The sequence below is a fragment of the Phocoena phocoena genome, chromosome 4 (genome assembly GCF_963924675.1).
Source record: "Phocoena phocoena chromosome 4, mPhoPho1.1, whole genome shotgun sequence".
In the NCBI taxonomy this organism is placed as follows: domain Eukaryota; kingdom Metazoa; phylum Chordata; class Mammalia; order Artiodactyla; family Phocoenidae; genus Phocoena; species Phocoena phocoena.
In genome coordinates this window covers 97,215,660-97,287,748 of record NC_089222.1, presented here as the reverse complement: position 1 = coordinate 97,287,748, position 72,089 = coordinate 97,215,660, and the positions used below count along the sequence as shown (strand labels likewise).

Genomic DNA, 72,089 nt, shown 5'->3' with positions numbered 1-72,089 from the left:
GCTTCCGAAGAGAAGGGAGATGGGCCCCAGAAAGGGGGACCGAACTCGGGGTGGGACTAGGAGTGGCGGTGCGGACGCAATCACACAAAACGCACACGGGCGCTCGCACAGTGCGAGTCACCGAGCAGTGGCCGCAGGAACTGGCCGCAGGCCGAGTTTCCGACGGTGCCGGCCTCTCAGTTACACCTAGGAGTTAGTTTGCTGCTCCCTTTTCACTGAGGAGGTGGACTACCCTGGCCTTTTTCTTTATTTTCAAACCTAGTTCTGATCCTGTAATTGGATGGGTCAAGGCGATGGAGGGAAAGAGGAATATCTTTGCCTGCCTCCAGGTTTAGTCTGCCGGGTCTAGGGTTACGGTTTGGTTGCCTTTCTTTGAACTGTCTGCCTTTTCTGTGCTAGGCTGTTGCCAGCTAACTGCACGCCAGATATTTAGATGGCTAAATAGGCTAGTGTGACTCTTCCTGTATTTTGTTACGATGTAAACTCAGGTTACAGCTATCTTTATTCTGTCACCTCCACTCCTCTAAATTTGGGTCTTGTGCATTAAGGAAAAGAAACATCCTGTAATCTCTCCAGCCCTCCCGCCCCTTTGTCCTCACAAGGCTAGTGACTTAACACGTGCGAGCTGAGCATAATGTCTTTAGAACGTTTTAAGTACCACACTCTTAACTCTTCTTCAAGTCTTATCCCTGAAAGTATTTAATATGAGAAAATACAGAAGATTAATAGTATATGAAGGCAACTGTTAGGACCTCCTAACAAGTTTAATGTGATTTGACTTGGGAACAAAAATTGAGAAAAGTGTAATGTTCAGTTACTTTGGACGCAGAAATTCCTTTTTAAAAAACACGTACGGTGCTATTAGTTGAGCCCAAACTCCTTTCCCTCTTCACACTCCCCTCCCGTCTTGTTTTTTGTTGTTGTTGTTGTTTTACTAGTAAAATAGTTTATAAAGCAACAATTTAAGCCATTTAGTGCTACCTCGTTAGCGATTTTTTTCGTCAAAAATTGTCTTGGAAATTATCAAGTAGAACTACATTTAAAAATTAGTAGTTTGAGGGAAAACAAAGATCTGTAGCCTGAAGAATCTTATCTGACTTTAAGACTACCTTTTAACTTTTAGAATGGGTTTCTAACTGTCTTGACTGAGTATCTGAGATGTGTTTAATGTGAGCCAAAGTGTACCTTAAGGGAGTTCCCTGGTGGCTTAGTGGTTGGGATTCCAGGCTTTCACTGCCCTGGCCGGGGTTCAATCCCTGACTGGGGAACTGAGATCCCGCAAGGCGCGCCGGGTGGCCAACAAACAAAACAAAACAAATATACCTTAAGTGTCAGCATAGTTCCACTATATAATTTGTCCACCACCCTTTCAGTTAGGGATAATTTGCTCTGTAGTATGAATATTGATGTTTCTACTTTAGCATATATTTGTGAAGGGGTGATATAAAGTTATCTTTGCTAATTGTTATCAAAAATTATTGTCTCCTTGTTGGTGACTTAGAATAAGTAATATCCCTTAATAACGTCCACATAATTTGCCTTGGGTGGGCCTTCCTTTGAAAGAAAATACTGTTACATGTAAACCATTTTTGAATGTCAGATATTTTTAATGAAATTGTACAAAGAAATCATAGTTAAAATATTCATACCATGGATATTGTTAAATTGATAATTTTACAGCAAATTTTTAAAACAGTATCAAGTTTTACAATTTTTTTTTTTTTTCAATTTTTAAAACAGTATCAAGTTTGTCTTGGGAGACTTACCTAGAGATTATTCAGGTTTTTAACTCCTATTGAACAGTCCAGTAAGTTGGAAATATAAGTATTTTTTAATGAGTTAACATAGTTAACATGAATTTATGTTAATAAGAGAAGCTACTTACTTGAACTACCTGCTCTCACCTTAAAGAGAAGGGATGATATTAAGGGTAAGGTTTTAGGTAGATTTTTTTCCCCTCCCTTTGGTTAAATTTTTGTAGCTCCTTGAAATAAGTAGAAGCTTTAGGGAAGAGCTATTCATATTGTAATCATGCCCACCTCAGGCTATTTTAGGCTATCTAAAACTACTTTAATGAAATTGACATTTATTGTGCCAGGAGGTTCTTGAATATGTCCTGTTACAGAGATAAGTATGTACCCTTTTTTCAGTTGAAGAAGTTACCAGAATGCCAATGCGTCATGAAGGGTATCCTTATGGACTTAAAACTTATTGGGTAATTTTTTTCAAAGTAAGGTACCTTTGTACTCCAAGGCCTACCTCCTCCCCAAAAATGCTAGTACCATGTGTAATTTGATTTCACATTAACTAATCTACACATTTTGTTTGCTTAGAATGAATACAAACTAAAGTAGTACATGTTGTATTTAAAGGAAAACACTTAATGGACTTTAAAACACTTAAATGGTCTTGATAGTTTGCCTCTTCAGATGACAGAACCACGGATGTGAATAAAATTGAGTTGCTGGCAGTTGATTAATTAATGGTAGAGTAGTTTTCCCAACTCACCTGTTCATGCTACATTTTTCTAGAGCATTCACTATAGAAATCTTCCCTAAGAATCATAGGATTGAACAGATAGTATTGTGTTTCATGTGTTAGCACATACTAGTTCAGTTAGTTGTCACACTTGATGTTGTTATTAATGTTATAGTAAGAATTATGTTTTTCACTTTTTGTCGTATTTATGCTTTGATTTTTCTAGATTCTTTGTTCCAGAATTATTTTCTGGGTAAAAGGAGACCTAGAATTAAGAAAAGATAGGTTTTAAAAGAACCAGAAATTTTGACTAATTATAACCCTTGAGTCACAGTTCAAAGAGCAGAGTTACACTAAAATCAAGACTAAATGTTCTTTATTCTATTTGTTTTGATGTTTTTCAGACTTTGTGTTTACACAGACTTGTGCATTTAGTATACAGATTGCTTCTATATGTAAATCCAGTGGCTTTTTTGTGTGTTTCTATATGCTCTGATACGTAGAGCCAATGAGTTTCCAGTTTTAGCTGTGTGTCAGTCACAAAGAAGAAGTAGTTATTACTGTTTGGGTTTTACTGTAAAATTCATACTTGATTAAAACTATACATAGAATACAGAATAAAATTTAGCATAAATGCATTTAGTGGTAGACTGAAAAAATGTTTGCATAATACTGTCTTTTTTGTAAGAAATTCTAAATTGAGTTCTATATTTCGAATAGCAATCGTACATTCTTCAGGTGCTTTTGTAATTTTATATCTAAATAAGTGAATGGCACCTCAGACAACTATTCCAGTGCTGTCTTTGCTTCTTAGGGAAATCCCAAAACCTAATCCTGTTTAATTTCTCCCCTACATTGTTATTAAAACTGTCACCTCTTGTCTAAAGGTAATAAAGAGTTCGTTTTATTTTCCTGTAAACAAAATAAAATGTTCTGTTCAAAGTGCTTATTAATTTAGCTAGCCCATCATTCCAAAACTATATAGATCGGGATCTATAACATCCCATCTTTTAATTCATTACTTGTCAGTCTGTTTGATTTCCCCTTTTCTACCCATTCTAGCTTTTTGTCATGTTTTCTTAGCTGCTGTCAGGGCCATCCCTTAGAGAATCTTCTCTTTCTCCATAAACTATTCATCCAGTGTAGCAGAATACATTCAAAAGGTAAATTGGTAAACTTGGGAAAGAAAATAAAATATTTAATAATCAGCCAGCCTTCTGTCTTACCTCCCAATATGTTTTTAAATAGGCTGCATGTGTAACAGGCCTAAGATATTCAAGTGAGAACTAATTTCATTTATTAATATAAAGAAGCAAAATTACTGAAAGACATCTTGCATTCCATATCTACATATGTATGTCTTCTGTTTGAAATTATCATTAGCTCATCTTTCTTTCATGAGAAAAAATAATATATAAACCTAAATATAGTTGTTGATATTAAGAGTAGCCTAAACAGATGTTAATCAAGCTTTGAGAGTAGAATGCAGTTACTCTAGAGGGGATGACCTTGAAGTCTTCCTTGAAGTTCCTTTCTAACTAAAGATTGTGTGAAATGTTCATGAAGAACACATCACTCAAGAAGATTACTCCAGGCTGTACTAACACTGTAGTTTGGGTAATAATGGGCTGTTCATAACAGGGTACTTTGTATAACTAGTAGTACGTTATTGAAGAATATTAGACCTTTTATTAGTCAAATGTATTATCCTATGATGTGACTAACTGCCAGCAAACCAGTTTGTATAGAATTTATAGATCTTAATTTATAAAAAGAAAAATTCCACAAATAATTAGATTATTGTACAACTTACAGTGTTTAGTTGAAGGGTCTTACTTTTTGTGAACTCTATATTTATAATTTTAAATTGCTCTGTATTTTATGCTAGTTAATTCATGGGAGCCTCTTCTACTGCCACACAATCTCAGTTCCTGCTGTATACTCTAACAAACAGTGGAAGAGACTGTTGGGTTCAGTAGGTGACAACTGCAGAGGTATCTTCTTTATAACGATGCTTTTTGAGGTTGCTGCTCCCATCAATCTGCTCAGTAAAAATAGCTCATCTTGGTAAGTTGTTTCGACTTCACCAGGACCTGAAGAAGAAGCAGAAAAACCTGTGAAAACTAAGACTGTTTCTTCCAGTAATGGAGGGGAAAATTCCAGTCGCAGCGCTGAGAAGCGATCAGCTGAAGAAGAAGCTGCAGACCTCCCTACAAAGCCTACAAAGATGTCCAAGTTTGGATTTGCCATAGGTAGTCAGATGACAAAGAAAACCTCAGCCATATCCATCAAACTTGGCTCAAGTGTGAGTTGTTATTTTATATATTATATTTGTAATGGGTCTGAAAATTTGTTTCCAAAACCTGCTTTTATTGGATTATGATAAATTCAGTATACAAAGATGTATAAAAAGATACATTGGTGCATGAATTTATTAAATGTAAGTATTTAAGAAATTAGTGGCTCTATATTCAAGAAAGGTCTGGATGAATTATAACTCAACAAAGCTGTTTTTAAAAAGGGGTTGGAATATGAGAAGGAACAACTATTATAGGGACTATATGATTTATAAAGTAATAATACCTTAGAATTTCCTAAGTTGAGCAAAACCTGAAAAATATTTTTAGAGTTTCAGTTTATTTTTCTTATCTTTTAATTCCAGTGATATTAAAAATAATATCTAGAAATCATTTATTTGTATTTTAAAAGATTAATGTTAGTAAGGTATTGCTTAATAAGAGCTTCCTGATTACCTTACTTTGAAGCTACAAATGGACATTGAGTATTATAATCTATGATAGTAGTCCTTTACAGATCAACTTTTGATTCCTTGTTTTAAGATGTAAACCTTAAATTAATACTTATTAACCCTGGAGTATCTGGAAAGTATTTGAAGTATTAGATTGAAGCATATGAAGTTTAGAGATTTATCTGTTTCTGATCTACAGAAGTGTTAATTTCATGTGGTTCAACTAAACAGATCTCTTCTTTAAGAAAAAGAAAGTTACTTGAATAGTGTATTGCTATTGGCTTTAGAAAATGGTTACATTCTTGTGTAAGGAGAATAATCTTAAAATTGCTTTTAAGTTGTTCATGTCTGTTCTGTGAAAATTAATGCTCAGTTGCCTGGATGCATACAGCTTGATTTCTTCATTAGATGTCATTCAAAGATCTTAAAAATATGATATGGATCAGATTCCTACTAGAGTCAGTGTGTTTGAGCTATACTAGTTTTAAAAAAGCTACCATTCCTCAGAACCCCTACTCCTACCCTATGCTGTTTTGCTTTTTTCCTTTTCTTCCTTTTTCTAAAAAATTTAGTGTGAACAAAAGACATTCAGCTTGTAACTTCATTACTTCATGACTCTTCTCCCTATTTGAGCTGATTCTTTTGGTTTAATATGTTTTTTATAAAGTTGCATAGACCTACCTGCATAGATATTTACTTTTTTTGATAGTCATTAAACATGTGGTTCTCATGTACATTTCTCATACAGGTGTTCCCCTTGATAATAGATTTTACGGTGCTTGAACACACCTCCTAAATCAGATATCCATATCCCTACTTTTGCTAAATCATTGGCGTGATTTAGTAATTGCTGATCATTTTAGTTGGGAGGATTATGCTTGAAAAGGCCTATTCAGTAAAACTTTAATCTTTAGAAAACAAAAGACCTTTTTTCATAAAGTAAACCAAAGTGTAAACATAATCTTGGCGAAGTGAGGTGTAGGATATGAAAATAGTTGAAACTGTTGCTTTTGATTATATGATGTGAAAAGATAGTCAAACAACCAACAAATACTTGTGTCTTATGTTTATGTACAACATCAAATACATGACATCTTTAAGAGTAAAGGGTGCTTCTAGAGTCACTATGCATAATTTCCAAATGAACATTTTTATTTCTTCAAAAACAAACATTATTTATAAAAAGTGTTTCTGTTATACAAGAAGGGATGGTTAATTTTGTTTCAGCAGCTCAGAGAAGGTTTTACTGGTGAGGTGATGCTAGAGTTGGCTTTAAGTGCAGGCAAGAGGCAAAGGGACATCTCAGATAAAAAGAGCTTCATGCAGGGCATTCCGTGGTGGTCCAGTGGTTAAGACTTTCACTGCCGTGGGCCCGGGTTCAATCCCTGGTCGGGAAACTAAGATCCCATAAGCCATGCAGCACAGCCAAAAAAAAAAAAAAAAAAGACTTATGCAAAGGCAGGTTAGATGTGAGGCCACATGATACATTCAGGAAATTGTTCATAGTTAGGAAGTGTTTGGTAGGCAAATGCAGGGATAGAAAGCCCCCCAAATAAGACCACAGGACCAAATCATAAAGGACTTGTACTCCATAATATAGTTTGGTTTTATTCTTTGGGTTCTAGAGGAGCCATGGAATCATTATAAAGAGTCTCGAGCCTTAAACAGATTTGCGTTTTAGAAACATTACTCTGGTGCCAGTATAGAGAATTAGAGGAAAATAAATACAGAAGGTGGGGAGGTGGTATTTCTAACAGCAGTTCAGGCAAGTAATGATAAGGGGCCTTAGTGTTGGTAGTGTGGTAGTAAGCTGGGAAGGCAGGGGGAGATTTAAGTCTATTTAATAGAGATCTAGTTAACAGGACCTTACAATAAAATGTGCAAGTTGAAGAAAAGGTTTTCTGGCTTGAGCACTTAATGAGCACTGCAGTACACCTGGGAGCTCTTAAGTGGCGCTGTCCAGTAGGCAGCTAGCTAGTAGAGAAAGATGAGTCTTCATATCTTTCTCAAGGCACACTGTGCTTAATTTTAATGTTACTATGGGCAGGTATTAATATTCATTTTCTCTTACCTGTACCAGGTACCTTTTAGCTAAGTGATATTAAATTACAGACCCTAACTAGAAAATCTTTGACAGGAGGAAAACAAATGAACATATAATTAATAAAGTAAAATCTACCCATTGATAACCCACATTTTCAAAAAGAAAGTAGATTTCTCCAATGTATGTTCTTAGTTCCTTACTATATGTTTCTATGAAAACATAAAGTTGAATCTTTGAAGATAAATTATTTTTGTCATTAAATAAGCCTGTGTAAACATTATATTATACTCTTCTTAATGTTTCTTCTTCAGAAACCTAAGGAAACCGTTCCAACTCTTGCTCCAAAAACCCTTTCAGTAGCAGCAGCCTTTAATGAAGATGAAGATGTAAGTTGATACCTGGTTTTGTTTGTTTTACTTTAACAAGTTCTTTAAGAAAGATGTTAGTGGCAAATTGTCAAGTTGTACTAATGGTACTAGTGAACTTTTTTTGCAGCTCTGAACAGTTGTTGTTTTTTAAATGACATCTGCAAAATCTGGATATTTCTGTTTATTTAATTTGATTGTGGGATTATTTAATATATTACTGACTTTGGGGGGGGCAAGGAACTTAATCAAATCAACAGATGCTTATTATGAGTAATAATATATATATGTGCTATGAAATACGTAGGATCCAAAAAAAGGAAAATTCAATACTGCTGTCTTCAATAATTTTTATAGTTGGAGTCTTCAGTGAGACATTATGCATGCGTTCAGCTTTAAAAAGCAGCTATAGTGCTTTCTTCTTGTATCCCCATGAGGAATAACAATAGTGCAGGTGATTCTGCCAGAAGATCTAGTCAATATGTACGTGTTCCAGAGTGGCGCAGTGGTTAAGAATCTGCCTGCCAGTGCAGGGGACACGGGTTTGAGCCCTGGTCCGGAAAGATCCCACATGCTGTGGAGCAGCTAAGCCCATGAGCCACAACTATTGAGCCTGCACTCTAGAACCCGCGAGCCACAGCTACTGAAGCCTGTGCACCTAGAGCCCGTGCTCTGCAACAAGAGAAGCCACTGCAATGAGAAGCCCGCGCACCACAACAAAGGGTAGCCCCTGCTCACCGCACCTAGAGAAAGCCCACTTGCAGCAACGAAAATCCAATGCAGCCAAAAATAAATTTTAAAAAAGATTAGGTAGCATTTTGGTTTGTACAGATTGTTATCAGGAAAGGACATTGTGGGAAGAAGGGGACAACATGTGCAGAAGTAGAGAGGCTGGAAGTAGTAAGCACCTACATAATCGTAATGGCTTGCTTTGAATGCCTAACAGTTTGAATCTTTTCACACAACTTTATTTTATCCTCCATACATCCCTATGAATTGTGTGATATGGTTATTCTTATTTTCCAAATGGAGAAATTAAGTGTGCATTAAGTATTGTGCACAAGTGTTGAACTAGAACTGAGCTTTCTGGTTTCTTGTCCTATGTTCTTTGCATCATACGTTACTGTTTTCCCTGTTTTTAAAGAAATTTTAGACAGGTTCAGACAGCACTCTTTCTGCTATAAGATGGTAATGATAGGTAGGGATAAACTTGTCTCTTAGGTAAAAGAACACATGCATCTAAAATCTGCATCTGGGACTTCCCTGGAAGTCCAGTGGTTAAGACTCTGCACTTCCACTGCAGGGGGCACCAGTTTGATCCCTGGTCAGGGAACTAAGATCCCGCATGACGCTCAGCATGGCCAAAAAAAAAAAAAGGAAATAAAATCTTCATCTGGTTCTTCCTTTTTCTGCAGCACATATTAATTAACCTTGGATATATATCTAAGCCTGAAATATATTGTACAAAGAGTGTGTTCATTTAGTTAATTTTGAAATTTAAAAATACTTTTTCAGTTGTATCTCTTTAGTCTCTTTTAATTTGGACAACTCCTGGGTTTTTCTGCGTATTTCATGGCATTAACATTTTTGAAGAGTTCAGGCCAGTTAGTTTGTAGAACGTCCCTCAGTTTGGATTTGTCTGATGTTCCCTTATGATTAGATTCACGTTCCTTTTGGCAGGCGTACCACAGAAGTGATGCCAAGTTCTCAATGCATCATATCAGGAGCACATGTCAGTATATCCCATTACTGGCAGTGTTAACTTTGATCATTTAGTTAAAGTGATGTCTGCCAGATTTCTCTACTGTCAAATTACTGTTTTATCTTTTATAATTAAAATTTATCTTGTGGGGATATGTTTTAAGAATATGTGGAGGGGACTTCCCTGGTGGCACAGTGGTTAAGAATCAGCCTGCCAGTACGGGGGGACACAGGTTTGAGCCCTGGTCCGGAAAGATCCCACATGCCACAGAGCAACTAAGCCCGTGCGCCACAACTACTGAGCCTGTGGTCTAGAGCCTGCGAGCCACAACTACTGAGCCCACATGCCGCAACTACTGAAGCCCGTGTGCCTAGAGCCTGTGCTCCACAACAAGAGAAGCCACCACAATGAGAAGCCCGTGCGCCTCAATGAAGAGTAGCCCCCTCTCGCAACTAGAGAAAGCCCGCGCACAGCAATGAAGACCCGACGCAGCCATAAATAAATAAATAAAATTTTAAAAAAGAATATGTGAAAATACATAATTTCTTAAGTGTTCACTCATGAGTGTTAACATTCATTGATGATTCTTACCAGAATCAATTATTATGATGTTTGCTGAATGGTGATTTTTTTTTTCATTCTTTCATCCCTTCTATGTTTAATGTTTCTTACTGTAAGGAAGAGCTTTTATAAGTGTAGGCTCTATTCAACAGGTTATAATGCTCAAATTGTCTCAGATTTGACCAGTAGAAATCCCTTTAAGCTGGATCTTGGCAGATGACTGTGTAAAAAATAATATTTAGCTCATCAGTAACATTTATACTTAAAAAACATCTAAAAGACACTTGTCACATATTTTTTCACGAGCTGTAACTATGGAAAAGTAGTAGAGAATGAGCTTTCAAGATGTCTTTTCAGTAAAGGAGACATTTTTGAGAAGGAGCAATACAGTAAAATGGTTAAGAGCCTTTGCTTTGGCATCTAGCTGTTTTGTGACTTGGGACAAGTTAACCTTGTTTACCTTACCTACAAAATGTGAATGATGATACTCATACCCACCTTGTAGGATTGTTAGGGTTTTCAAAGACAGTGCATATTAAAGCATTTAACACAATGTGTAGCTTATAGTAAACAAATAGTTTTAGTTCTAGAATATCAAGTTTTTGGAGGGGTTTAGTTTTTGTTTTGGGGGGTTTTTTTGTTCTTGTGTTTTGTTGGTTTGTTTTTTGGCCACGCTGCACGGCATGCAGGATCTTAGTTCCCCAACCAGGGATCGAACTCGCGCCCCCTACAATGGAAGCACGGAATTCTTAACCACTGGACCGGCAGGGGAGTCCCTAGAATATCAAGTTTTTACCAAATTTTTTTTCTTTACGCAGAATCAGCACACTAGAAGCATGAGGGTTTTATTTAATGTAGTTAAGATAAATGATTTTCTCCTTTCACCAAAATTTCAGACTTAGATATAAAATTTAGCATTATTGGTAATCAAGTGATTTTAATATAGTTGACCCTTGACCAACACAGGTTTGAACTGCACAGGCCTATTTATATGCAGATTTTTTTCAGTAACGTGCGGCAGTACTACACTCTCCCAAGGTTGGTTTAGTCCTTAGATGTGGAACCGTGGCTATGGAAGGTCAACTGTAAAGTTACACACGGGGTTTTGACTGTGGCGCTGTGGGGGCAGTGCCTCTAATCCTCCTGCGTTGTTCAAGGGTCAGCTCTATCTACATGCAGTCATCTCTGTTTCTGTCTTACATTTTTCTCCAGAGTGAACCAGAGGAAATGCCTCCAGAAGCAAAGATGAGGATGAAGAATATTGGAAGGTATTATAATTTTTATATAATATTGTAGAAAATTATAGTGAATTAAGAGCAAGAATAAATTGCAAATTGCACATAATCTATTAGTGTTCAAGCTTTTGTTGCATATTTGGGCAAAAGAGTTTTGTTTTCTGAGATTACTCTCCTGGTAAAAGAAAATTAGTATTTTAAGAAAAGAAAAAATAACGATAATTTAATGCTGTTTTTTTTCAGATACATGTAATCTAAATTTTTTCAAATAAACAGTTATGAGAAATGTTTCTGATACAAAATTTAAAAGTTTTTTTCAGGTATAAAAAAATGGCTTTCACTCATCTCACTTAAGATATTCTCACCACTTAATCTTGATTGTATGTGTCCCATTTTCCTTAGTAATTTAGATGCCAAATATAAAAAGACAAAAACATTTAAAATTTTTCCTCCATTGTTTCTGTTATTGTGAAAATAACATAAATTTCAAGTTAACACGATGTTCAGTTTCCTGTCTTTGTATGTGTAAATGGATAACTTCGAGGCTAATAAGAAAGCTGGGCTTCAAAACAACCTATAATATATCACCACTTCTACCAAATGTATATATTCTCCCAAAGAACTAAGTGCTGAGTCTTCAAGCATCAGTCTTCAGACTTCATCTATGATTCAAACGGGAACTGTCCCAGTGGCTGTCTGCCTGCCTCCCTTTCGGACTGGGACCTAAAGTAAATACATCTGGTATTATAACCAAATCTAAACACCCAGGATACATATATCTTCATATATCTAAACATTTAAAACTGAAACAGAAGTTCATAAAATGACACCTTCTGTTTCATTTTTTATAAATGCTGATGGCAAGCCACCACCAAATTGATTTAATGACCCTGTTAATGGGTTACAAACAACAGTTTTTAAAACTATAGTGGTTGCCACTATAGTGGTTGCTGCATATCAGAATCACCTTAGATGTTTGTTAACATAGATGTTTAGCTCCTCCTGAGGCCTACTGAATCTGAAATTTTAGGACAGGGTCTGTGTAAAGGGTATTTTTAAAAAGATCTGTAGAGGCTTCTGATGTTTGGCCTGCATTTATAATAGGTGCTAAACAAATGTGTTTTGAATGAGTTAAAAACATAGCCCGAAAATCATTATATAACATTTTAAATAAGTTTCCTTTCTTTTAACACAGGGATACACCAACATCAGCAGGACCAAATTCCTTCAATAAAGGAAAGCATGGGTTTTCTGATAACCAGAAGCTATGGGAGCGAAATATAAAATCTCATCTTGGAAATGTCCATGACCAAGACAATTAAATGATGTGTTTTGAAATTGGGGTATGGGGTGGGTGTAAAGTTAAAAGGAGCAGTTTCCTTTTTTAAAGAATGGTATAAGACTATCTTTGGAGCCGCCTTTTTTTTTTTCTTTTTCTTTTTTTAAAGATTGAGTGGTACACTAATAAATGAGAATTTGAAATTAGAGGTAATTTATGTTTTATATACAGATTTCAAGACATTTGCTAATTTTGTAGTTTCACGTGATTAGTTTCCAAAGGTTATAGATGATTAAAAAAATCAGAAATGGTACCTTTCTAAGAATTGCATATTTTTTTAGACACAACTACTAGCACATTAAGAGGGAAGCAAAAAGTTGTCTATTTAAACTGTAGGCAGTTACTCTCTAACTTAACTCCCTTGTTAACCTAAAGTCTGGCTCCCAGGAACAGCCTTATAGAGAAGGGAGTATTGTATTGGGAGGAAAATGTTGCTGGACTATTGACTGAGAAAGTAAATTAGATAAAAATTAAAATACAGCTTTTTTTTTTCCTAATGGGCATTTGTTTTGTTTCGAATCATCATAAACTAGTTATTGCATTGCTATCAGTGGATACAGATGCTTAGCTCTTTAAAAAGAACATTTTAAAATTTTATGTAAACTGTTGAGTATTTAAAATAGCCCACTTCACTTTAAAGGGTCTTGTCTACCTTTGATAGTCTTCAAAGAACAACCATTTGCTACCAAAGTAAATCAGTATTTTGAATGTGCTTCTCTTGGTTTTTGTTATTAGCTAGTTCCTGTAATTATTTCCACCAGATGTTCAGGCAAATCATAAGGAAGCTGTTTCTTTTAAAATAACAAACCACCACCAAAAATTTAAATGTACATAATAGTTAAATATTTGGCTGTTCTTATTTTTTAAAGGATATAAACACCAAAAAAAAAAGACAGCATTGTATGAAGATGGAAAATAAGAAAGATGCACTTTCTGTAACTTTATCAAAGCATTTATGTTACTAACTTGTGAAATCCAATTTGATTTGAACTTATTACAGGAATTCTTATTTAGCACAATAATATGGTTTCTTTTAACTGTATACATATTAACCAGTGGCCTCTTTAAAAGCACATTTTAGATACTGAAAATAAAAGGAAAGAAAATGCATCTTTAAACATATTTTATGGAATCTTTGACCACATATACTTTGTTAATCTTTGTGTTGTAGGATTGTGTTTATTTTGTATTTTTGTATTGTATATGAATTCTTTTTTTAATGTGACAGTTAAACACATCTTTAAAAGCATAGTCACACATAAAAGAAACATATAGTATAATGATTTCCTTGAAAACTCTTACAATGTTAGATTTGGAGGCAGCTTCATACTGTTTAATTGGTGATAACTACTCTCTGAGCTCTTTTAATAGGTAATAACTCCAGAGAAGCAGCCTGTATATATTCCTAATACTTTGTTCACTTGCATATGAGTTTAGAGTAAGCCCCAAGTAAAACAATGGAAATGTATATAGAACGATTAGTTCTTACTTACATGGTTTAATTATATCAAGATTCATGAATTTAACTTGCTTTAACATAGGCACACTTCCCATTTTTGTTCATTTTAATGTTTATGTTGAAATAACATCCCAAAACGACTGAGATGAATGTCTTTACTAAAATACCAATAAATTTGTCCAACTCTATCAGTGTTCTTATTTTCTGTTACACTTAATTGTTGCTGGGTTTGTTTTAAACAAAGAAGAGACAGATGTTATTGGTGCTCTTGCCCAGATTGTTGGCCAGAGTAATGGGAGATTTTAAATTGCTCTTTGGAGTCTACCTAACTTAGCACATAGTTCTAGAACATTACAGTGTCTCAGGTTAGAAAAAGACCTAATCCAAATCCTCCCTCTCCTCTACTGCCAAAGTATCATCTATTATGTGCTGTAGAAAATCCTGCTGAGGCATACCTTTGAAAATCCCTAAGTGTTAGAAGGTATTCTCTTACTTGTGTCTGCCATCCATTATCTCTAAATATTTTCTTAATGTTTATAATGCTGCTGCCCTATAGGTCAGGTGTGAGTAAATGAAAAGATTGAACTACATTTTAAAATTAAGGTTCATTTCTAGTTAGACTAATTACAAATGAAGGCTATGAATTTCAAATGTTTTTTTCTTAACGCTAATAATCAGGGTTAGCTTGATATACTGTGGAGGGATTGTTCAAGTTACTTCCCTGCTGAGATGAAGATACTTTTTAATTTTTTTTAACTTTTCATTTTGAAAAAATTTCAGACTCAAAACATTGCAAAAATATAGTGAAGTACTTCCATGTTCTTCAAATGGTAACATACAACCACAGGACAATTGTCAAAATCAGGGAATTAACATTATTAAAATATTATATCACCTTACACTATTATTCTACAGACCTTATTCAAATTTCACCATTTGCTCCACTAATGTCTCCGTAGTTGAAGATTCACTACATTATCACATATTGTTTAGTTGTCATCCCTCTTAAACCCCTTTAATCTGGGAATCTTCAGTGTTTGTCTATTATGACCTTAGACTTTTTGAAAAGTACAGGCCAATTATTTGTAGATCTCCCAATTTGGGATTTCCCTAATGATTCCTCACAAATTCAGTTTATGCATTTTTGGCAAAAATAAGACAGAACGGATGTGTCTTCAGTATATCAGCAAGCACATGATGTCAATTTGTCCTCTTACTAGTGTGATGTTAATTTTGATCACTTGGTTAGGGTGGTATCTGCCAGATATATACAATGTCAAAGTTGTAAATTTTCTGTTTGTAATTAGTATCTTATGGGAAAATTCTTGTATCATATTCTCATACTTTTGCCCACTAATTGGCAGACATTCATGGTTTTTGTTTTTTGGGTGTTTCCCCCATGGTTCTTTACTGAAACAATTGTTAGTGTAGGATTTGCCGAATGATGATTTTTCTATTTTCATCTTCTATTTTTTGTAGTTCAAATTCTGTGAGGAAATTTCCTTCTCCATTCTTTATTCAATTTTGTATTGGTAATGGGCCTGTGTATTCTTATGTTATTCTATAGGTTATAATGCACTACTATCATACATTTTGTTACTCAAAATGTCCCAGATCTGCCCACACAAACCCCTCCCCATTGACCCTTGTGTCTTTTTGACATGTCCCCATTCTTTTTTTTTAATTTCTGGCACCAGAAGATATTCTGGACTCATCTCATATTTTCTCTTCTTTAACCCTGGAATCAGTGATTTCTCTTAAGCATCCATGGTTCCTTTTAGAATCAAAATCTGCACTAAGTGTACTCATTGGTTCTGAAGTGTCATTGCTTCTAGCCTACTTGACAGAGCTAGAATATGTATGTATATACATCTATATCAATTTCTAGCTCTATATGTGTGTGTGTGTGTATGTATGTGTATACTGTATGTATCTCCATGAGTTCATATAGATACTTCCATTACCAGACCAACACCAGATACATTCTAGTCTTCCTCCTTTCTCTACTTACTACTCTTGTCCAACAGTAAGAAATCTGACTATGTATAATCTGTTCACTTATTTGCTTAATTTCTAGAATACACATAAAGTTTCAGAATTAATTCATATATTTCCCTATGAAAAACTAACCAGAGTGCAGTATTTGTATGTAGTTCCTTTCCTTTTTAGTCTTAAGAGTACATAATCAAAATACTATTTTACAAAGTTATGTAGGTTAGTTCTTTGCTCCCCCTTTCAGTATGATTGTGTTACTCATTTGTAATGCAGTTTGGTTTTGTTTGTGTTTCATAATGAATTACTGCTCATTGTTAATTTTTTTTGCATGTGATAGCATAGGTCTAAAAGTTGGAACTATACAAAAAGTGTAACTCCTCCCTATTTCTGCCTCATTCTCTTCCTCCTCTCCTTTCTATCCTGTTTACACCTATTCCCTATAGGTAATCCATCTCTGGTTTCTGGTTTATCCTTCCTGTGTTTCCTTTTAAATCAAAGAATAGATGGGTGTTTATTATTTCTCCTTTTACATGAAATGTAATATACTACAGTTATTCTTTTATCCTTTTTTTTTTTCTTCACTTTATAGTATACCCTGGAAACTATACCAGTTCATGGAGATCTTTCTCAAAAAAAATTTTAACAGCTACATAGTACTCCATTGTGTGAATATACCATAGTCAATGCAATTACTCTTACTTGTATGGGCATTTAGGTCATTTCCAATGTTTTGCCATTACAATGCTGTAATCGAATAACCTGTGCAGGTGTATTTTCTCGTTGGAGTGTATCTTCCTTCAGGTAAATTCCCAGAAGTAGGATGCTGGGTCAAAATATAAGTGCATATCTACTCTTATTAGATATTGCCAAATTCTCCTACAAAAGGATTGTACCAGTTTGTTTTCCCACCAAAAATATATGAATGCCTTTTCCCACAGCCTTGCCAGCAGAATGTGTTTGTCATGCTTTTTAATTTTTGCCATATCTGATAGGTTTAAAAAAACGGCATGAGACTTCCCTGGTGGCGCGGTGGTTAAGAATCCGCCTGCTAATGCAGGGGACACGGGTTCGAGCCCTGGTCCGGGAAGATCCCACATGCCGCGAAGCAACTAAGCCTGTGTGCCACAACTACTGAGCCTGCGCTCTGGAGCCCGTGAGCCACAACTGCTGAGCCCACGTGCCACAATTGCCGAAGCCTGTGTGCCTAGAGCCCACGCTCCGCAACAAGAGAAGCCACCGCAATGAGAAGCCCCCGCACCGCAACCAAGAGTAGCCCCTGCTCGCCACAACTAGAGAAAGCCCACGTGCAGCAACGAAGACCCAACACAGCCATAAATTAATTAATTAAAAAAAAAGGCATGTTAGAATAGTTTTAATTTGCATCTCTCTAGCTATGAGTGAGGTTGAATATCTTTTCATATGTTTAAGGACCATTTGAATATCTTTATGAATAGTCTGTTTATTTCATTCCCACTTTACTATTGGGTTTTTGGTCCTTTCTCAAATTTTAAGAATTTGTCATATTAACTCTTTATACATATGTTATAAAGAGTTTATCCTAATTATTAATTGTCTTTCGGCTTTGATTATGGTGTTCTTTGTAATACAAAAAGCTTCCTTTTTTTGTAATGTGAATTTTATTCATCTCTGTTGCCTTTCAGTTTTGTTAATAGTTAGAAAGCCTTTCTCTATACTGAGGTTAAAGATAAATTCACCCTTGTTTTTCTAGTGCTTGTATTGTTTCATTTTCAAATTTAAACAGACTCCTGATCCATTTGATATATATACTTGTGCATTTGTGAGATCAAGATCTAATTTTAGTTAACACATCTGTATGATATTAAGCCATCCTAATAGGAAGCAGTCTGCTTTTGTGTTTTGGGGGAGTGTTAAATTTTTTCTCATATGGGTTTTGCCTATTTCTTGTTAAGCTTCTTCCTAAATATTTAATCATCTTTGTTGCTATTGAAATGAGGTTTTCTCTATCATTTTGTGCTGGTTATTGTTTTAAGATATGAAGACAATTTTCTGTATGTTAATTCTGTGTCTTGCTATCTTACTAAACTTATTGAGTTTTATCATCGATTCTCAAGAATTTCCCAGGTGTACCATCATATCACCTGCAAATAGAGATGGCTTTACTTTATCAATTTTTGTGCCTCCGTTTATTTTCTTGTCTAATTGCATTGCTTAATACCGCTAATACAGTATTGAATAGTAGTAGAATAAATGGGTATCCTTGTCTTTTTCTCAGTGGAAATATCTCCAGCATTTTACTATTAAATAAGATCCTGGCTTTAGGACTACATATTTTATCATGTTAAAAATATCCATCAATTCCTAATTTTCTTAAGTACTTTTATCAGAAATAGGTGTTGAATTTTGCTGAAAGCTCTTTCAGCATTTTATCAATGAGGGGAAACTGTAATATATAGAATTAACATGAGAACTCTCCGGTGTAGTAGAAGTAGCAACTGCAGGAAGAAACCACCACCCGCAGGGCTAAGGGAATAAGTGAACAAGCAAAAGACAACATCTTAGAGGAGGGGCCCAGAGGCTGAAATTCAGATCTTTGAGGAGGTATAGCTGCTGGCTGCAGGGAAGAACAGCACACCAAGCTGCCCATCACCACACTGAAGACAAATTTTGGAAATTTCTTATTCAACTTGTTCATGAAAAGTCCCTGGCGATTTGTAGCCCTTTACCCCCACAAGAATCCATTGTTAGTTAGCAATAATTATTGGTTTTAGTTTTTCACTTTTTACTTCTTTTCATTTTCCTATACTTTCCAAATTTCCTACATTGATCCTACATTACTTTGATAATTGGAGAACTGAGTGGGGAGTAGAGGTATCTCTAAGGCAAATTAGCTGTCATGCTAGGGCTTCAGATACATGAGAACTTTTTCAGACCAAAGACCTTGGGCTACATCGCAATAGACACCCACTTAATTATTGCACATGGACATAGAACTCTTATTCACATCTTGTACTTTTAAAATATAATACAAATGTGCTGTTACAAATATTTTTTGGGTTTTTTCTAAGTATAAGTCCTCTTTGGGAGCATTTTATCTGTGATATCCTTTGAATTTACATTGCTTAGTATTTAGGGGAAAAAAAACTGTTGTGTACTATGTAAAATATCAAGGATGAGTACTATAACTTTACTGCAAGAAGAGTTACCTCTGAATGCTGGTGCATCTATATCACTGATTGGTATGTCATCCAAATACACCACAAATGAATTTCACTCAGAATCCAGCATTGTCCTGATCTCATGCTAGTCACACACCTGGAGTTACTTATTTTATTTCTGCTTTTAGAATTCCATGATTAAACCACAGTTGATGTAAAACTTGGTTAGATCAATAGAAACTATGAATTTACCCATGTAACCATGACTGAAAATAAAGTTTCTAAGTATTTATGGAATATATATTATATCCTGACTTTAAGGAAAAGAGATCAAAACAAGTAGCAGGACACTTACATCAAGTACTGCAAAGAAAGTAACATGGAAAGGAAGTAGGTACTAATTAGATGATAAAATACTTGCAAATCATTAAAGCAAATCTAACTGAAGATGCAATTGAGAATGGAAAGGTGTACATGTGGGGAGGGGGGTATATAAGAACACTTTACTTTTCCACTTAGTTTTGCTATGAACCTAAAACTGCTCTTTAAAAAAAATAAAGTTTTCTTTAAAAAAAAAAAAAAACAAGATGTGAGCAGTGGTTTGACTCAGATTCACAAGGTATGTCTCAACCCATAAATATAAATAATACTGAGTTGGATACAAAACTCCCCAAATATTCTAACAACACTGTCGTAATGCTGTGTGTTAACATTAATCTGTGTATAGAGAGTTACATACATAACCATACCAGAAAGTTTCCCAAAACAGGATTTAAGTGTAGTTATATTCTCAAAGGGCCACTTTGAAATGAAAATGTCCCTTTCCCAGGTAATTATAAACAGGTGTTTCTTCTCATTCTATCTCATTTGAATTCTACAGTGGGCACTGACTATGAGATGCTCCAAGGAAGAAAACTGGGAATCTTAAGTATGAATTTTACTACAGTCCTTGCTTTCTCCAGTAGAGGAACTTAAGAAGCAGCTGCTGTTCTGTGCCAACTTTTAATTTTATTTTATTTTATTATTCTTTATTTTTTGGGCTGCATCGGGTCTTAGTTGCGGCACGCAGGATCTCCATTGAGGCATGCAGGATCTTTTTTTTCGTTGTCAGCACTCAGCCTTCTCTCTAGTTGTGGCACGTTGGCTCTGTAGTTTGCTGCACACAGGTTCTCTCATTGAGGTGCGGGAGCTCAGTTGTTGCGGCGCACACGGGCTTAGTTGCCCCTCGGCATGTGGGATCTTAGTTCCCTGACCAAGGATTGAACCCACGTCCCTTGCGTTGGAAGGCAGATTCTTTACCACTGGACCACCAGGGAAGTCTGCTGTGCCAACCCTTAAAATAAGGGCTGCTGGTAGTGCCACCATGTTGAAATGGAGAAAGATTTTGATAACAGTGATCTCTTTTCACATACAGAGTTAGTTACTTTCATTCCTATTGTGATTTCCTTGCTATGGACATAGAGTCATTAGAAAACTAGGAAGCTTCAAGATTAAGAGCAATTTCAGATATTAATCTGGAAGTAATGTGTGTAAGGCAGAAAGGAAAACAGGGCCAGCCTGGGAGCTAGGAAACCAAGATAATGGTAATACACTACATGCATGAGTTATAAAATCTTAGAGTAATATGTTAACATTAATTAGCGGTAATGTAATAGAAGTAACAGATCAGAGACATTGCTAAGGAATTCAGTGGTTGATAAATGATAGAAGAAATGGAAGCATCCAGATGACTAAAGGTCTGGACCTAGGTACCTAGGAGAATGGTAGATGTTAAAGAGGAAAAAAATTGACAAATATATACAGGATAACTTTTAAAGTTTAAGAAAAACCTCCAGCCAGAATTTAGGAAAGCAGATGATGACAGAAAATCCACAGAGGGTTTTCAAGGGGAAATGGGGTCAACATGAGGCCTAATTGTATTGGGTACCATTGGTGTGGGAGTTGATAAATCTGCCTCTTTTTTCTGTTTTCACATCTGTTGAAAAGGTTGATATGTATCTGAACTTACACAGCCTACAGCTCATGCATGAAGTGGATGCCTGTGAAGTAGAAGACATTGTGCGAAGAACTTTAATGTGATGTCTAGGCTAACTACTAAAATAATAGTTCAAAGAATACATAACTCACAAGCTAACGGGAGGAGGGGAATGGAGTGTTTTAAAAAGGCAGAAAAGTAGGTACTTCCCTGGTGGTCCACTGGGTAAGACTCCACGCTCCCAATGCAAGTGGGCCTGGGTTCGATCCCTGGTCTGGGAACTAGATCCCAAATGCATGCTGCAACTAAGAAGCTTGCATGCCACAACTAAAGATCCTGCATTCCACAACTAAGACCTGGCGCAGCCAAAATAAATAAATAAATACTTTCATAAAAATAAGTAAAAATAAAACATAAAAAGGCAGAAAAGGAAAAGAAATGTAGAACAGGCAGGACCGAAAACAAAGCAAACTAAAATGGCAGATTTATATGCAAATATGTCAGTAATTATGTCATATTTTATAACTGGACTAAATATTCCCATGAAAAGACAAAGATTGGTGGCCTGGACCTTTTTTTAATAAAGACAACCATAGGGAATTCCCTGGTGGTCCAGTGGTTAGGACTCCATGCTTCCACTGCAGATGGCAAGGGTCCTATCCCTGGTCAGGGAGCTAAGATCCTGCATGCTGCATGGAGTGGCCAAAAAAAGAAAAAAGACAACCGTATACTGTTTACAACAGACATACCTTAAGTATGAGGATATGAACAGGTTGACAGCAATAGGATGGTAAAATGTACCACATGAATACCAAAAAAACTGATGTCGCTCTTTTAATTTCAGTCAAAAAAGACTTAAATCCAGGATCATTACCAGAGGCACTTTACTTTATCCTTTCATAATGATAAAAGGTTCAACTCACCAGGAAAACAATTCTATACAATATGCAACTAATAATAGCTTCAAGCTGTATAAAGCAAAAATTGCCAGAATTAAAAGCAGAAGAAATAGCAAATCCACATTCATACAGAGATATTAATTAATTTATTTATTTTTGGCTGCCTTAGGTCTTGATTGCTGCACACAGGCTTTCTCTAGTTGCAGCGAGCGGGAGCTACTCTTTATTATGGTGCACGAGCCTCTCATTGCTGTGGCTTCTCTTGTTGCAGAGCACAGGCTCCAGGCGCGTGGGCTTTAGTAGTTATGGCATGTAGGCTCAGTAGTTGTGGCTTGTGGGCTCTAGAGTACAGGCTCAGTGATGTGGTACATGGGCTTAACTGCTCCGCGGCATGTGGGATCTTCCCGGACCAGGGCTCGAACCCGTGTCCCCTGCATTGGCAGGCGGATTCTTAACCACTGTGCCACCAGGGAAGTCCCCATCCATTTACTTTTAATCTAGTTGTATCTCTGAATCTAAAGTGTGTCTCCTGTAGACAGCATACAGTTGGATCATGGTTTTTTTTTTTTTTAATCCTGCCTGACAACCTCTGCCTTTTGATTGGATTGTTCAGTCTATTTGCATTTAATGTTTTATTGATGTAGTTGTATTTTTTTTTTTTTTTGCGGTACGCGGGCCTCTCCCTGCTGTGGCCTCTCCCGTTGTGGAGCACTGGCTCCGGACGCGCAGGCTCAGCAGCCATGGCTCATGGGCCCAGCCGCTCCACGGCATGTGGGATGCTCCGCAGCATGTGGGATCCTCCCGGACCGGGGCACGAACCCGCATCCCCTGCCTTGGCAGGCGGACTCTCAACCACTGCGCCACCAGGGAAGCCCTGTAGTTGTATTTTTGTATGCCATTTTACTTTTTTTTCTTTTTTTATATATACATGTATTTACTTATTTATTTACTTATTTTTGGCTGCGTTGGGTCTTCGCTGCTGTATGTGGGCTTTCTCTAGTTGCGGTGAGTGGCGGCTGCTCTTCGTTGCGGTGCACAGGCTTCTCATTGCAGTGGCTTCTCTCGTTGTGGAGCACGGGCTCTAGGCGCGCGGGCTTCAGTAGTTGTGGCTCACGAGTTCAGTAGCTGTGGTTCACAGGCTCTAGAGTGCAGGCTCAGTAGTTGTGGCGCACGGGCTTAGTTGTTCCGCGGCATGTAGGATCTTCCTGGACCAGGGATCAAACCCGTGTCACCTGCATTGGCAGGTGGATTCTTAACCACTGCGCCACCAGGGAAGACCCTCACTTTTGTTTTCTATATGTCGGGTTTTTTGTTTGTTTGTTTGTTCCTCTATTCCTCCCTTACTGCTTTCTTTTGTATTGAGTGAATATTTTCTAATGTAGCATTTTAATTTCTTTAATGATTTTTTCTTTTTTGTTTTTAGTGATTGCTCTAGGGTTTACCATATACACTTTAACTTATCAGAATGAGCTTCAGATTTATACTGGCTTAGTTTGTTATATATAGAAACGTTAATCCTGTATAGCTCTACTCTGTTCCCTTGTCCCCCTTTCTGTGGTCCTGTTACACCTGTTACATCTATTAATGTTACAACCCCGACAATACATTAATATAATTATTACTTTACCATCTACAGCCACTCCCTTATCCAATACCTTTTTGCTGTTACCTCCTTTGTGTTGTTATTGGCATATATCTTACACATATATTACATTTCTATATGTTATTGTCTCGGTAATACATTCTACACATTACTTTATACAACTGCTTGTTAAATCAATTAAGGGAATAAAGGAGAATAATTGTGCATACAACCTGCTATAATTTCAGAACTACCAGACTTCCCTCGTGGAGCAGTGGTTAAGAATCTGCCTGCCAGTGCAGGGGACACGGGTTCGAGCCCTGGTCCGGGAAGATCCCACATGCTGCGGAGCAGCTAAGCCTGTGCACCGCAACCACTGAGCCTGCTCTCTAGAGCCCACGAGCCACAACTACTAAGCCCACATGCCACAACTACTGAAGCCCACGCACCTAGAGCCCGCGAGCCACAACTACTGAGCCCGTGTGCCTAGAGCCCGTGCTCTGCAAGAAGAGAAGCCACCACAATGAGAAGCCCATGCACCACAACAAAGACCCAACGCAGCAAAAAATAAATAAATTTATTTTTAAAAATTTCATAACTACCTTTACTGGTGCTCTTTGTTCTTTTATGTGAATCTGAATTACCATCTGAGTTCAGTTGCTTTTGGCCTAAAGAATTTCCTGTAAGTATTTCTTATAAAGTCTGGTCTGTTAGCAACAAATTCTCTCAGTTTTTGTTCATCTGGTAAAGTAACCTCACTTTGGAAACATAGCTTCTCTGGATGTAAGGTTCTCGGTATAGTTTATTCCTTTGAGTACTTTGAATAAGTTATCTCACTGCTTCTGTCTTCTGTTGTTCTGCTGAGATGTCATCTGTTATTGGGGTGCCTTTGTAAGTGACAAGTTGTTTTTCTCTTGCTGCTTTTACAGTTTTTTCCTTGTCTTTGACTTTCAGCATTTTTAGTATGATGAGTCTGTTTGTGGATCTCTTTATGTTTATCCTTTTTTTTGGCTGCGTTGCGCAGCCTGGTGGATTAGTTCCCCAAACAGTGATTGAACCCGAGCCCCCTGCAGTGGAAGTGTGGAGTCCTAACCACTGGACTGCAAGGGAAGTCCCCTCTTTCTGTTTATTCTGATTTGAGTTCATTAAGCTTCCTGGATGTGTAGGTTATTATTTTTCAATAAATGTTGGAAGTTTTCAATTATTATTTCTTCAAAAAAAATTTTTTTTCTGCTTCTTTCTTCTCTCCTTCTAGTACTCCTATTATGTATATATTAGTACATTTTATTATGTCCCACATTTCTCTGAGGCTCTTCATTTTCTTCATCGTTTTTCCTCTCTGTTCTTTGGTTTGCATGATCTCTGTCCATCTATCTTGAAGTTCCTTTCTTTTAGTTATTTTACTTTTCAACTCATTTTATTTGTTTCTTTTTTCCCTTTTTCTTTATTCTCTATTTGAGGTGATATATGTACACCTTCATTTGCTTGTTTAGTCACTGTTGCTATGGACTGAATGTCTGTGTCCGCGCTACCCCCACCCCAACCCAAATTCATATGTTGAATCCCTAACTCCCAGTGTGCCTGTAGTTGGAGATGGGGCCTCAAAGGAAGTAACTACAGTTAAAGGAGATCATAAGGGTGAGGTCCTGATCAGATAGAATAACTCCTCATAAGATGAGATACCAGAATGTTCTCTCTAGAAGAGGTCCTGCGAGCACACAGCAAAATGGCGGCCACCTACAAGCCAAGAGAAGAGGACTCAGAATGAAACCTACCTTGCCAGCACCTTGATTTTGGACTTGCCAGTCTCCAGAACTGTGAGAAATAAATTTCTTTTGTTTAAGCCACCGGCCTGTGGTATTTTGTTATGACAGCCCAAACAGGCTAAGACAGTGGCTTTCTTTAGTTCTGTTTCTTTAAATCTGTCAGGTGGTTACTCTCACAGGCAGTTTCTGTTGCCTGCTTTTTCCCCAGTGTATGGGGAATATTTTCCTTCTTCTTTGCATACTTTGTAATTTTTTGTTGGAAACTAGACATTTTAGATAATATATTGTAGAAAGTCGGGGTACTGATCCCATGCCCCTCTCCCTTCCAAGGCTTGGTTATTGTTTTTTGCTTGTTTGTTTGTTTAGTGAATAGCTGGATTATTTTAGTGGTCTATTTTCCCTCCAATAGTCTAAGCCTCTGATTTTTCTCAGTACGCCAAGTCACCTTGGGATGACAATTATTTTAGTACTGTTCTCTTCCTCTGTTTCCATGATCACATGAGCTGTTAAACTCCATTAATTGCTGGCTAATTGCTCATTTGTTTTGAATAATACCCTGGGATTAGATTATTAGAGAAATAATTTGGTGTTCAAACAAGCTAATCCAGTCAAACTCTGGTTTCTTTGCAATAATAATTTCCTTTTAAAAAATATTTATTTATTTATTGACTGGGTCGGGTCTTATTTGCGGCACGAGGGCTCTTCATTGCGGTGTGCAGGATTCTCTCTAGTGTGGTGCGTGGGCTCTCTAGATGTGGCCCATGGGCTCAGTGGTTGCGGTGCGTGGGCTTCTCTCTAGTTGTGGTGCACAGGCTCTAGAGCACGTGGGCTCTCTAGATGTGGCTCAGTAGTTGCGGTGCATGAGCTTAGCTGCCCTGCATCATGTGGGATCTTAGTTCCCTGACCAGGGATCAAACATGCGTCCCCTGCATTGTAAGACAGATTCTTACCCATTGGACCACCAGGGAAGTCCCTGCAATAATAATTTCTGAGGTCAGTGTTTGATATTCATTCTGATTCCAAGAGGGTTCCCTCAGCTGTCTTTTTCCCTAGTTCTCTCCTACAAACCAGCAGGCCTACAGTTTATCCTATATCTTGAATCTCCTCTCAATTGCTTCTTGCCTTAACCGCCACTGTGCTTGAGAGGACCCCTTAGGCCTCAATATCCTCAGACTCAGTTGCAAATGCAGTTAGCCCTTTGGGAAGAGATTAGGAGCTTTCGACAGTCTGCTTCTACTTCCAGGCAAAGTCTCTGCCAGGATTCTGGAACTGGAGGTGAAGACCGTGGCAAGTTTCTGAGTGACACCCCTTCTCTGTAAGCTGAGTTCTTGGCCAAGAGGTGGCTGCAGCCTGAGGTCTTCTCGGCCTTCCTCTCCTGTCACGGAACCGCCAGTTCATGAACAGAGACAAGGGCGGGCAGGGCCTCTGCCTTCTCAGTTCACTTGGCCCAAAGTAGAACTTCTGTTCCACAGGTGGGGGCTGGGTGGAAGAAGGAACCCCCAGAGGTTCCTTCCTGGTTGAGAAGGAACCTCTCAACCACACTTGCTCAGGCCTTAGCAACAGGTACCTGGGAAAAGGATGAGAAAAACTGACAGCCTGGACTTCCTGGGAGGACCACCCTGCAACCGGGAGCTGATGGGAGAGGGAGCCTGGTATTCTAGGATGCAGCAGTCTGGTGTGGCGTTGCCACCTTACTGAGCTGAGACAGGGAAGGGAAGGTGTGGTCTTTGTTCAAATACCACAGGCGCAGGGCTTCCCTGGTGGTGCAGTGGTTAAAACTCCATGCTTCCAATGCAGGGGGATCGGGTTCGATCCCTGGTCAGGGAACTAGATCCCACATGCATGCCACAACTAAGGAGCCCACCTGCCGCAACCAGGACCCGGTGCAACCAAATATAAATAAATAAATATTTTAAAAAACACCGCAGACACTTTTTAAAAAATTTATTTTATTGAAGTATAGTTGATTTACAATGCTGTATTCATTTCTATTGCACAGCAAAGTGATTCAGTTTTACATACATATATACATTCTTTTTCATGTTCTTTTCCATTCTGGTTTATTACAAGATATTGAATATAGTTCCCTGTGCTATACAGTAGGACCTTGTTGTTTACCCATCCTATATATACTATCCCTAACTACCACTCTCCCTCCTCCACCTCTCCTCCCCCTTGGCAACCACAAGTCTGTTCTCGATGTCTGTGAGTCTTTTTCTGTTTCGTAGATAAGTTCATTTGTGTCATATTTTAATTCCACATATAAGTGATATCATATGCAAATACCACAGACTCTTGCCTTTCTTAATGAATTCTCATAGATTCTTCTTGAATAGATGTTCCTCATTTGCTGTTTGCCCTTAGGACTATTTACAGACCCCTTAAATGGTTGTTTTTGTTTTCACAATTTTACAGTTTCGTTGGGAAACATATCAGCAGAGTACCTCATCTGTCGTATCAGAAGTCAATCCTCCAACTCACTTAAAAGATAATTTTATCTTGAAACAATCTCAAGCTTACAGAAAAATTACAAGTAGAATAATTTTTGAGACATTTGAGAGTAACTTAACAACCTGATGCCATATCACATCTGAATTAAGTATTCTTATAAATAGGCACATTCTTTTACATAACTGCATACAGTCAGGAAATTAACATTGATAGGATACCACCATCTAATCTTTTTACCGCTTTCAAGTTTCACCAATTGCCTTACAGCAAAATAATCTGGTTCAGAATCATGTACTGCATTGTTGTCATGTCTGGTTAGTCACCTTTAGTCTGGTACAGTTCTTCAGTCTTTGTGTGTGTGGGTGTGTGTGTGACCTTGACACTTGAATATCATAGGCCAGTTACTTGGTAGAATATCCCTCAATTTGGGATTGTCTAATGCTTCCTCATGATTAAAGTTACGCATTTTTGACAGAAATATCACATGATGTTATATTCTTCGAATTGCATTCTATATAAGTGGTACACAATTTTGATTTATCCTATTACTGACCATGATCACTCTGATTACTTGATTAAGGTGTCTGTCAGACTTCTCCCCCATGAAGTTTCTCTTTTCTCCTTTGTAATATATTTTTTATAAGCTAATGTATTTTATTTAGACCTCCAAATAGCTTTTTTTTAAAGAATTATTGAGGTATAATTTACATAAAACTCACCCATTTTAAGTGTACATTTTTTTTCACAACTCACATACACACACTGTATTTTATTTTTACAAGAGATAAATGAACTGACACCAAGCATTGTAAATGGATGACCACAACAAAAGCAACAATGATTGCAATTACCAAACACGAAACACACTCACACTACGTCATAATATTGACATTCGGTCCAGGAATCCTCCACTGTAACAGCTCCTTCTCCTTTGTAATATTAATAAGTATTTTGTGGGGGGAACTATGGAAATGTCCTGCTCCTCTTCAACTTTACAATTTATTCCTTTTTAAAAAATATTTATTTATTTGGTTGCGCTGGATCTCAGTTGCAGCAGGCAGGCTCCTTAGTTGTAGCATGCAAACTCTTGGTTGCGGCAGGTATGTGGGACCTACTTCTGTGACCAGGGATCGAACGCGGGTCCCCTGCGTTGGGAGCAGAGTCTTATCCACTGCGCCACCAGGGAAGTCCCTCAATTTATTCTTTCATTTATTTGTATTACTGTTTGTGAAGAAAAGATTAATATAGCAGGTCTGAGCCTGCTACCTTAAAGAGTCCTGCTAGGAGGACTGTTAAGGCCAAAGTTTGACCTTTGGCTGGCAATTGGAAACTTGACTGGTAAACAGTTCCCTACACTGATACAAAACCTTTCCTAAAAAGTGTGGCTCTCTGTGCTTAAACTCCTTATGCAAACAATGTGGTTTACACTGAACAACTGCTTTCCTTCCCGGAGTCTGGAATTTTGGAATGTGCTATGCAGAGGGTGCCTATGTGACCAGCACCAGTAAAAACTTTGGGTTCTGAATCTCTAGTGAGCCTGCTGATAGATAACACTCCACACGTGTGTTGTCACAACTCATTGCTGGAGGAATTAAGCATGGCTCCACTGGGGTTCTTGGAAACTTACGCTTGTTTCCTCTGGACTTTGCCTTTTCCCTTCACTGATTTTGTCTTATATCCATTCTCAGTAATAAATCATAGCCATGAGTGTGTGTATTTGCTGGTTCCTGTGAGTGCTTTTAGTGAATCACTGAACCTAGGGATGGTTTTAAGGACTCCTGATAGTGGGCTTATGGTTTCCTATTTTCTTTGATGGTGTATAATCTGTTACTCTCATTATTATTATGCTCACTCGATTTGCCATGATTTGGCCAGTAGAAGTCCCTTCGAGGACTTTTGTGCCCTGTTGACATGTCCCCATCATTCTCTGAGCATCTAACTTGCTTTCTGACAGAAGATTTTCCAGACTCATTTGGTACTTTTCCTGACCCAGCCCTGAAATTAGCCATTTCCCCAAGAAGCCCTACTTTGTTCTATTGGGGAATGGCTTTTAGAAACCAATACTTAGTACTAGGTGTGATCATTTCTGGTGGGTATCACTGCTCCCAGGCCATCTCAATAAACAACTAGAGAATACATGCGTGTATACACAAACACATATATACATATACACACATTTACATAGCATTTGTGTCTGAAAACTACCAGTTTAACCAATACTTCACATTTCATCATCTCCTTTTCTACCTTTGCTACGCCCTTCTCCGACAGCAAAAATGCTGGCTTTCAGTATCTTTAGTGTTTACGTATTTCATCCTCTCTATATAACCAATCTCCCATTGCCTAGGTTGCCTTAACCTCCCACATGGACATCACCCCCTCTAACCCCCCTTGATCTCTGACACTCCGATTCAGACCAATCCTCTACGTGGATGGAATGTTTCAGCACCAATTCTCTGACAGCCGGGTGTCCTACAGTTCAATTCTGACATTACTACCCAGAGTTAGCACATACCCCATGAGTTAAGGCCTCAATTCCACAAGACTGCACCCACTTCAGACGTTAACAGCAGGTCTTGGATATCCCCAAACCACCCGCAACTCTGCCTGCCCAACTATAAATTTAGGGGTTTCTATGGAGCCCCCCCTTCGATAATTCACTAGAACAACTCACAGAGCTCACTTAAAGCGCTATAGTTACAATTACAATTTTATTATAAAGGATACAACTCAGGGATAGCCAAGTGGAAGAGACCCATAGGGCAACGTCTGGGAGGGAGGGGTGCTGGAGCTTCTGTTCCTGTGGAGTTGGAGTGTGCCACCCACCCAGTACATCAATATGCTCGCCAACCAGGAAGCTCTCTGAGCCTCTTCAAGTTTTTGTTGAAGTTGCATTATATACAGTGCATAATTGGGTAAATTAATGAATTAATGGCCATAGTGAGTGAACTCAGTCTTCAGCTTCTCTCCCCTCCCTTGGAGGTCAGGGGGTGGGGCAGAAAGTTTCAACCCTTTAATCACATGGTTGTTTTTTTTCTGGCAATAAGCCCCCATCGTGAAGCCATCTAGCCCACCATGTGAATCTCAGATTTTCACTGAGACTGGAAAAAGACAAAGATGGCAAACACAACAGTTATTTAATATTGTACTAGAAGTCCTTGCAGAGCGCTAAGTAATAAGACCAACAGTACTTGGCAAGCATGTGAAGCAACCAGCACTGCTGGGTGTAAAATGGCACAGCTTCTTCGGAAAATATTTTGATATTATCTGCTTAAGTTGAACATCCACAAATCCAAATGACTCAAATTCCACTCTTAGTTATGGACGCAACAGAAATGCATGTTCATATATATACCAAGAGGATAAAAATGGGCCTTGCAGCATTCTTCATAACCCCAAACTGAAAATAACCCAAACATCTAACAGTGGTAGAAAGGTAAAGTTGTGGTATATTCACAGAAAGTAATGTTTTTTGTAGAGCACACAGAACACAGTAAGAATTCAAATGAGCACAATAAATCCAATCAACAAGATAAGGAAAGAATGGAAAAGAGAGGCAGGAATAAGCACCTATGAAGAACTAAGTGGAAATGCTAGTATAAGAAATATAAATTTTAAAATGAATTCAATAGATAACTCAATTAAAAAAACAGTTAAAGATGAAGTTGAGCAACTCCCAGAAGGTTATCAGGAATGGAAAAAAAGGAGAGAATGAGACAGGTATTGAGGGTAGAAACAAAACCTTCTCTTAGAAATAAAGAAGTAACCAGAGGAGGAAAATATTTAAAGAAACGACACTATTTATCTTCCAGGATTTGGAAAATACTAAAATACCTATACATCTCTGCTAAAGCAAACTCCTTTGAAATCATAGTGGGACTTCCCTGGTGGTCCAGTGGTTAAGACTCCACGCTCCCAGTGCAGGGGGCCTGGGTTCAATCCCTGGTCAGGGAACTAGATCCTGCATGCATGCTGCAACTAAGAGCCCGCAGGCTGCAACCAAGACCTGGCGCAGCCAAATAAATAAAAACTAAAAAAAAAAAGAAAATCGTAGTACTAAGACTTTAAGAAATGGAATGTCCTAGGGTCCCCAAATCAGAGGAAACTGAGTTGAAACTGTAGTAGCCTTGTGATAGATGGGACTGCCAGTTTCAAAGGCGCTGGCTTTTGAAAGCCCAAAGGTGACAAGAGATCAGGATTTAGGTCCACAGAGATCGGAACTAAGAATTCCACACAAAGCTGGGTTGGAACCACTGAAGAGCTACACCTTCAGTGAAAGAACAAGCCAGAAAAAAACTCCATTCACCAACCCAGGCAAAGATATTTGTCTGTCCCAGACTGGGCACGAGGTGGGCAAACAGCCTCCCTTTAAGATTTAGAACAATGACCTTGTTCTCACACTGGTCTAAAGTTCAAATTTACACTTGCTGGTCTAGGAAACCAGAGTTTGAGAAATTAATATGAAAATAGTGCCTAGCCATTGATACTCTTGGAACAATCTAACAAAAGCAAACATGAAACTGATCTGGGAGGACCCTTTTTCAACGTAGGCAGGTGGCACAGGATTCCAAAGATAAGGCCCTACTGGAGATGCGCTTATACTCTAACATTTATAAAACTCTGGAGAAATCCAATAAACAGCAGTACTCAACTTCAAAACTTCAGATAATAGACTATAAGACTGGTATATTTAAAATAATTAAACAAGTTATCTTTGCATCTTTGCTCTAAGCCTTTACAAACTATAACTATAAATTTATAAGATCAGGGGAGACAAAGACTCTTTTTGTTTATTTTCCAAACAGATGTAAAACCCCTGTTTAGGAACCTCCATGAAGATTATAGGTTTAAATTTCCTGATTCAATTATGAGTGGGAAGCATCATGCAGTTTATATCAAAGCTATTTTTTTAAAAAAAGACAAGACACTGAAGGTCTGGATTAACTCTAAATTTACCAGTTTAGGTAACCTTGTGAAATTATGTAAACAGCCAATGGCTTTTAATAAAACAGCAGTAACAAGCAGATTTAATCAGGAAGTCATCTGACAACAACAAATCAATGTGTGCTTCTAAAAATGAATTATTATAAACTAAATAGAGAATTTTCCCCATGGAAATATAAAACTGAATTTTTGGAACCTTAACACTTATTTCTACACGTAATTTATGTAATTCTCTAAACACATTTAAATTATCCAAAGATGGCGGTTAATTGTACTACTTTTAATTTTGTGGTAAGATTAAGTGTAATAAGTCTTAATAGTATTATGTATTCTGTCAATGGTTATTTTTTAATGTGTTCAATTCTCCTCCCTTTTAAAAACGGATTAACTCGGACTTCCCTGGTGGCGCAGTGGTTGAGAGTCCGCCTGCCGATGCAGGGGACACGGGTTCGTGCCCCGGTCCGGGAAGATCCCACATGCCACAGAGCAGCTGGGCCCGTGAGCCATGGCCGCTGAGCCTGCGCGTCCGGAGCCTGTGCTCCACAACGGGAGAGGCCACAACAGTGAGAGGCCCACTTACCGCAAAACAAGCAAACAAACAAACGGATTAACTCAATAACATATCAAATAACAGCAACTGATTTATGAGCTGAAAATAGTGACAAGCTCAACTCCAAAGCTTATGCCTTAAACAAGATTCAACATCTTTTATTTACATATTTATGACATACATTAATGGGTCTTATACAATTAACTAGATCTAATAACAATGGTGACAAAGGAACATAAAGACACAATTCCAAATTTTTGTCAGGTTGAAATACATTTTCACTAACTGAAAGATAATGGTAAACAAGCAGCCATTATAAAGTTACAGACTGTATGTTAATCCACTTAAAATTGAAAGTCAGCCACACAGCTATCAAAACAATGGGAAATTTGCAAAAGCAAATATTACATATACAGGTACAATGCATGCATGGCATCATATTTATTCTTCATCTTTTAAGCCACTTTTAAAGTAAACTGGAGTACGCATCTTAATAATATATGTACATCAAGGCACATTCTTTTCTTGTGCTTTAGGAATGACTTACATGTGATCTGCTTGTATCTTAATTTTACAACTTATATTAGCTTCTAATACTTAGAAGTTTAATTTTAACAATTACAGCTTGAGTGGTAGTTTCCCAGGAGAGAAATGTGGCATCTCCCCGTGGCTATTTTGAAAAACGAGAAAACTGGATAGCTTAAAGAGGTGGGAATTTAAAAATCAAACACACAAGTTAATTTAACTTTCAGGCAACTTTTAAAAAGAATTTAATTTTAACAATTTGGTGGGCCATAATCAATTTCTTTAAGTAGTATACTGTAATGAGGGCTGAAGAATTTTCAATATTCTGAAATTACTTAACAATTACATGGTATCCACAGGACCGCTGTAGATGTCTATATCGCTATCCTACTTCTAAACTGCAGTTCAACAAAATTGAACAATTAAACATGATACAAAAGCTGCAAACATACCAAACCTAGTTTTAACTTTTTTCCCATTTATCATCTTATGTAATCAAGGAGAAATTTCCCATCAACAGTTTAATAACAATGTTCTTTGCTCATGGTCAATTTACTTGCCTTGAAGGATAGTAGAGTAAGGCTTTAATAGGCATTTCATGCATTTTAATGGCATTTAAAAAAATCAGCTATTCATTTAGGGGTTCCCCATATAGATTAAGTACACTGTGCAAACTTGATTACAACATGTAACTCATTAAGTGCTTTAAAATAAAGAATCCCTGACTTTATAAGGGGTTAAAATAAATAGTAAGTCAAGAATCACAGATCTGAAGCATTTTAAAAAATGTAATATACTTAAGCATCGCACTAAAACATTTTATATTAGAATTTTTAAACCATAAACAAGGCAAATGAAATCACAGAACCTCTATATTTTGAGAATAAAAGAGAAGAAAAGCCAACTAGTACAGCCTTTTAAACTCAAAGTATATAATAATGTCAAAATGCAAATGAAACTGTACGGTTTTTAATTTATTTAGTACAGTTCTTTATAAACATTAATTCATAAAAAGTATACCATGATAATCCACTGCCATCAAACAGATTTGTTTTCAATTTCTTTACAGTAAATGGACTTTTCTACAGAACCCATTAGCCAGACAAACCGTTTAGAAATGTTAAAACACCACCAAAACAGCCCAGAGCCTTGACGTACAAACTCTAGGCAGACAGCCACATAGTACTGTAAACAAATGTTCTGTGAGTTCAGTTTATGTGAGATGTCCCTTCTGTTCATCTCCATTACTACATTCACTCTGTTTCTGAAATATGGGCCACCTCTACTTCAACAGTTTGAATAGCTTCTGCAACTTCAGACAGCTTCTGTCCTTGCTGTTGTGCTAACACATAGTTAACCACTTGCATAATACTTTGGTCAGAAAGTGTAGATACTGACGGACATTCTTCAGTAGCTGCAACAGCTTCGAGAGCTTCCATAGTTTCTCCTGTCACTACCACAGTTTCAAGTTCTTGAGGACCGCTGTTTTCTTGTTCCTGCATATCTGCTGTTAAGATGCTAACAGCATGCTCCACTTGAGTTCCTTGGTTATGAAACTGAAGGGTATCTTTTTCCAGCATAATTTTGCAAGGCACATAATCTCTGTGGAATTTAGTCATATGTTTACGGAGTGTTCGAGCATCTATGTAGGCTTCACTACATACCGGACAGACATAGGGCCGTTCACCTGTATGTGTTCTGACGTGGCGTTTTAGAGATCGGGCATCAGCCCAAGCTACTCCACACGTTAAGCACTCAAATGGCTTAACTCCTGTTAAAAAAAAAAGAAGAGAGGTGTATGTGTGGTGAGGTCCAAGTACCAAAATATATTACAGCTGCCTGATAAATAATGCTTTTTCTTTTAAGTACAGTAGCCCATAAATGTTTCTATCTTGACTATGGCGGTCTTTTATTTAGAACCAAATGGTTTCTCTTAGGATAAAGCAGATTCTGGATATAATCTCTCTGAAGATGTTCCTATTGATAGAAGTTGCTGAGAGACAATCCTGAGGTTCTGTGAATAGCCTCTTTTAGCCTTCACAGCAATCCTATAATCCTAGGATAAAAAACCAGAAACTTCAAGTAGTCCGTTCCAGCATAAAAATATTGATATACAGTATTAAGCTCACTAAAACAGGAATCTATCTATCTCCACAACAATTAGGTAGTCAGGTTCAGGATCACCTCTATCACTTGACTAAATCTTCCACAACATGGGATTAATCTCTTATTAAGGAAAGCGAGATAATAGGCAAGAGGAATGGTAAAAGGAGAATCACTACTGGATTGGCTTTTATTCTACTGAAAGTTTATATATATATATATATATAAAACTATATGAAGTATAGTTACCTCCATGGTTGTTCATGTGTCTCCTATACTCTCTCAGCTGAGTGAATTTTCTTCCACATTGTTCACACACCCGTTCCAGGTTTTGCTTTGCTCTTCCTTTTTTTCCATGGGTAGCTTTCTTTACATGCCTTCTGAACAATGCCTTTTCATAAAATTCTTTGCCACATATATTACACCTAAAATAAAGGAAAACCCCAAATTATTTTTTCCAAAGCACCAGAATCCATAATAATTAATCCAAGTACATTTATATCTCAAGTTTAGATCCTCCTCAGATTTACCCACCTGTAAGGCTCAGTGACAGAGTGAGACTTCACATGGGAATACCAATCTTTCTTCCAACTATAGCACTTATCACAAAATTGGCACTGGAATGGCTTCACACCAAGATGTTTGTTCATGTGCTGGCGAAGATCTCTAGCTTCAAAGAAACTTTTCTCACATCTGCAATAACAAAGTTCATTCACCCAACTGGATCATCTTATTCTTTTAAAAGAAGTTTCCAAGAACTCAGTATATTCTCGGGTTTCTAAAACTCCACAAGATGATCCCAATTTAAAACAAAAACAATTCTTGCTATTCCAATCTTGCATCAAGGCTACAGGATCTTAAGTTCTTTTAGCTGCAGAGTACTAGGAACATTTTAGAAAGAATCCTGCACAGCTCCCAAGGGTTATCATAGGTGTTATTATTTTCTGTCTCCTCCTCAACCCCATCTGGTCTCCACTTTTTACATCCCTTTTCACCCTCTCCCAGTCTCTGTCCATCTACTGGAAGTAGGCTGAACTCTCGACCATAAGGATGGAGCAACTGACCTAGGCCTAGGTCAATCAGAGCACAGCATTCCCTTAGCTATAGTGATCGATTCACAGAAAACCAAATGCCTTAACCAGATCCAATGGTAGCGAACCTCAGGGCTTTTATAGGAACTACGAGAAAAGCAGCTTGACAATCTGGGAGTTGAGAGGATGTAAGGCTGAAATCATTGCCACTGCCTTGTCCATACGGAGTTTCAGAGGCATCAAGTGCTAATGAATCTGAAACCAGTTTACATTAAACCATTCAGACTCCTAGATTCGACTTTCATTCAAGTCAGTTTATTTTATTTTTAAATTTTTAAAAATAAATTTATTTGTTTTTATTATTGCCTGTGTGGGTCTTTGCTGCTGTGCGCGGGCTTTCTCTTTGTTGAGGTGGGACTACTACTTTTTTGTGGTGCACAGGCTTCTCATTGTGGTGGCTTTTTTTGTTGTGGAGCATGGGCTCTAGGCACACGGGCTTCAGTAGTTGTGGCACGTGGGCTGAGTAGTTGTGGCACACAGGCTTAGTTGCTCCGCGGCATGTGGGATCTTCCCGGACCAGGGCTCAAACCCATGTCCCCCGCATTGGCAGGTGGGTTCTCAACCACTAAGCCAGGGAAGCCCTCAAGTCAGTTTAAACTGGGTTTTCTTATACTTGCAACTAAAAATGTATGAATAATAAACTATCTTTGTTTTAAAATAAGACTGATTATAGAGTGACATCAGCATATAGGGCAGAGTAGGTAACTCCAAAAGCCCATTCCTACATGAAAGCAGTAAACAAATGGGCGAAAACTGTCAGAATCAATTTTATTGGACCTCTGGAAACTAATTAAAAGTTTACAGTGACCAGGTAAATATTTAATCAAGAAAGCAGTTGCTGAATCTTGGTAAGAGAGCTCTGTGGCATTTCAACTCACCCTGGCCCCATCTCCGGGCTCCTCAGCTCGGCAGACAGACTGCACTCCTGCTACGGGTCCCTAGTACCAGAGGAACTCATTCTCACAGAGCTGTAGTTGTTCTGAGCTATCTGATGACTCCTTGAGGTTACCCCTCCAAGGGTCTGCTTGTATTTACCCTAACTCTTCCAGGGCTGAGGACTCGGGGAGGGGTGGGGAGTAGAGAGGAGCAGATGGCTGGAAACACTTAGAGGCAAATGTATTAGCCACAGCTGCTGGGGCAAGGAACAGCAGTTCGGTGCAAACAATATCCAAACCAAAAGCCTGTGAGGAAAAGGCTGGAGACCGAGATGTTTTGGGGAATGAGAGCTTTGAAAAACTCTCGCATATTCCCAGGAATCTAGAAGTCCAAATATCTGCCCAGTGCTGGGCACATGCTCAGAAAAGACCTGAAAAGGCTCTATACTCTCACCAATGGCTGACTCTGCACAAACAGAAAGAGAAGACCGAGGCAGAACTGTAAACTGCCTGGCCTGAGTATTGAAGGCATTCTGGAATTAGTGGTGATGCTCACACAACACCGTGAATGTACTGAGAGCCACTAAACCGAACACTTTAAAATGATGAATGTTATGTTCTATGACGTTTTACTTCAATTATAAAAAAGATTTCAGCAGGCTTTGGAAAATGAAAAGAGGGAAAAAGGAACCTGAAGGGAGAAATGAGCAGAGGGCCCAGTACTTCCGAGGAACTGCCTAGGAAGAATCTCTGGCTGGCACCAAGGGACCCTTCTTTCCTACAGTCCCTACTGTAGGAAAGAACTGGTTGCACATTTGAACAACTTCTTTAAATCATTTAAAATGAGTGATTTGTATGGTATGAAATTTGTGTCTAAATAAAACTGTTACATAAATAAATAGGAACATCTAGAAAAAACAAACTGATAAAATCAAGAGTAAACAAATAACGGTTTAATATTATCTTCAAGTATTCTCCTTTTTCAGTTTTACTGAGGTGTAACTGACAAATAAAATTGTAAGATATTTAAAGTGTATAATGTGATGACTCAGTACAGGTATACACTGTGAAAGGAATCCTCCCACTTGTTAACACACCCATCACCTCAGATATATATACGTGTGTGTATAATTACATATGAATATTCAAGTTCCTACTCTCTTAGCAAAATTCAATCATATTATACAGTGTTATCAACTACAGTCACCTCAAATATTTTCTTTTGAAACAACTTTCAAATAAACTGAGTAAGAACACAAGGAAATTAATTGAATGGTTCACATATTAAATACTTACTGAGTACAATGATAGCCTCGAACTTCAGGCTTTGGTTGGTGTTTCTTTAGGTGCTTGCTGAGCCCAGAGCCCCTGTGAAAAGACTTTCCACAAACTGAGCAAAGGTACTTGGACTCTCCTATAAAAAATAAAAACCATGTCACAAATCCAGCAATCAGGTGCTCTTCCAACAGAATGCTTTACGTTGTATTTCAGAAGTTATTTTATCAAGTGGGCACGGAAGCTGTAACATTTGGCAACCACCTTCTAAGAATAACAAACTATGTCAAAATCCCTATTTTCTCTCAACCAGAGTACTAGAGAGGCTACTACTACTACCCACAGAATGTGATAGGCTTGCATGATCATCTGGATTATAACAGTGTAGAGTTGTATACAAGTTCTAGAGCAGATTATCTACCCTTCATCAGCCATTTTCCACACAACTGCTTTAAACACCTGAAAATAAGTATACGTGGACTAAAAGTTCTAATAAAATTATAAGCCACATACCATGCTGACAGTTACATCTGTCTACTGCTTAACTTTTTAAAAGCAAGACCATTTCTTTAGGTGCCTGGATTTAATACTCAGTACACATTTTTCTGCACTGACTGAAACAAAATTTTTACACAAATAAGATAGCTCTAAAACTAGATTATAAGAACAACTTTTAAACTTTACTCTAAAAAGAAAACACAAAAAAACAAAAAAAACCTTTACTCTCATTAATAAAAAACTGCACACATACAGTCATCTTACAGCATAATCAATATACTAGTAAATTAATAGTATATAACATGTAACTATGTCAATGTAAGTTTCTCATTACCTGTGTGAATACTCATATGTTCCTGAAGACTCCGTTTGGTAACAAATGACTTAACGCACAGTTCACACTGGAACTGCTTTTGTGATTGATGGAGACTCTGGTGTAATTTTAGACCGTGCTTGTAGATGAAAGTCTTTCCACAGACCTAAGAGAGCACAGGTGTTTAAACCAGTAAAACAGAAAAAGAGATAAGGGCTGTTTCTGAAGAATGAGGACACAGAATCTACTATGCTATTTTAAATTAAAAACTTAAATTATAAACAAAATGACAAAGTTAAAGTTGATACAAGGGCCAAGGATTTTAGCTGGTTGATCATCTTCTGATTCAGTAGTTAACCAATATTGCTATTTTTCTTACACCCATGAGATCACTAGAAGAACTCAAAACAGTACCCAAAAAAACCTCATACTGTCCTTTGTGAGACTGGTAAACAATATATCTTATATTAAAAGAGACATGGGAGCTTAATCAAGAACAATATACTCAACTCCTGCTATACCAACTAGAACAGTGCTTCTTAAACTCTCTATGATGAAGAACCAGTTTTTTTCTTTCCCCAATCTATCAGGGAGAGATTTTTGTTAAACACAATGAAAATGTCACAGTATCAAATTGCCATGACAGTTTCTACATGCCTACTCTCCATCTTTGCACTTATCTTTTATGGACCACACATTTTGAGTAGTGCTACACCAGAAGACCAGAGGCCCAATTAACACTTAGTTTTTAAATATATGAATAAAATGATGCTTAGGACTTGGCTTCAAAATAACTGAAGGGAGAGGGAAGTAAGGGAGTGAGAGACAGTACATATAAAATACAACTGACCATAGATAACCAACAAGGACCTACTGTATAGCACAGGGAACTACACTCGATATCCTGTAACCACCTATAATGGAAAAGAATCTAAAAAAGAATGAATGGATGAATGAATAAATAAATAACTGAATCACTTTGCTGAACACCTGAAACTAACACAACATTGTAAATCAACTATATTTCTATAAAAATTTTTTTAAAATCCCACAATTGACCATGTGTTGATAACTATTAAAGCTGGGTGAAGAGTACATGAGGGTTTATTCTACTCTCTTACGTTCTTTTTTCTTATAATACGAAGCTTAAGAAACGAAACAGAGAGAGAAAGACATTAAAAAATTCACTGGTTCCAAAACTGTTTATTAATAAAAATAGTGGGTCATCCTTATATGCAAGGCTATAGGTGCTACTAGAAATTTTTCACCGTTGCAAATAGCCCAAAGCTGGCTTATCACAGGATTCTTTACCCAGGAATCACATTTTGGCATTTAGTCTTCAGCTCTAGAGAAGGACACATAGCTTAGGCAGAATTTCTACTAAGATGTGTTTAACTCACAGGTTCCTTCCCAAGCCAGGTTGGTCCTACTGAACGTTAAGGGATGACTGAGATGATGAATTGGTTATTCTCACCCAGTATCGCTCTGAATCCTAGCAAGTTTCCCGAACATCCTAAATAGATTAATTTCAAGTTACAACTTCAGCCAAATTAAAGAACAGAACTGGGAATCACCCTTGACCTAGGCAACAAACTGAAAAAGTTATGGACTTCCCGTGACATTTTACAAAAGTGATGTGACACCAGAATCAACCAGTCTTATCACCGGTTATGTTCCAATCTTCTTTAAATAACAAAATAAATATAATGGCTTTACCTGGCATGCATGTGGTTTTACCCCTGTGTGCTTTAACATATGTATTCGAAGAGAATATAATTTAGGTAATGTCCTTCCACATATCGAACATATAAATTCGCGTTTGGTTCTGCCCTTCTCAGATGATGATCCTGATGCCTCATTAGGTGCAGAACTGGAAGAGGATGAAGTAGGTGCATCTTTCCTGGTATGTCGAATAAGGTGTGCTCTCAAGGAGGCACTGTACTGAAACTGTTTCTTACACAACTAAAAGAAAAAGTAAACGAAATTCTGCCTGAATGTATTTCCATCACAGATGTTAAGTGAAACTTAACTTGTACTTCAACATTCCATATCTTTGTTACAATTATATCACTCAATAAACATATATACTATGTAAAAGACAATATGCTAGGTACCACACTATAGGAATGAAAGGGACAGACCCAGCCTCTATTCTGCAAAGATTTATAATCTAACCACAAAAACAGGATTTATATGTAAATAGGTGAAAGATCAATACTTAGGAAGAGGGAATAATCAGAGTATAAGGAAAGGCGTCATCACCGAGGCTGGGTCTTGAAGGAATGGTAAGACACAGACAAAGACAAGAATACTATTATTATATGAGTACTAACAGTTGTTAGATAGAGCAAAAATAGGGGCTGGAAAAAGTAGGAAGATAAAACTGTGATAGTCTTTGGGTTTTACCCTGTACTTGTTGAGTATTCCTGAAAGCTTCTGTTCTTTATTTTAAAATCAGAGTTATTTATAGTCATGATCTACAAAACTTTTTTTTAATAAGTAAAACTGGCCTCTTGGTTCACTACTCTACTTTTTTGACTCTTTCTTAATGATTATCTCTGTAATTCTGAGTAATATGAATAATAGGAAGTGACTCTCTCCTTTACCTCTCCACTCTCTACATGTACATGATCCTTCCCATTACCATACACTTTCTCAATACAGCTTTATGATTACTTTGATGAGATCAATTTCAGTGCTTACATTATCTGGTTGACATACATGTTATTACAGCTGGACCATACAGACAGTATGAGTCTCTTTCCTTTCGTTTCCTTTTCTGTTTTATTTATCTTTGTATTTACTGCTAATTCATCATCAAACCTTCCTCTCAACTGTCTATTGGGAGGAGGTTTAAAACATCACCTTGTGGGAGATCGCTGTCAAAGCACTACGTTGGTGTTCCAGACTGGGGCGGTTGTTTCCCACGCTTGGACTCTACAGATTGGACCCCATGTTTCCCGTTTCCCATGTCTTGCTCATTTTAGAGGAATACCTCTGCCGACAGCTTCCTGAGAAAGGGAGTTTGGGAGGTAAAACTTTGCAGACCTTGCATGTCTGAAACTGTTCTTATTCTACCATCATAAATATAGTTTGAATACTGATTCCAAGTTAGAAATCATTTCCTTTTATAATATTAAAGATATTGTTGTGCCTTTGTCTTCTAACTTCCACTGTTGCTGCTGAAAGGCCTGAAGCTATTCTGACCCTTATCCTTTCTCTCTTGTAATTTATAAGATTTTCTTTGTACCTTGATTCTGAAATTTCATAATATATCTTGGTATAGATTTATTTTCACCCATGATTCTGGACATTCAACGCACCCTTTTAACAAGGAAACTTTTATTTTCAAGTTCTCAAATTTTTTTTCATTGCATTAATGATTTCTTTCTCTCCATGCTGTTTGGAATTATCTGGATATTAGAAGACAACCTAGACCAATCCTCTAAAATTTCTTTCACTCCCATTTTTACCTTGTCTTTTGCTTTATTTTCTGGGTGATTTAGTCAATTGTATTTCCTAACTTTTCTATTTTTATATGTGTTACTATGTATTTTATTCCTAAGAAAAACTCTTCTGTTCTCTTGATGTGTCCTTTTAAAAACACAGTACATGGTTATTGTTTTACTGATGTAATTGTTTTATTTATCCCTAATATAAATCATAGTCTGTGGTTTGGGTTGTGTGTGGGGGGTGTTTGAGTTTTCTTTTAACTGCATAGTATTGGATTCCTCAAAGTTGTTTTTTTGCTTGAAATATTTGTGAGTCTGTATACCAGATGTCTAGTCACATTTAAAAATAAGACATTTAAAGACCGACTGGAACTTGTGTGTAAGCAGAGAGGTAAACTGTTAACCGCAGGCTTTAATGAGCAGTACCTTTAGATCTTTTGTTATCAGACTTCGGATTTCTCACCTTTAAGAAATCCTTCTATTTTAAGATTAAGGGTTTGGTTGTTAATATTCTGGAACTTGAGTAGGGAAAGAGAGCTTGAAAGGATTCAATATTCAGTATATATGCTTTTATGTTCCCTTGTTTGATACATAATACATTCATCCTCATTATTCACAGTGTTCCCTAGAGCAGTGGTGGGTTTTATCTTTTTCAGAGAGTAGAAGATGGATCTTTGGTGAAGGCATGGTGGTAGTGATTTACTTACTTCTTAGAAAGACTTTCTAGGGACTTCCCTGGTGGCAAAGTGGTTAAGAGTCCGCCTGCCAATGCAGGGGACTCGGGTTCGAGCCCTGGTCCCGGAAGATCCCACATGCTGTGGAGCAACTAAGTCTGTGTGCCACAACTACTAAGCCTGTGCTCTAGAGCCTGCATGCCACAACTACTGAAGCCCGTGCGCCACAACTACTGAAGTCTGCGCACCTAGAGCCCATGCTCTGCAACAAGAGAAGCCACCGCAGTGAGAAGCCGGTGCACCACAATGAAGAGTAGCTCCCGCTAGCTGCAACCAGAGAAGGCCCATGTATAGCAATGTAGACCCAACGCAGCCAGAAAAAAAACCAAAACAGACTTTCTAACAACCAGACTCATCTCTACTTTCAAGGTAGCTAGTACCATTAATTTCTGAGCCTTTTGGTAGTTCTGCAATACAATTTGGATCAATTCTTAGCTTTCCACACTGAAAGCCTGGGAATGAGCCCTTTCAAATCTGCTGAATCAATGACTCCATCTAGGGACTTCCCTGGCAGTCCAGTAGCTAAGACCCTGTGCTTCCACTGCAGGGGGGTAGAGGTTCTATCCCTGGTTGGGGAACTAAGCTACCGCATGCCGCATGGGGCAGCCAACAAACAAACAAAAAACACTCCATCTATTTATCAGAATCCAGAATTTAGTTGCTAAGGTCTCCTGTTCTTTTTGCCTTTCTATGAGCTTTTTAAAAAGATCGTTTTACTGTTGTCTTACTAGGGTATCAAGAAGAAGCAGAGGTAAATATTTTTTGGCAAGAACATGACATGTACAAACCAGAAGATAACTCTTACAGCAATATAAGGGAGACAGAGAGAAGAGAGAACACAAATGGCAGGATAATAATGAAGCAGTAAATTGGATTCTATTTATAATGAAGTTATAGCCATCTATAATTAGCTTTCCAGATACTTACTGGACACTTGTAATCTCTAGCTCTTTCATGTTTCAGTATGTGCTTTATAAGAGCATATCGTCTCTGAAAAACCATTCCACATTCCCCACATTTATGGGATGCTTCTTCTTCGGTATTCTCTTTAGCATCCCTTTTTGGTTGTTTCATCTTTTTTCCTCTTTGAACTAATTTCTGAGCCACCTAATTAAAGAACAGAAAACACAATCTAAATAAATTAACTATCTCAAATTCACATTATCTTAATATTGGTATTTAAAACATTAAATTGCTTTCCTGCATCCACTCCCCTTCCCCCCAAGATAATTATCACCATAAGTTTAACTGCAGAATGTTTTCAACTTAAAGCTAAAACTACAAAGGTAAACTCTTTTTTCATCATACCTGTTGAACTGCTGACTTGGAAATGGCTTTCCGTTTCTGCAGCTTCTTCTCCATTCCTTTGTGTAGTCGGATATATCCCCCTTCGTTAACAGAACGCTGCCGAAGCCTGCTTCTGTAAGTATCATCATCATCGGGACTATGGTCTGTCTGTGCTGTCGGTTCAACTAGATTTTCCTGATCTTTTAAAGACTGGCCACGGTTCTGCCTATGCTCTGAGATATCTTCAGCACAGATATCCTCTGTTGCTGTATCATTTCCCATATTACTGTTTTCTGGAGAGCTACTGATTACATTCTCTTTTGAAAGCTTAGGATGAGTATTAGAGACTGTGCCATCTTCTCTGCTGTTTAAAGTTTCCAGTTCTGTGTGGCTGTTTTTTGTTACTAAATCAACAGACTCCATTTCAGGATGGGAATCAGTTACACAGCCTACAGGTGACAGAGCAGCTTCGGTCTGTGAAGAAACCTGGGGCTCAGGCTGTTGTCCTAGCTCTCCATTCTGCTCTGGCAATTCTCCGTTCACCAGCAGTACAATTTCACAATCCCCAAGTTCAGTGGATAAAGTTGTTGTGGTTCCCTCGTTGTTAGCCACAGGAGGTGCTGTATCTCCATTTTGTTCTGGTAAGTCCTGTGTAGATGTAACTGTTTGTACCTCACCCTTCTTATATACTGTTAGCTGCTTCTCTTCCATTAGTTTATGTACACTTTCACAGATTTCTAAAACTTCTGACATGAAAAGATGACGAGCCAAGATGGCTACATCAGCCATGCTACAGAAGTCAAAACTTAGCACAGAAGTATAGGCAAATTCCAGTAAAGGAAGGAAGCTTGCCTTACAAAAGCCTATGCGAAACAAGAAAGATGAAAGACAAAAAAGTCAAATCACCACTAAAACACCTTGTAGAAACAATTACTGTATAATTATGACAATATAAAATAGAATATAAAGGCAAATATGACCAGTTATTCTGCAATTAAATATCCTGGATTTGTTTTGAGTTCTGGTTGCTTATCAAGCCTTGACTAACTAACTTCTATGAGCCGAGTCTCTCAATACCTAAAATAGAAAATAATATCACACTTACTGCCTCAAAGAGTTGTTGTAAGGCAGTCATTTTCAAAATGTACTCCTTAGAACCCCGGGGGTTCCTCAAATTCCCCTCAAGAATCATCTGCTGGAGAATGGAGGGTAAAAAAAGAGAGGGAGGCAGGTGAGTAGGCAGGGTTCAACCAACCTGTCCCCTAAACTCACTGCAGTTAAGTATAGCTGTATATTTTAATAATAGAAGTCCATATAAAAATTTGACTGTAAACAGAGGGTTCTACTATTAAAAACTTTAAAACAAGGTCTACAGCAGAGGGTCAGCAAAATTTTTCTGTATAGAATTAGATAATAAAGATTGCAGGCCATAAAGTGTCTGTTGCAACTATTTAATTCTGCCATTGTAGCTGGAAAGAGAAGCCATATATTATAATATGTATACAAATGGGCATGGCTATGGTACAATACAACTTTATTCAGAAAAAGGGAGGGAAAGGAGGACTGGCGGCCTTTGGGTTATAGTTTGCTTATCTTTGTTCTAAGGAATAAGACAATTACTATACACATGAGGTATTAGGTTCTCATTTTATGTGAGAAAATAAGATCAGTTTATTTCTAAGTTTTCAGTACTTCACTTTCAAAACCCATTTTTAAAATTCACATGATTCAAATATCAGAAGATTACACAGTGAAAAGTCCATCTCCATAACCAGAATGATTAAGAATTTGTACAGATTTTTAGGGTCTTTATACAGTCAAACAAATACTCTTATGCCTCCTTCTTATAGTAGGTGTTATAGTACACATACTTTTCTGTGCCTTGCTTTTCTCATATAATAATTTATCTTAAGAGATCTTTTATTAAAATACAAGGAGCCAAAGCAACCTTTTAAAAACTCATGTTTGGGAACTCCCTGCTGGCTCAGTGGTTAGGACTCTGCGCTTCTGCTGCAGGGGCAACGGGTTCAATCCCTGGTGAGGGAACTAAGACCCCGCAAGACATGCAGCATGGCCAGAAAACCCCCAAAACCAAAAAACTCATGTTTGCTGTGTTTTTCAGTTTTGACTCAAGATACATAAAATGTGGTCCTTTTATATAGGCAAATAGTGGATAAACAAGTAACAAGCATACAGGGAAACCTTAAACTGTGAGATCTATTAGGATTCAGGTTGAAAGCTGGGGAGACTACACATCAACATGACCATCATAGCTAATTCAGCCATTCCTAGGAAAGCTGATAATCAAGCAGGCTAAAGTCATATTAATACTGCTACAAATTATGAAACCGGGTTAAATAAGGTTGAGGTAAGAAAGAATATTTCTTAAAAAAAAAAGCAACAGATATCAACAAAATAATGTATTTTGGTCTTTTACCTAGTACCTTTTTAATTTCTAAGTTGAAGTCATAAGAAAAATTTTCCATGAAAGAAATAACTCTGCTCCAAGTAACTTTAAATATCAAAAACCATTTTTTCCCAAAGATACAAGTCAAATGTTTACTGTAAAATGCTATAAAACACAAAAGAAAATAAGATAAAAAAACCACTCATAGGGGCTTCCCTGGTGGCGCAGTGGTTGAGAGTCCGCCTGCTGATGCAAGGGACACGGGTTCGTGCCCCAGTCCAGGAGGATCCCACGTGCCGCGGAGCGGCTGGGCCCGTGAGCCATGGCCGCTGAGCCTGTGCGTCCAGAGCCTGTGCTCCGCAACGGGAGGGGCCACACAGCAGTGAGAGGCCCGTGTACCGAAAAAAAAAAAAAAACACTCATAATCCTATTGCCACAAGATAATTTTGATATTTTGTTTTTACTCCTAGCCTTTTTATGTACACATACACACACTCTGGAAAACATTTTAATCAAAATAAAAGGGGCGGGACTTTCCTGGTGGCACAGTGGTTAAGAATCCGCCTGCCAATGCAGGGAACACAGGTTTGATCCCTGGTCCGGGAAGATCCCACACGCCGCGGAGCAACTAAGCCCATGCGCCACAACTACTGAGCCTACACCCGAGAAGCTGTGAGCCACAACTATTTGAGCCTGCGCGCCACAACTACTGAAGCCCGCGTGCCTAGAGCTTGTGCTCCACAACAAGAGAAGCCACTGCAATGAGAAGCCCGTGCACCGCAATGAAGGGTAGCCCCAACTCGCCACAACTCAAGAAAGCCCATACGTAGCAAAGACGACTCAATGCAGCCAAAAATAAATAAATTTATTAAAAAAAAAAAGACATGACACCCTAAAATTCCTAGAAAAGAACATAGGCCAAACATACTCTGACATAAATTGTACCAATGTTTTCGCAGGTCAGTTGCCCAAGGCAATAGACATAAAAGCAAAAATAAACAAATGGGACTTAAATTTATAAGCTTTTGCATAGCAAAGCAAACCATAAACAAAATGAAAAGACAATCTATGGAATGGGAGAAAATATTTGCAAGAGATGTGACTGACAAGTGCTTAATCTCCAAAATATACAAACAGCTCATACAATTCAACAAAAACAAACAACCCAATCAAAAAATGGGCAGAAGAACTAAATAGACATTTCTGCAAAGAAAACACAAAGATGGCCAATAGGTTTATGAAAAAATGCTCAAGGGACTTCCCTGGTGGTCCAGGAGCTGGAACTCCACACTCCCAATGCAGAGGGCCTGGGTTTGACTCCTGGTTGGTCAACTAGATTCCACATGCTGCAACTAACAGTTTGCATGGCACAACTAAAAATCCTGCATGCTGCAACTAAGACCTGGCACAGCCAAATAAATAAATATTAAACAAACAAAAAAAAAAAGGATGCTCATCATTGCTAATTATTAGAGAAGTGAAAATTAAAACTACATTGAGGTACCACCTCACACTGGTCAAAATGGCCATCATTAAAAGTTTACAAATGGGTGCTCGGAGGGGAAAGATGGCGGAAGAGTAAGACGCAGAGATCACCTTCCTACCCACAGATACATCAGAAATACATCTACACGTGGAACTCCTAAAAAACACCTACTGAACGCTGGCAGAAGACCTCAGACCTCCCAAAAGGCACGAAACTCCCCACGTACCTGGGTAGGGCAAAAGAAAAAAGAATAAACAGAGACAAAAGAATGGGGACGGGACCTGCACCAGTGGGAGGGAGCTGTGGAGGAGGAAAGGTTTCCACACACTAGAAGCTCCTTCACTGGCGGAGACTGTAGGGGGTGGAGCGGGGGGAGCTTTGGAGCCACTGAGGAGAGTGCAGCCACAGGGGTGCAAAAGGCAAAGCAGAGAGATTTCCACATAGAGGATCGTTGCTGACCAGCACTCACCAGCCCAGAGAGGCTTGTCAGCTCACCTGGGAGCTGAGGATCTGGCTTCAGTCGGAGCGGAGCGCAGGGAGAGGACTGGCAGCGTGAACACTGCCTGAAGGGGTTAGTGCACCACGGCTAGCCGGGAGGGAGTCCGGGAAAAAGTTTGGACCTGCCGAAGAGGCAAGAGACTTTTTCTTCCCTCTTTGTTTCCTGGTGCGCGAGGAGAGGGGATTAAGAGCGCCGCTTATAGGAGCTCCACAGACGGGCGCGAGCCGTGGCTAAAAGCGCGGACCCCAGAGATGGGCATGAGACACTAAGGCTGCTGCTGCCGCCACCAAGAAGCCTGTGTGCGAGCACAGGTCACTCTCCACACCTCCCTTCCGGGGAGGCTGTGCAGCCTGCCACTGCCAGGTTCCCGGGATCCAGGGACAACTTCCCCAGGAGAACACACAGCGAGCCTCAGGCTGGTGCAACGTCACGTTGGCCTCTGTGGCCGCAGGCTCACCCCGCACTCCGTACCCCTCCCTCCCACTGGCCTGAGTGAGCCAGAGCCCCCGAAGCAGCGGCTCCTTTAACCCCGTCCTGTCTGAGCGAAGAGCAGTCGCCCTCCAGTGACCTACACACAGAGGTGGGGCCAAATCCAAAGCTGAGCCCCTGGGAGCTGTGAGAACAAAGAAGAGAAAGGGAAATCTCTCCCAACAGCCTCAGGAGCAGCGGATTAAAGCTCCACAATCAACTTGATGTACCTTGCATCTGTGCAATACCTGAATAGAAAACGAATCATCCCAAATTGAGGAGGTGGCCTTTGAGAGCAAGATATATTATTTTTTCCCCTTTTCCTCTTCTTGTGAGTGTGTATGTGTATGCTTCTGTGTGAGATTTTGTCTGTATAGCTTTACTTTCACCATTTGTCCTAGGGTCCTATCGACCAGTTTTTTCTTTGTTTTTCTACTTAAAATATTTTTTTAAAATAATTTTTTATTTTAATAACTTTATTTTATTTTACCTTACTTTATTTTCTTTTATCCTTCCTTCCTTCCTTCCTCTCTTTCTCTTTCTTTCTTTCTACTTTTTCTCCCTTTTATTCTGAGCCATGTGGATGAAAGGCTCTTGGTGCTGCAGCCAGGAGTCAGTGCTGTGCCTCTGAGGTGGGAGAGCCAACTTCAGGACACTGGTCCACAAGGGACCTCCCAGCTCCACGTAATATCAAACGGCAAAGATCTCCCAGAGATCTTCATCTCAACACCAATACCCAGCTTCACTCAACGACCAGCAAACTACAGTGCTGGACACCCTATGCCAAACAACTAGCAAGACAGGAACACAACCACACCCATTAGTAGAGAGGCTGCCTAAAATCATAGTAAGTCCACAGACACCCCAAAACACACCACAAGTCGTGGACCTGCCCACCAGAGAGACAAGATCCAGCCTCATCCACCAAAACACAGGCACTAGTCACCTCCACCAGGAAGCCTACACAACCAACTGAACCAACCTTAGCCACTGTGGACAGACATCAAAAACAACGGGAACTACGAAACTGCAGCCTGCAAAAAGGAGACCGCACAGTAAGATAAGAAAATGAGAAGACAGAAAAACACACAGTAGATGAAGGAGCAAGATAAAAACGCACCAGACCTAACAAATGAAGACAAAATAGGCAGTCTACCTGAAAAAGAATTCAGAATAATGATAGTAAAGATGATCCAAAATCTTGGAAATAGAATAGAGAAAATACAAGAAACATTTAACAAGGACCTAGAAGAACTAAAGATGAAACAAGCAACGATGAACAACACAATAAATGAAATTAAAAATACTCTAGAAGGGGGCTTCCCTGGTGGCGCAGTGGTTGAGAGTCCACCTACCGATGCGGGGGACACAGGTTCATGCCCCGGTCCGGGAAGATCCCACATGCCACAGAGCGGCTGGGTCCGTGAGCCACGGCTGCTGACCCTGCGCATCTGGAGCCTGTGCTCTGCAACAGGAGAGGCCACAACAGTGAGAGGCATACTGCAAAAACAAACAAACAAACAAAAATACTCTAGAAGGGATCAACAGGAGAACAACTGAGGCAGAAGAATGGATAAGTGACCTGGAAGATAAAATAGTGGAAATAACTACTGCAGCGCAGAATAAAGAAAAAAGAATGAAAAGAATTGAGGACAGTCTCAGAGACCTCCGGGACAACATTAAACGCACCAATATTCGAATTATAGGGGTTCCAGAAGAAGAAGAGAAAAACAAAGGGACTGAGAAAATATTTGAGATTATAATTGAAAACTTCCCTAATATGGGAAAGGAAATAGTTAATCAAGTCCGGGAAGCACAGAGAGTCCCGTACAGGATAAATCCAAGGAGAAACATGCCAAGACACATATTAATCAAACTGTCAAAAAATTAAATACAAAGAAAACATATTAAAAGCACCAAGGGAAAAACAACAAGTAACACACAAGGGAATCCCCATAAGGTTAATGATCTTTCAGCAGAAACTCTGCAAGCCAGAAGAGACTGGCAGGACATATTTAAAGTGATGAAGGAGAAAAACCTAAAACCAAGATTACTCTAACCAGCAAGGATCTCATTCAGATTTGATGGAGAAATTAAAACTTTTACAGAAAAGCAAAAGCTGAGAGAGTTCACCACCACCAAACCAGCTTTACAACAAATGCTAAAGGATCTTCTCTAGGCAAGAAACAGAAGAGAAGGAAAAGACCTATAATAACAAACCCAAAACAATGAAGAAAATGGGAATAGGAACATACATATCAATAATTACCTTAAATGTAAATGGATTAAATGCTCCCACCAAAAGACACAGACTGGCTGAATGGATACAAAAACAAGACCCATATATATGCTGTCTACAAGAGACCCACTTCAGACCTAGGGACACATACAGACTGAAACTGAGGAGATGCAAAAAGATATTCCATGCAAATGGAAACCAAAAGAAAGCTGGAGTAGTAATTCTCGTATCAGACAAAATAGACTTTAAAATAAAGACTATTAGGGTTTCCCAGGGGCACAGTGGTTAAGAGTCCGCCTGCCGATGCAGGGGACACGGGTTCGTGCCCCGGTCCGGGAAGATCCCACATGCCGCGGAGCGGCTGGGCCCGTGAGCCACGGCCGCTGAGCCTGCGCGTCCAGAGCCTGTGCTCCGCAACGGGAGAGGCCACAACAGTGAGAGGCCCGCGTACCGCAAAAAAAAAAAATAAATAAAGACTATTTGAAGAGACAAAGAAGGACACTACATAATGATCAAGGGATTCATCCAAGAAGAAGATGTAACAACTCTAAATATTTATGCAGCCAACATAGGAGCACCTCAATACATAAGGCAAATACCAACAGCCCAAAGAGGGGAAATCGACAGTAACACATTCATAGTAGGGGACTTTAACACCCCACCTTCACCAATGGACAGATCATCCAAAATGAAAATAAATAAGGAAACACAAGCTTTAAATGATACATTAAATAAGATGGACTTAACTGATATTATAGGACACTCCATCCAAAAACAACAGAATACACATTTTTCTCACGTGTTCATGGAACAGTCTCCAGGATAGATCATATCTTGGGTCACAAATCAAGCCTTGGTAAATATAAGAAAATTGAAATTGTATCAAGTATCTTTTCCGACCACAACGCTATGAGACTAGGTATCAATTACAGGAAAAGATCTGTAAAAAACACAAACACATGGAGGCTAAACAATACACTACTTAATAATGAAGTGATCACTGAAGAAATCAAAGAGGAAATCAAAAAATACCTAGAAACAAATGACAATGGAGACACGACAACCCAAAACCTATGTGAGGCAGCAAAAGCAGTTCTAAGAGGGAAGTTTATAGCAATACAATCCTACTTTAAGAAACAGGAAACATCTCGAATAAACAACCTAACCTTGCATCTAAAGCAATTAGAGAAAGAAGAAGAAAAATACCCCAAAGTTAGCAGAAGGAAAGAAATCATAAAGACCAGATCAGAAATAAATGAAAAAGAAATGAAGGAAATAATAGCAAAGATCAATAAAACTAAAAGCTGGTTCTTTGAGAAGATAAACAAAATAGATAAACCACTAGCCAGACACATCAAGATAAAAAGGAAGAAGACTCAAATCAATAGAATTAGAAATGAAAAAGAAGTAACAACTGACACTGCAGAAACACAAAAGATCATGAGAGATACTACAAGCAACTCTAAGCCAATAAAATGGACAACCTGGAAGAAATGGACAAATTCTTAGAAATGCACAAGCTGCCAAGACTGAATCAGAAAGAAATAGAAAATATGAACAGACCAATCACAAGCACTGAAATTGAAACTGTGATTAAAAACCTTCCAACAAACAATAGCCCAGGACCAGATGGCTTCACGGGCGAATTGTATCAAACATTTAGACAAGAGCTAACACCTATCCTTCTCAAACTCTTCCAAAATATAGCATAGGGAGGAACACTCCCAAACTCATTCTACGAGGCCACCATCACCCTGATACCAAAAGCAGACAAGGATGTCACAAGGAAAGAAAACTACAGGCCAATATCACTGATGAACATAGATGCAAAAATCCTCAACAAAATACTAGCAAACAGAATCCAACAGCACATTAAAAGGATCATACACCATGATCAAATGAGGTTTATTCCAGGAATGCAAGGATTCTTCAATATACACAAATCAATCAACGTGATACACCATATTAACAAATTGAAGGAGAAAAACCATACGGTCATCTCAATAGATGCAGAGAAAGCTTTCAACAAAATTCAACACCCATTTATGATAAAAACCCTCCAGAAAGTAGGCATAGAAGGAACTTTCCTCAACATGATAAAGGCCATATATGACAAACCCACAGCAAACATTGTCCTCAACGGTGAAAAACTGAAAGCATTTCCACTAAGATCAGGAACAAGACAAGGTTGCCCACTCTCACCATTCTTATTCAACAAAGTTTTGGAAGTTTTAGCCACAGCAATTAGAGAAGAAAAGGAAAGAAAAGGAATCCAAATCGGAAAAGAAGAAGTAAAGCTGTCACTGTTTGCAAATGACATGATACTATACATAGAGAATCCTAAAGATGCTACCAGAAAACTACTAGAGCTAATCAATGAATTTGGTAAAGTAGCAGGATACAAAATTAATGCACAGAAATCTCTGGCATTCGTATACACTAATGATGAAAAATCTGAAAGTGAAACCAAGAAAACACTCCCATTTACCACTGCAACAAAAAGAATAAAATATCTAGGAATAAACCTACCCAAGGAGACAAAAGACCTGTATGCAGAAAATTGTAAGACACTGATGAAAGAAATTAAATATGATACAAATAGATGGACAGATATACCATGTTCTTGGATTGGAAGAATCAACATTGTGAAAATGAGTCTACCACCCAAAGCAATCTACAGATTCAATGCAATCCCTATGAAACTACCATTGGCATTTTTCACAGAACTAGAACAAAAAATTTCACAATTTGTATGGAAACACAAAAGACCCCGAATAACCAAAGCAATCTTGATAATGAAAAATGGAGCTGGAGGAATCAGGCTCCCTGACTTCAGACTATACTACAAAGCTACAGTAATCAAAACAGTATGGTACTGGCACCAAAACAGAAATATAGATCAATGGAACAGGACAGATAGCCCAGAGATAAACCCACGGACATATGGTCACCTTATCTTTGATGAAGGAGGCAGGAATGTACAGTGGAGAAAGGACAGCCTCTTCAATAAGTGGTGCTGGGAAAACTGGACAGGTAATGTAAAAGTACGAGATTAGATCACTCCCTAACACCATACAAGCAGCTCATGCAGCTCAATAACAAAAAAAACAAACAACCCAATCCAAAAATGGGCAGAAGACCTAAATAGACATTTCTCCAAAGAAGATATACAGAATGCCAACAAACACATGAAAGAATGCTCAACATCATTAATCATTAGAGAAATGCAAATCAAAACTACAATGAGATATCATCTCACACCAGTCAGAATGGCCATCATCAAAAAGTCTAGAGGGCTTCCCTGGTGGCGCAGTGGTTGAGAGTCCGCCTGACAATGCAGGGGACATGGGTTCGTGTCCTGGTCTGGGAAGATCCCACGTGCCGCGGAGCGGCTGGGCCCGTGAGCCATGGCCGCTGAGCTTGCGCGTCCGGAGCTTGTGCTCCGCAGCGGGAGAAGCCACAACAGTGAGAGGCCTGCGTACCGAAAAAAAAAAAAAAAAAAAAATCTAGAAACAATAAATGTTGGAGAGGGTGTGGAGAAAAGGGAACACTCTTGCACTGCTGGTGGGAATGTGAATTGGTACAGCCACTATGGAGAACAGTACGGAGGTTCCTTAAAAAACTACAAATAGAACTACCATATGACCCAGCAATCCCACTACTGGGCATATACCCTGAGAAAAACATAATTCAAAAAGAGTCATGTACCAAAATGTTCATTGCAGCTCTATGTACAATAGCCAGGAGATGGAAACAACCTAAGTGTCCATCATCAGATGAATGGATAAAGAAGATTTGGCACATATATACAATGGAATATTACTCAGCCATAAAAAGAAACGAAATTGAGCTCTTTGTAATGAGGTGGATGGACCTAGAGTCTGTCATACAGAGTGAAATAAGTCAGAAAGAGAAAGACAAATACCATATACTAACACATATATATGGAATTTAAGGGAAAAAAATATCAAGAAGAACCTAGGGGTAAGACAGGAAGAAAGACACAGACCTATCAGAGAATGGACTTGAGGATATCGGGAGGGGGAAGGGTAAGCTTTGACAAAGTGAGAGAGTGGCATGGACATATATACACTACCAAACGTAAAATAGATAGATAGTGGGAAGCAGCCGCATAGCACAAGGAGATCAGCTTGGTGCTCTGTGACCACCTAGAGGGGTGGGATAGGGAGGGTGGGAGGGAGGGAGATGCAAGAGGGAAGCTATATGGGAACATATGTATATGTATAACTGATTCACTTTGTTATAAAGTAGAAACGAACACACCATTGTAAAGCAATTATACTCCAATAAAGATGTAAAAAAAAAAAAGTTTACAAATGGGAATTCCTCGGCGGTCCAGTGGTTATGACTCTGTGCTTTCACTGCTAAGGACCGCTGCTGGTTCAATCTCTGGTCAGGGAACTAAGATCCCGCAAGCCATGCTGTGCCACCGCCCCGCCCACCACCAAAAAGTCTACAAACAACAATTGCTGAAGAGGTGTGGAGAAAAGGGAACCCTCCTACACTGGTGGTGAGAATGCAAATTGGTGCAGCCACTATGGAAAATAGTATGGAGTTTCCTCAAAAAACTAAAAATAGAGTTGCCATATGATCCAGCAATCCCACTCCTGGGCATATATCCAGACAAAACTATAATTCAAAAAGATACATGCACCCCTATGATCACAGCAGCACTATTTACAATAGCCAAGACATGGAAACAATCTAAATGTTCACTGACAGATGAATGGATAAAGATGTGGTACATATATACACAATGGAATATTACTCAGCCGTAAAAAAGAATGAAATAATGCCATTTGCTGCAACATGGATGGACCTAGAGATTATCATACTAAGTGAAGTAAGTCAAACAGAAAAAGACAATACCATATGATATCAGTTTTATGTGGAATCTAAAATATGACACAAATGAACTTGTGTATGAAACAGAAAGACTCACAGACATAGAGAACAGACTTGTAGTTGCCAACAGGGAGGGGGAGTGGTGGAGGGATGGAGTGGGAGTTTGGGGTTAGCGGATGCAAACTATTATATATAGAATGGATAACAGCAAAGTCCTACTGTATAGCACAGGGAACTATATTCAATATCCAGTAATAAACCATAATGGAAAAAATTAAGAAAGAATGTATAGGGGCCTTCTCTGGTGGCGCAGTGGTTGAGAGTCCGCCTGCCGATGCAGAGTACACAGGTTTGTGCCCCGGTCCGGGAAGATTCCACATGCCGTGGAGCGGCTGGGCCCATGAGCCATGGCCGCTGAGCCTGCGCGTCTGGAGCCTGTGCTCCGCAGCGGGAGAGGCCACAACAGTGAGAGACCCGCGTACAGAAAAAAAAAAGAAAGAATGTATATATATGTATAACTGAATCACTTTGCTATACAGCAGAAATTAACACAACATTGTAAACCAACTCTACTTCAATAAAGAAAAATTCAGTTATCAGGCAAAAATATTGGGTTTTTGTTTATCAAGGTACAGTGTACGTACAGTATTACATAACTTCCAGGTATACAACATAGTGTTCCACAATTTTTAAAGGTTATGCTCCATTTATAGTTACTGTAAAATATTGGCTATATTTTCTGTCCTGTATAATATATCCTTGTAGTCAGGTGTTCTTTAAGAGTAGTGTTGAGGGACTTCCCTGGTGGCACAGTGGTTAAGAACCCGCCTGCCAATGCAGGGGACACGGGTTCAAGCCCTGATCCAGGAAGATCCCAAATGCTGTGGAGCAACTAAGCCCGTGTGCCGCAACTACTGAGCCTGTGCTCTAGAGCCCATGTGCCACAACTACTGAGCCCGCGTGCCAAAGCTACTGAAGACTGTGTGCCTAGAGCCTGTGCTCCACAACAAGAGAAGCCACTGCAATGAGAACCCGCGCACCGCAACAAAGAGTAGCCCCTGCTCGCTGCAACTAGAGAAAGCCCATGCGCAGCAACAGACCCAACACAGCCAAAATAGATAAATTAAATAAATAAAAATTTAAAAAAAGTAGTGTTGAGCAGGCACCACTGATTGACTGCTATTGACTAGATTATTTTATAACTCTAAAAATTAATTTACAGAAAAGTAATTGCAAATGCAAATGAAATGTGAAAGATTAAGAAGCTTTTTCTATCAGGGTAGGAAAGATAATTCCAAAACTTACAGTTCATTTCTCTATAGAGTATTAACCAATCTGTTAGCAAACTCATTTTGAGCAAATTCATTCCTCTGGTTGAAAGACAATATATACAATTCTTTTCTTCAGAATTCTATTAGAAACAGTTTTATCATCTTACTGGTTTCCTAAATTAATCATATAAAACCTTGTACTATAGTATTTGCAAAAGTTAGGTTTTTAACATTTAAAAAATTATGCTTTGGCATAGGGCTTAGGAAAGTTTTTCTGTAAAGAGCAAGATAAGCACATATTTTAGGTTTTGTGGGTCACTAATTTATGTAGCAACTATTCAATTCTGCCCTTGTAAGCTCAAAAGCAGCCACAGACAATATATAAATACATGGGTGTGGCTGTCTCCCAATAAAACTTTATTTACAAAAGCAGGCAGTGGGCCACCCTACAAGCTATAGTCTGCCAACTTTTTTTTTAAAAAGTCAGTAAACCTCTAGTAAAAAAAATTCAGAAATGAGAGAGAAGGCAGAAGGAATGAAAGAGACAAATCTACAGTCACTGGAGGCATTTAGAAGAGAATATTAAAAATTTTGTGCTGGAATTCCTTGGCAGTCCAGTGGTTAGGACTCTGCGCTTTCACTGCCGAGGGTCCAGGTTCAGTCAGTGGTCGGGGAACTAAGATCCCACAGGCTGCGTGGCACCACCACCAACAACAACAAAAATTGTGCCAAGAAACTTGAAAATTTAGATGAAATGGACATATTATGGCAAAACTTTCTATAAATTACTCAAGATGAAATAGAAAACCTAAAGAATTCCCTAACCATTAAACTTGTCGAATTAGTACCTAAAAATCTTCCCCCAAAAGTCCAGTCAATTTTAGCCATCATTCTACCAAAAATTCAGGAAACAAATAATTCTAATCTCATAGTAACTACTTCAGTGCATGTAAAAAATTGGAGGGAATACACAATCTATAAGACTAAACCAACTCTGATATCAAAACATGACAGAAACAGTGTGAAAAAGGAAAATTACTCATGAATACACTTGGAAACAGTCTAACAATATTAGCATTCTAAACCAAACACAGCAGTTTGTACAAAAGATGATATATTATGACTAAACTGGATTTATCTCAGGAATGAAAAATTGAGTTAACATTAGTAAACCAATGTAATTTCCCACATTAATGAAAAAAATAAAGATGGTCTCAACGGATACAGAAAAAGTATGTGGTAAGTCCACACCTATTTCAGAGGGAATTTCCTTAATGTTAAAGGGGGTAAAGGGTTATCTACTTAAAACATTCACCAAATAATATACTTCATGGTTAAAAAAGAAAAAAAAGCATTCCCATGTCTTTCTTTACCATGGGAATAAATGAACCCTCTATCACTACCTCTATTTAACTGCTGGGGTTCTTTTGAAGTCCTAGACAGCACTGTAAAGCGAGAAGAAAAAAGTTCAAAATATAAGGACTGGAAAGGTAGGGAAAAAAAACATTACTATTAGCAGATAATATATTAATGTATTCAATATTTGTTTTATATGGAAAATCTCAAAGAGTATATAAATGTCTGAATGCCTAGTAGTCATTCAGACATTTATCTATAGATTCTTTGTTGATTCTATATACAGTACTACTGTATATAGAATCAAGTTACCAAAAATAAATCAGAAATAATTTTAAGAAAACAAATTATAATAGTATCAAAAAGTATAAACTACCTTAGAATAATCTAACAAAAGATGTGTGAGACTTTTATGAAAAAACCCCTAAAACTTTATTAATTCGATGTAATCCCTAACAAAATACATTTTTCTTCTTTTTATGGAAGCAGACAAGCTGCTTTAATAGTTTATATGGAATAGCAAAGAGTTATGAATAACTAAGACCCACCTGAATAATTAAGGTGGGAGACTTTCATTATTATAAAGCTAAGGTCATTAAGACCAAGCAATAATAGTGTGAGAAGAGACAACCAATAGACTGGAAAAAAGCTTATAATCAGTACCAAACATGTGAAAATGTGTTTTTTAAGAGAATTTGCATGGCTGATGGGTAGGAAGAGAAGGGAGTTTTCACTAAATGGTTCTGAAACAAAATGGGAAAAAATGAAATCAAACACCTATCTCACACCATCAAAAAAAAAATTCCAAATAGATTAAATGTTAAATATGAAAGGAAAACTATAAGGCAGTATATGAAAATATCTTTACGACTGAGTAGGGAAGAATTTTTTTTAAAGCATAAACAACATAAAGGAAAACACTGATGAATTCAACAACCATTAAACTAGGTAATTAGAAAACAGATGCCATTTATCATTGCTTTTTTATACATTACACATATTTTATAATTAGTCTACTAAATATTTAAAAATCAAACGAAATTTTTGACAATGTCTACTTCACCTGCTATTGGTTTACACCATATTTGCTGAACAATATATAAAAATAAGCATATGGAATGAAGAATAAATGAGATATTTTGTTGGAATAATAGAATGCTGTGCTGCAGTTATTTGGGGGCAGACATTTCATTTGCTATTATAAGCTGCTGAGAAACTGGAAAAGAGCAACACACTCTTCTTTCTGTTTCAGATGCATAAAAGATGCATGAGGGGGCTTCCCTGGTGGCGCAGTGGTTGAGAGTACGCCTGCCGATGCAGGGGACGCGGGTTTGTGCCCGGTCTGGGAAGATCCCACCTGCCGCGGAGCGGCTGGGCCTGAGGCCACAACAGTGAGAGGCCCACATACCGCCAAAAAAAAAAAAAAAAAAAGATGCATGAAAGATAAGGAAAAAATTCCAAAGCTAACACATCAAGACTACACTTGTGATAGGTTTTATTATTCAGATGGCCCAGAATAAGATGTATTTTCTCCTCTGAGTCACCAAAGTAAATATCACGAATCTAGGATGTAATGCAACTCTGTGCTCTGTAAAAGTTTTTGTTCACCACTGTATTCCCATAGCCCAGGCCAGTTCCTTGCAAACAATGGATGCTTCAGAAATATTTTTTAGTAATTTAGTAATACAGCTACTGTTAAGGAAAAATATATGAATTTGTCTTTCCAGAAAAGGTGAGTTTTAACAAGTATAAGGTAGAAAAGGATCAGTGGTTAACTAGGTAAGTATTTATATATCTGGATAAAGTCATTTTTTTGTTTAAGAAAGGGGAAATGACATTTCACACAGTGGTGTCAGTAATTCAAGAATTACAGCAAATTAATATTATGAGGAAATGTATAAATAAGGTTACCTATTTTAATGCTTCCTAAATTGTCATTTGTTGACTCCTAAGCCAATACATAAATTCTAGTGAGGCCAAAAGAAAGTCAAATTCTTCATTTAATAATAATAACAACAACAGCAGCAGCCCCAAAGAAACGAAAAACCACACCTGGAATTCTGATTATTCTATATTGACAATTTGATTATCGAATCTAATGAATGACGATTATTAATCTTAAAAAATGAAAAACAACAGACCTACATAAGTGCTCTACAATTTCATGTTGCACAACATAAGATTCAGGCAGTCAATTTTAAAGTAATATATTTACTTACTGTAATAACACTGGTGCAATTATGGATTTCTCTCAAACTGTTTTTAACAGTGTAAATCCCAGAAATTCTACTACGGCTACAATCATCTCCGCTAACGCACAGTGATAGGAAATGACAGCCTTTTCATAACTCTATCCTGGAAACCCTACTAAAAGGAAGGACCTTACAGTTCAGCTTAGTCTGTTTCTGTAAGTGGGCTTCTCTCACTTGAGCATAAAACCTGAGTTTGTAAGATATACACACCCCTCTTCCAGTATATACTTATTAACAAAAAACAAGAATATCAGAAAATTCTTACCAGAAAGATCCACCACTGCCTCATGACTGGAAACAGCTCCTTTCTCAATAAAAAGATCTCGAAAATATTCACTATTAGCTGACAGAACAGATTTATGAGCTTTGTACTCTTCTCCTTCAATTAACAAAGTAACATCACAGAACTGGTTAGAGAGTCTCTGTTCATTCAGCTGTTTTAAGACAGCCTGACAATGTTTTGGAGAAGAACGTTTCACCACTCCTTTGGTGTCAACCTATCAAAATAAGTTTGAGACCAAGAGTTGCATTACATATCATCTGTATTTTTACCCTTAACAGAATTTAAAACAAGACACATTATTCCCTTGTAAAAGATTCCACTAATATGAAGAAATAACCTGATATTCTTTATTACCTATGTATTTCAATAAAAAGATACGTTGTTCTCACTATCTTCTGCTATGTTCATTCTACTTGACCCAATGAAAATCTGCATCTCACTTCTTGCTGCCTCCTCTTATTAGTCAGAAATTTATTTGATGATATAAGAAACTAATGCAGGCAAAAAACAAAGACCTAGTCAGCTTAATTTTACCTTGCTGCATGACCCAGAGACTGCTTCCAGAAATGTATTCTGTCTACCTGTACCAATATACTATTAAAAAGAAGAGAGGAGGAGTAATTAACAACAAACCAACAAGTTACATTCCGATGAGAAGAAACAACAGGAATACTTATGATTAAGGAAGAGGCAGTATTAGCAAACTTTTAGGGCACATAACAACATGACAATGACAGTGCCAAAAGGGAAGCAGTTTTAGTGGTTTAAGAAAAAATTCAGTTAAGACTATAAATACTAACACACTAGTTACCAATGTTAAGCTGAATGGAAAGTTCCACTTACAAATACAAGTTCATGTTTGGATACTGGCTTCTTTTTTGCAGGCTTGGAAGCTGTAGTTGGAGGTGAAGTAAAGTTGCTCAGGTCATCCTCTGATTCATTACTTTCTTCTCCAGATTCAAGGTCTAGTCCCAATTCTTCCAACATTTCTGAAGTATCTGATATAGGACGGGATCGATCTAGTTTCTCCTGGCATTTGCTACACTGTTTAATGTAATCTTTGACTTGCTTTAATATACCTACAATGAAACAAAAATTAACTAGTTAAATTTAATACTGCTCTCATGTGAAAACTGAAGATTATACTGTTCATTATTTAATCTGTGTATACTAATGTATATTCAAGTGCATGTATACAGACACACACATGCCCATAAAGTATGTAGAGTGAGTTATTTAGAATTTAAGATACATTTTTTTTCAAAGATATGTTATAATGACAATTTGTCTCCATGCCGAAGTAGACTGTTTTGTTGTTCACTCTTAGTTATTCATTTACTCACTGTACGATTATGTAGTACCATCCATCTCCATGTGAGTTTCAACTCACTCATGCAATAGGAACTATATGAAATTGCCAATATTCAACTGTTTTTGACCTTCATAAACAGTAATATAATAACGTGGTTCACGCTAATAACTCTCCACCCTACTAACATCAGGCTTCACCACGCAATTAGCTTTGACCAATGGAATATGAATGAATATGATGGATGCCATGTGTCACTAGAAGCTTTAAGAAGCAATGTTTCCCATCGGTTCCCTGACTTATGTCCCCTCTGTCAAAGAGCAGCATGTTCCAGGTGGATACTGCCCTTTAGCCTAAAATGTAGATGAAAACAACAGGTGGAGCCAATCTGCAACCTGAAAAGGACCACAACCAAAACTTGTAATGAGTGTAAAATATATCTCTTGTCTTTGAAAGCTATGAGCTTTTAGAGTTTTATTAAATAACAGTATATGCAATCTATCAAAAGTTGATTATACACGAGCCACTCATAAAACCCTACTTTGAATTTCAACTTTCTTTTTTTTTTTTCTTTTTTGGGGTACGCGGGCCTCTCACTGTTGCGCCCTCCCCCGTTGTGGAGCGCAGGCTCAGCGGCCATGGTTCACGGGCCCAGCCGCTCCGCGGCACGTGGGATCTTCCCGGACCGGGGCATGAACCTGTGTCCCCTGCATCGTCAGGCGGACTCTCAACCACTGTGCCACCAGGGAAGCCCCTTGACTTTCAACTCAACATGTTGGGATGGGGTAGGAAGCAGGGAGGAACACTTAACACACACTCCCCCCTCTCCATCATACTTGTAAGGGAGGACCAATTAATTCCCATTCTACAGACAAGGAGAATGAAGCCCTAAGAGGTAACCTGTCCAAAGTCACACCTAGTAAACTGCATAAGTGGGCCTCCAGAAGTCATGTGACTTTCAGGATACTATGCTACTTACCCAGGAACACATTTATCCATCCCTGTGACAGAAACTTCTTCCCCCACAATCCCCAAGTAAAATGCCAATGAAAAGGCTGTTAATTAGCTAAAATGATACAGACGTATATAGAAAATTCCTGAAAAGAGTTTCAAGATGATAAATTATACCAAATTACTTGCACTTCAACCTTCAGATAGTATTTAAGCAATATTTCTCAAATTGTATTATATCCCATACTTACTAAAAGAAGTACACACTGGACTAATAAATTCGGAAAATTATATTCTCGGGACTTCCCTGGTGGTGCAGTGGTTAAGAATCCGCCTGCCAATGCAGGGGACACAGGTTCAAGCCCTGGTCCGGGAAGATCCCACATGCCGCAGAGCAACTAAGCCCATGCGCCACAACTACTGAGCCCGTGTGCTGCAACTACTGAAGTCCGTGTGCCTACAGCCCTTGCTCCTCAACAAGAGAAGCCACTGCAATGAGAAGCCCACTCACCGCAACGAACAGTAGCCCCCGCTCGCTGCAACTAGAGAAAGCCCGTGCACAGCAACGAAGACCCAACGCAGCCAAAAATAAAAAAATAAATAAATTTATAGAAAAAAAGATATTAATGTATGACAGTCAATCAACTGTCTGAAAAAATCATCCTATCATATTTTAGGAGTCTAGTGTTAGTGTTTTGATGGGATGCATCTTAAATCTAGCTTTACAGATTCATGAACCTGACCTCTTTAGCTTGCCCAGAGCTGATTAAGCTGAAAGAATCTGACTCAAATTAATCACTGAAAAGACATAAATGTGTAAAGATAGTTAACTTACTATTTTAAGAGTGGGTAATTACCACAAGGGGTAGAAATTACTTTATGCAGGAAAATTTGAATCCACTGACTAGCTTTGTGACCATGTCCAAGTCACCTAACCTCTCTGTGCCAAAATGGGGATAAGAGCACTTACCTTCACAGCATGCTATAATGATAAAATGTTAATATTTATAAATCACTTTGAACAGTGTCTGAGACAAGGTAACTACTACGTAAGCGTTAAATGATGCTCAATGGTCAACCTCCATAAAAACGTCCACATAGGTGACTTCTCTGGTGGCACAGTGGTTAAGAACCCACCTGCCAGTGCAGGGGACACAGGTTCAAGCCCTGGTCCAGGAAGATCCCACATGCTGCGGAGCAACTAAATCCATGTGCTACAACTACTGAGCCCACGTGCCACAACTACTGAAGCCTGCACGCCTAGAGCCTGTGCTCCGCAACAAGAGAAGCTACTACAATGAGAAGCCTGTGCACTGAAACCAAAAGAAGCCCCCACTCACCGCAACTAGAGAAAGCGCACCGCAGCAACGAAGACCCAATGCAGCCCCTCCCCCGAAAAAGAAAGTCCACATAAAATACCAAATTAGCATTAAGAGGTTCTTTACTGAGCATAGACTTAGTGGGTAAACAACCTCTGATAAAACAACTCGAGGAACAGATTCTCACTCTAGAGCAGCGTTTCCCAACCTCAGCAGTGTTGACATTTTGGGCCAGATGATTCTTTTTGTGGGGCAGGGAGGGGTGGGTAGGTTGTCCTGTCCTGTGCACTGTGGAATGTTTAGGAGCATTCCTGACTTCTACCTAACCAGACGTCAAGAGCAGCCCCTCAAACACCACCACCAGTTATGACAACCAGTATTGTCTCCAGACATAGTCAGATGTTCCCTGGGAGGCAAAACTGTCCGGGATTGAGAACCTCTACTCCGGAGATCTGCCAAACTGAACAATTTGCTCCTGACTCCGGAGATCTGCCAAACTGAACAATTTGCTCCTGTTAGCTGTTCAAGAACCTCCCTCCCTCCCTATCAGTGATGAGGCCCATAGAACTGTGGCTCCTATTTCTATTTCTCCACACATATTAGTCATTCAGATTTTTTTTTTCAGAGGTTACAAAGTGATCAGTTATAGCTGTATTAACATAGATCCAGTTCTTGCTGGGTTTTCAGAAATTACACCCTCCTCTTCTAGATTAGATAATGTCAGCATCAATTTATCCCCATAAAACAAATCAGTTCTTAGGGTAGGAACCTCTGCAGGTGGCTAATTTAACCTATTACATAATTTTCGTAGTTTAATCTTTTTTCCTACTAATTTAATTTTCTCTTCACATTTTGCATTAATTGTAGATCCCCGTAAGTCAGCATTTGACTGAGGCAGGGGAGAGTCATTTATTTTGAAACTCCAGCATATAACTACAATACAGGATAAAATAAGGGGTTGAGAGGGTGAGACTATCTACTAACATTTTACGTTCTGAAATAAATTTGCTGTATGTCAACTTTAGGCACTGAGCCAGTTTTTCACTGTGCTCAAACAAGTGAAGTTGCTACAAACTTGCTTGATTACCAGGATATAATGGCATTGCTTATGATGGCAACATTCTAGAAAAAGCAGCATAAATAATAAATCCCAGTAAACTACCCCTGACTTTGGAATCGTTTTTTTCTTGGCATCTACACTGATTAGATCTTATTAATTCCCAGATAAACATCTACAGGGCTTTGGAGTATGTTTGTTATAAAAAGGGTCCATTTGTAGTGTATGACACATTAAAAACTGATAGTTAAAAATGTTTTATCAGCTATCAGTTCCAGGTCCAAGAATGTTTATTTTTCTGTCTATGCAGCGTTGTTAATTTTTTTTTTCTCTTCCTTTTGGCGGTCCCAAGCAGCATGCGGGATCTTGGTTCCCCAACCAGGGATCGAACCTACGCCCCTTGCTGTGGAAGCGTGGAGTCCTAACCACTGAACCACCAGGGAAGTCCCCAGTGTTGATAATTTTAATAGGCCTATAACAAACAAGTAAAATGAGCAAAGTGTTAATGTAATAAACATCAAAATGAGTAGCTAATAATCAAGGGGAAACTTCTCTGATGCTTACTGACTATGAATTCTCATTTTAAATGAAAAAATATTAAAATAATAAAAATAATGATATAAAATAGTATCATAAACCCATTACATATTAACAAAAATAGCATTTATATGAAAAATACTATTTACCAAAACATAAAAAAATTAGTGAGAAAAGTGTGCTACTTTACATTTTTGCAAGTCTTTTTAACGCGTGGTTTAACAGAAGACAGATTATCATATATGCATTCAATCTATTGCCATATTATCACGTCATGTAGCCTCTGGAAAACGCCATTGTATACTTGTGATACAATAAGTAAAAAAGCAAATAATGCCTTAGTATTATTATGAATATAATTTTGACTTTGGGGATTCTCTGAAAGGATCTCAGGGCCTCCCTGTTCAGGGGTTTAGTACCAAATTTAGAGAACAGCTGTTCTGGACATTTAAGGACTTCAAAAGTCTACTTATCCACAAATGTATCTCTCATTAAAAAAAATAAACATCAACACAGTCTTTTTAAGACACTGCACACTAAAACAAAAATCAAACAAACAAAATACTGGATTAGATTATCACTCACAAATAATCAATTTAGGGAAGGAAAATTCTGAACACTAAGCCCATTTAGCACCATATAATAGTCATTAAGAAAAGTTTGAAATCCCAAAGGTCAGCTCCTGGTGCTTTTAGTTTTTCCATCTGTAAAACAGAGACATAAATGTTTCCATCTTACAAGGTTTGTTGAAGATTAAATACTATGTAAAAATAAATTAAGTGCTCAGCACTATGCCTGCATGTAAAAGCTTGATCCGTGTTATCTTTAGCTATAACTATCGTTTTAACATGTCATAAAATATTAAACCTGAGACATTTGTTCAACAAAACTATGTCTGACCAAATCAATCCTAACAAAATGCAGCGATTACTCCATATTACCCTTCAGTCATGTCGCTATAGGAATTTAAGTCAGATATTGGTTTAAAATATAAAATAAGGAAAAGCTTTTAAGAAGAATATAGAGAGCTGGACTGTTTTTGAAAACACGAAATAATTATTTAAGATGCAAAAAGACCTGTCCAGAAATGTTCATATTCAGTACTCTAACTTCCTTACTCACAGATTAAGTTCCATAAGTTAATTTCTGCAGAACCATACGGAATCGTTCCTGACGAAACCTCTTCTATAGGCCTGCAAACTTTTACTAATTATAAACGAACGGTTTGAATATTCATCAACTTTTTGGAGAGTGAGGACGGTAAAAAACAAAACCAAAAACCCGAAGGACCCTTTCTCTCCTTCCTTAACCTGGTTCCCAAGGAGTCAAACTTTAAAGCCACACTCCCGGACCATAACAGTCCCAGAAACCTCATCTTTTCTGGGTATACATAGTGCATCACAGTGTCCAAATCGCTCTTCACTACAGCAAACGGAAGAATATTAAAATACCCAGAATTGAGAGTACCTGCTTTTAAAATTCTTGTCCTAAAAACTAGGCTCAAATGACTGTTTCCACACAGTCACTCGAAATCACTTCTGCACACAACTGTATGATTCCTTATTCACGCCGCAGTAGCACAAAGAGGAACCCCAGCAAGCGGATCAGCAAAAGCTCAAACCCGCTGGCCAACACCCTAGCGGAACGCACTGCAGAAAGCGGCCGGGCTCTGGCCGGACTGCTCCGCTCCCAAACCGTCCGCACAAACAGGATTTTTAAACGCACACACACAGCACCTGCAACGGCCGCCCAAGAGCGTCCGCAAAGGGAAGAAGCCACCACCTCCCGCGCCGCCGAAGGAGGCGGGCCCAGCGCACCCCGCGCGTCCCGGCCCCTCCCCGCGGCTGGGCCGGCCCCCGGGGAAGCCCCCTTCGCCCCACCCCGGGCCAGGGCCCGCCCCCAGCTTCCCCGGCCTCCTTCCTGTGGGAAGTGCGGCTCCTTTCGCGTCCCCCACCCTCTCGGCTCCACCTGGCAGCTGCTCCGCCGCCGGGCACGGGCTAGGCTGGGCCCGCGAGCGGCGTCCGGGAGGAGGGTTGCGGACCCTCACACTCGCGGGTGCCCAGACAGGCCCGCCTCTGGTTGCGGGCCTTTTCTGGAAGCAAGCCGCCCGCCCTCCCCCTTACCGCGGGCGAGGTCTTACCTCGCCACCAGTACGTCTTGGACAAGTCGTGCCAGGTCTGATGCTGGGTGTGGTGAGTGCCGCCCGGGCCCAGGTGCGCAGCCTCGATAAGCCCCCGGCGCCGGTCGGGCTGCAGCACCACCTCCAGCTCGGCGAAGGTCTTGCGGTGCCGCTGCCTCCGCTGGTAATAGAGCGTTCCGTCGCGCACCACGTAGCAGGCGGCCGCCTTACGGATTTTACGCTTGACATTACCCTCGGTGCCCGGCGCGTACGGCTCGCACTCGTTCGTCAGGTAGCGCAGGATGGCCTGGTAGCTTTCCTCGCTTGACATCGCTGACGGCGGCTCCCCGAGGGCGCCTGTCAGTGGCAAGGGAGGAAGACAGCGCACTAGTTCCGGGCGGATGCAACAGCAGTGGCGGCACTGTAGGGAGGACTCGCTGTGTCTGTGGTGAGTGCTCTTCGAGGGCGCCCGCACCGTGGAGGGAGAACTGACGAGTTGGTAACCAAGAGGAACTGCACTTCTCCAGCGCGCGGGATCCGCTGGCGACTGACAAAATGGCTGCTGCACCACCGGAAGTGACGCAAATCAAGGGCAGTGGGTGAGGGGGCTAAGCCCTGATTGGAGCGCAATGGCTTTCTGGCTTGATCTAGCCGACCAAGTGACGTTAGGACTGCGGACGGACATTTTGGTAGCGGGTAGGCCCTTCCTGGGAAATCGAAGTGGTTTTGAGCAGACATCTTAAGTCCTGGCAGTTTCCCTTTTTGTTTTTCCCTTCTTTCCCAGGATCTGAGCACGTGTAGGAGGCGGTGGTGGGCAGTTGTTAATCCCGTCGGAGATACCCCAAGGTGTAAAGGAGTCTTTTTGACCCCGCCTACGTTTTGAGACACCCGAGAACATAAAAGCAACAGCTTTTGAGGCCCCTACTATAATATTAGCCGCTGGATGTAGGACCAAAGAAAGCCCTTTCACATGGAAATGTAGCTTCCAGTTAAGTGTTATAAAATCTAAATCCCTCCGTGATAGGAGTTAATGTAATTTCTAAGCGACTGCTGGTTCCTAACTACCCATGGAATAGTCATTTTTCTGGAATGATCAGCTTATGTATTGACGATTTTTTACCTATGAAGGTAGTCATGTTGGCAAGGAGTGAGGAAGATCAGCTAGCAGTGTTTTCTTACAGCTTTATTTGCATATATTTTTACATAAACTTAGGGGAAAAAATTCTCCATTTTACACCCAACATATACTGAATGCACAAAAGGCCGAGGCGGCTCAGACTGCGCGGTGCTTTATTGCAGCCTGAAAACTCTGGGCCAACCCTCTCCTCTCCCAGCCTAGAGTCTGCAGTCACTGAGTGAGGTGACCCTTTGGAGATAGGTGTGGACAGATGGTGAAAACAGTGGGCTCAAAAAGCAGGATGCGGGACTTCCCTAGTGGTGCAGTGGTTAAGAATTCGTACTTCCAATGCAGGGGATCCGGGTTCTATCCCTGGCCAGGGAAATAGATCCCGCACGCAAACTAAGAGTTTGCATGCCACAACGGAGGAGCCCACGAACCGCAACTAAGACCCAGCGCAACCTAAATAAATGAAATAATTAAAACAACAAAAAAAAAGCGGGATGCACTCAGTCCCCCGGCACTTGGGGGTGGGGATTGCAGGAATTTCCAAACGGCCTGGTTGTTTGAGGCAGTTGAACATTCTAGCTGTAGGTACATGAGCTCCCAGGCCCTGAGGAAAGATAGAACTACCAGGCCTTAGGGCCACTCATTCCACAGACTACAGCTGGGTGAGGGAGGAATTAGAAGATGGAGACACACCCCTGCTCCCAAGGGGTGGGGCACCCAGAATGGATTTCCAAATCCACCCTCCAAGGGATGTATATGTGCTGGGCCAGCACCACCAGTTTTGCTGTGAAATAGACTTCCTTTAAAACTAAATGTAATGTGGGACTTTCCTGGTGGTCCAGTGGTAAGAATCCACTTTGCAGTGCAGGGGATGCGGATTCGATCCCTGGTCAGGGAACTAAGATCCCACATGCCGCAAGGCAACTAAGCCTGCATGCCACAACGACTGAGCTCGCCCACCTCAGCTAGAGCCTGCCTGCCCAAACTAGAGTCCATGCACCCTGGAGCCTGCGCATAACTAGATTAGAGAAAACCCACCACCACAACTAAGAGCCCACGTGCCGCAACTAAGACCCGATGCAGCCAAAAAATAATAAAAATTAAAAATAAACCTTTAAAGAAAACTAACACATTAAAAAAAAACTAAATGTAAGTAGATT

At 38.9% G+C, this 72,089-nt stretch overlaps 2 protein-coding genes across 7 annotated transcripts in view; one reads left to right on the top strand and one right to left on the bottom strand.

Annotated features, from left to right (window-relative positions):
* The window catches only part of PCNP (PEST proteolytic signal containing nuclear protein), a 12,762-nt gene extending 306 nt beyond the window's left edge, over positions 1–12,456 (top strand). Inside the window, exons 1-5 of one of the 6 annotated variants that reach the window (XM_065876602.1) lie at positions 4,490–4,545; positions 4,621–4,783; positions 7,583–7,657; positions 11,112–11,167; positions 12,330–12,456. In XM_065876602.1, coding sequence (XP_065732674.1) covers positions 4,490–4,545; positions 4,621–4,783; positions 7,583–7,657; positions 11,112–11,167; positions 12,330–12,456 — 477 coding nt within the window. Of the gene's footprint in view, positions 1–4,489; positions 4,546–4,568; positions 4,784–7,582; positions 7,658–11,111; positions 11,168–12,329 lie in introns of those variants that run through there. The other 5 variants (XM_065876604.1, XM_065876601.1, XM_065876603.1 and 2 more) reach the window with 5 other exon arrangements.
* A 22,518-nt stretch (positions 12,457–34,974) lies between these two features.
* Positions 34,975–70,728, bottom strand: ZBTB11 (zinc finger and BTB domain containing 11). Its single transcript, XM_065876532.1, has 11 exons — positions 69,825–70,728; positions 63,355–63,590; positions 62,494–62,725; positions 45,406–46,247; positions 45,025–45,204; positions 41,628–41,873; positions 39,933–40,077; positions 39,122–39,239; positions 36,394–36,552; positions 36,109–36,284; positions 34,975–35,527 (listed from the first exon to the last, which is right to left on the bottom strand). The coding sequence occupies exons 1-11, from the start codon at positions 70,132–70,134 to the stop codon at positions 35,010–35,012; spliced, it is 3,162 nt and encodes a 1,053-aa protein (XP_065732604.1). The 5' UTR covers positions 70,135–70,728; the 3' UTR covers positions 34,975–35,009.
* Between the last annotated feature and the right edge of the window lie 1,361 nt (positions 70,729–72,089).

Coding starts and splice junctions, on each gene's coding strand:
- ZBTB11 (XM_065876532.1), bottom strand. CDS start 70,134: ATGTCAAGCGAGGAAAGCTACCAGGCCATCCTGCGCTACCTGACGAAC. Junction 40,078..41,627: donor TAAAACCACATGCATGCCAG/GTAAAGCCATTA, acceptor GTGCTCTCTTAG/GTCTGTGGAAAGACTTTCAT. Junction 36,553..39,121: donor CGAGGCTATCATTGTACTCA/GTAAGTATTTAA, acceptor TTGTTATTGCAG/ATGTGAGAAAAGTTTCTTTG.